This window comes from Dermacentor variabilis, chromosome 11 (assembly GCF_050947875.1).
Source record: "Dermacentor variabilis isolate Ectoservices chromosome 11, ASM5094787v1, whole genome shotgun sequence".
Lineage (NCBI taxonomy): Eukaryota > Metazoa > Arthropoda > Arachnida > Ixodida > Ixodidae > Dermacentor > Dermacentor variabilis.
Window position 1 is genome coordinate 120408860 of NC_134578.1, and position 72089 is coordinate 120480948.

The 72089-nt window shown below is 45.6% G+C and overlaps 1 pseudogene; it reads left to right on the forward strand.

The window, feature by feature from the left end:
• The first annotated feature begins 10050 nt into the window (after window positions 1-10050).
• LOC142565066 (U2 spliceosomal RNA) lies at window positions 10051-10230 on the forward strand (annotated as a pseudogene).
• The last annotated feature ends 61859 nt before the right edge of the window (window positions 10231-72089 follow it).

Below are 72089 nucleotides of genomic sequence, written 5' to 3' on the forward strand. Positions count from 1 at the left end.
ACGACATAAGGAAGCAGCTGATTATCTCACCGCTACCCAAAAACATGCATCCCGAACACCACAGGGAAAGGCGGGAGGAAAGGGCAAGGGCTATACAGAGGAGATTCCAACGCTCTCAGGACGTGGTGTACGTCGACGCGGCAGAGTACACGACTACTCAGAATATGTGTATCGTTGCAGTGAACTCGGAAGGTGAGCGTAAGGTCAGCGGATCTATTAAAACTAACAGAGCCGAGGTGGCTGAGGAATCGGCCATTGCTCTCGCAATGGCTTCCACACTGGCCACGATAATAGTCAGTGATTCTAAAACCGCCATTTTAAATTACGCAAAGGGACGCATCTCGCCGGAATCACAACGTATCCTGGAAAACTTTCGCGGTGAGCGGGTTGTCCATATCATCTGGGCGCCTGCGCACTCCTCTCTCCCCGGCAATGAGGCGGCCGACACCGTGGCTCAAGGACTCACAAACCGAGCCACCGGGGCGCCGCGGTTGGGGCTGACAGGGGACCGGATGGTTGGCTATAGGGAGATAACTAATCATTACAGATTGGGGAGGGTGCGTTTTCCTCCCGCACACCCATCACTTAATAAGCAGCAGGCGGTGGCATGGCGCCTCCTTCAAACAAATACATATCCGAATCCGGTGACTTACAATCATTATTACCCAGACCAATATTCGGCCAATTGTAAACTTTGTCAAGAAAGGGCGGACCTGGATCACATTATCTGGGCCTGCCCTCGGGCGCCCCGACAGGGCCAAAAAATTCAGGATAGGAAGCAGTGGGAGACCGTGTTGCTCAGCTCGGCCCCCGAAGACCAACTTTTGGCTGTCCAGCAGGCCGAGGATGCCGCTAGAGCTCAAGGGCTCATGGCCGTCATCTAGGCGGGGTTGGCCCCCCCACGAATCTGCCGGCTATATAAATAAAAGTTATTTCTCTCTCTCTCTCTCTCTCTGTACTTTTCCTTCCCATGATCAAGGTCCGCTGTCAGCACTTCACCTATGAGTAAATAAACGTACTCCTGCACAGCTCTGCAGGATGACTGGGAATCATGAATTCTTGTTCTCTAGCCATGCTAATGCCAGTTACATTGGCCTTCATCAAGTTAATCTTCGACTTTACCCTTGCACTTTCTCAGCTATGGTCCTCAATAATTTGCGGCAGTACACACCAGTGTTGTTGGTAAAAACAGTGTCATCTGCAAACCGACGTTGTTAAGGCATTCGCTGTTGATCCTCACTCCCAAGCTTTCCTAGTCTAATAGCTTGAATACTTCCTGTAAGCATGCAGTGAATAGAATTCTAGAGACTACGTATCCTAGCCTGGCCCAATTTCGATATGTAATTTTCTACTTTTGTAGAGAACCAGGGTAGCAGTCCAATTTTTGTAGATATATCCCAAGCTAGTCACGTGTGCCTTCTGTACTTCTTGATTACGCCATGCCTCTAACACTTGTGCAGTGGCGTAGCAACAGGGGGGGGGCCGGGGGGCCGTGGGCCCCGGGTGCACGGGGCCAGTAGGGGGGGGGGGGAGGGGGTGTCATATACGTCTGAAGACACCCGAGAATTGTCGATATCCGCGCCTTCCTCGACTACACCCGGGGGGAGGGGGGGTGACAGAAGAGCTAAGGGCCCCGGGTGCCAGACGACCTAGCTACGCCACTGCACTTGTGATATCTTTACTGAATGAAATGCCCTTTCATAATCTAAGAAAGCTATTTAGAGGGACTGATTGTACTCTACAGATTTCTCAGTTACCTGATTGACGGCATGGATGTCAGCCATAGCAGAACATTTCTTCTTGAAACCAGCTCTTGAAGTCAAGTGCTGCCCTCATTCTATAGAAAATTTATCTTGGTCAATATAGTAAAGAGTACTGAAAGCAAGCTGATGGGCCTATAATTCTTCAGTTCCTTAAAGACCCCTTTTCTGGGCATTATTATGGTGTTGACATTTTTCTAGCACTCTGGCTGATTTGAAGCTGTGAGGCATTGCGTATAAAGGGCCGCACAGTTTTCACGACTAATATCTCATATATCATTGATTAAGTAGGATGTTATTCCATCTTCTTCTGCCGCTTTCCCCAAGACTTGTCTTGCGTGGCCCTTCTAACTTCATCGCTATTTATTGAAGTAAAAACTCTGTATCCTACTCGTCACTACTCTAATGAAAGTTGCGTCGCAACTCTGGGTACTATACAGTTCAGTATAGAATTATTCTGCTGCTTTTACTATTTCATCGAAATTGCTGATGACATTAACATTCTCAACTTTCATTACATGCATCCGACCCCTCCCCATGCAAAGATTTATTGTCAGTGATGTTATGCTGCGCCTCTTTCTTTAGTAATGTGTTACGAATCCGAGCTCCGGTGAGACAAGACAGCGAGAGCTGCTATAGACTGTTCTACGAGGACGCGAAGAAGCGACAAGACAAAAAAGAACGTCAGCCTTGCATAGCAAATTAAGAACAAGTGACAGCGCCTCGAAAGCTAGGCGTTCTCGCAGTCCGACGCACGCGTTGCACCTTCGCAATTTTTTTTCTCTAAAGGTTTGCTTTTGTCCAAAGTGTGGAAGCTAGATTCTGTGCACAACAAATAGGTTCTTTTTACCATGGATAAGGGATCCACTTGTTCTATATTTTATGCTCGTCCCCGTGCACGAAAAATAAAGAAAGGCTTAAAGTCTTCAAAAGTGAAGGCAACGATAATCTGCGATAGTTACGATATCCTCTTTTACAATCACTGAAATGCTATGTATTGTAATCGCTTGATGTGACGCTCATTATTCGTCGCATTCGCTGAACGATCTAGATTGCTTCACATTGGCGCCGCCAGGAGCAAGCTTTGCCTGGCCTGAGGTCACCCTCACGTAGTCAAGCGCTAAGACAGCCATTATTGCGCGTCATCGATGTGCGCAGTTACGTGCTTCGAAACGGCACAAAGCTACTTAAGAAATACAATAAAGAAGCAAAAAAAAAGAAAGCGAAGGACAGACATTCTTCCGTTGCCAAGTGCTAGAGCCCTCATTGGCGGTCGCCCGAGTAGCTCGAAGCCACGCTCACCACTTCATTCGCCATTGGTCGAACATTTTCCGTATTTGCAGAAGGAATGGATGGGAGGCATCTATTTAGAATAATTTCTTGGAGCTTGCGGTGGCCAGCCTGGAGAACAGAAGAGAAAAACAATTTATTGAAGATCTTGGTGCAAATTGATTATTTCGAACTTAATTCTCGTGCGTTCACGCGAAGGAATCGCGGATCAAAAGATAACAAATAAGCGTTGTAGCATACAATATCAGCTCCACTGCTGATACATTGATAGAATCTGTCTCATCCGATTACATTCTTTTATTATCCATGGCTAACAACCAGTCAATTGTGGTAATAAGTAGTTTATATAGAATGGAAAAACTTGGGGCACAGCGATGGGCGCCTGTAGTGTTCAGATCTGAGGACACAACTAATCGACTTACTCGGGAGTTATCAAAATAGTGTACCGAAGCCACATTGCATACGCAAAGTCCTGAACTCCAATGTACCCCCTTTGAGTTCTTTTTTGATCCCGGCGGTTTGTGTCCCCGAACTTTGGTTTCACAAGACCTAAAGCTCCCTACTGATGGGCCAGAAACGTCTTAACGCACAGATATATTGAACGAGTCTCAAGGCAAGCAATAATTTGCAGGAAGAAAAATACCACGTAAATATACACAGACTTTTGGGCCGGAATAATGCAACAATTCAATTCCAATGCCCCCTTTTTTTCCTCGCACTACCTCAGCAGTGCAAGGCGCCCTAGGACAAAATTATTACCGTGATCAGGGAGCCCTGAAATATGAATTACAGAGAAGGAATGGAATGGAACGAAATGAATCCCTCCGTTATAACAGCCAGAGTATACGCCAGGAATAAACGAGAAAAGAATAATTTGTAGCTCATGAGAAAAAGAAAGAGACGTAAATTTTGACAACCAATGCAATACGCATAGCAGTATTTGTCTCTATTGTAGTTAGGAATACGCAAGCAAAGGAGATTCGCAATTAGGCGTGACAAATTAAAGGCATGCTTAATTTCGAAGGTCAAGGGCGTATTCCGTGCGGGTGGTTGTCGATGGGTATGCTTGCGAAACAAGCATTGCTTCTCCGACATAACAACCACCACGCTCAATAGCCATGCCGTTCCGCAGCTGAGCTTGAGGTCGCGGGTGCGATCGCGGCCGCTGCGGACGCACGTCAGTGGAGGCGGAATGCTGAAACATTCGTTACCATACTTTGAGTGCACGAAACGAGTTCAGGGTGGCCAAAATAAGACAGAGTTCCACACTACTACGTGCCTCAGAATCCGATCGTAGTTTTGGTACGTAAAGTCCAAGAATCTATTTTTGACCACGTGAAAATGAGTGTCTTCTTCCTATAATTTGCACGTTGGGCCGCAAATAGGTATGGTGTTCCGTCTTATCACACTGCTAGCACATCATATAAATGTATGCTTCTAAATAGGTATACAGTTCAACGAAACTCCTTGTTAAGGGGGTCGTTTTCCTTCAATTGTTAATGCAAGTTCGCTCGTTTGTGTGCGCGTTTATGTGTGAAATAGCGCATACCAGCGTTTCACTACAGCAAATCAAGGAAGGTACGTCTACGCTGTGAACTACGGAAGTCTACCACGAAAGATACGGAACGCGACCAAGTAATTCCCCAATCCTGTCTCCTTCGTCCTCCTAAGATGGCGAAGAGCTTCTCAGATCACACCATGATATGGGTGCCAGGACGCCCAATCCGAGGTCCCTCCTTTAAGTGTTGAGGACGTGGCCGCTTCTGTGCAGACCGCAACAACTCTGCTTGCGTAACCGAGGTGGATTAATGGGCTGAAGATTTACGAACCTGCGATCGGAACCGCACCTAGAGAGTCGTACACCCATAAATAACGACGTTTACGTCTTATTTGAGGAACCCCCTTCTGGACCATCGAAGAAAAAAACAAGAAAAACTATCAAATGAAATAAAATAAGGTTGCTGTTTCGCTTCACCGGCCGGCGCTCATGTGCTGAGCCGACGCGCGGGTGACGACCGAGGGATTTGATACGGCGCCCCAACACACGAGGTCGACACTATCCTAGTTTATTTCACGGCAGCCCAGGCGGAGATTTCTTACGCGGTTCTCGTGATATGAGGTCGTTTCGCGGTAGGTCATTCACTATCGAGTAATCCACCTGTGATAGCGACCTGCTCACGTGTGGGGACTAAGAATAGCAGTGAATTAACGCAATTCAGAAGGCATCTCACTTGTCTTCTGAAGTCTTCATTGCTCTGCGTTTTTTTTTTGTAACGCCACAATCAAAGGGACGTGAGAAAACGTGTGTAGGCATATGGAGGATTCGATGAATTCGACACGTCGCGTTGGAAACCTGGCACATGAGTCTAGAATGACATGTCACATGAGAGACTTGCGTATATTTGAGTGTTTGCTAGTGTTTTCGATACACCAGTTGCGGAATGTAAAGATGGCGATGACGTGTGAATGCAGAATCCACGCTATTCGAGTCAGGATTTTGGGGGGATGGGCCACCTTAGACCAAAGCAATTGGCTCGGTTTACGTGCGCCCAACGCTCTTATGAACTCGGTGTTTAACGTTTGAGCGAAGGAATCAATTGTACACGGGGAAGAAGTAAGGCCGGTTTCCCCAATCAAGCTTCTCGGTCTGCAAGATTACTCTGTCTTGAAGGCCTCTCGATCAAAACAGTTCCCGCGTCTCTAACACGCATGCTTTAATATATCTTTTTTTGCATTGTGAACAACAAGAACCGTGCATCAGGCTCAGCCACGAGAAAGTCTTCACCGCCGCATTGTGACGCTGAGGTATGTATCCCATCCTTTCAAGGTCACTTATTTAGCTCCTGGTCCACACTTGCACACGTTGCCTAAGTTTGTGCCTTTTTTAAATATTGCAGCTTGTTTTACACTTCATAAAAACGACTTCTGAATTGAACGTCAGCCCTGAAACTGAGATTATAAGACATAGGAACGGTTCTTGAAAAATCATGCATGATTTATCAGTAACTCGTACCAAAAAGTAAAGTATTTGTCTTTTGGTAACGAAGCTAACCATTTATTTGCTTGCCATATTGGATCTTACCAAAGCTATTATCCATGTTAAATTGCCTTAAATTAAGATATGTCGCTTCTTATGCATGTCTTTCCGAATAGGAGGCCCAGAAATCTGCAATCCACATCTCCAGCTACGCCTGTCACTTATCCTCTTACAGAGCTTTGCATTTCTGATTTACTGCCTTTCCCATGTCAGATAATTTCACAGGAAAGTTTTACGAGTGTGGAGTTTTCCATTGGGAGATTACATTATTTGTTTTAGCCGTCGAGTTGCGAAGTTTATTTCCGCACGCGACCGGATAGTGACCTCACAATAACTATAACAAAGGTGCATCAGCATCACCTTAAGGTTTTGCTGCCTGATAGCTCGTTGAAACCACGAGCAGGCTTATATGAAGAATGATGCCACACAGGCACGTACGCAGGTTTCTTTTTCGGAGGGGGGGGGGGGCAACCCAAGGAAACTTTTCTATGCAAATGAGGACGAGCGTACTTTTACTAGTACAAATGTGAATAATGCCCACCATTCGCCGTAAAGACGCGTAAACGCGCAAAAAAATGAAATAACGTGCATGTCAGAGGTACGTCTGTGAGATACACCTCTTTTTTACTAGGCAATCAAAGAACCTCATCACATCGACTCGCGCATGAAAGATGCGCAGGAAGAACCTTGCCAAGAACAAGTTAACCAGCTAAAGGGCAAAATAAAGATTTCTAGTGACGTTTTTTGAATTAGTTCTGGAAGAATTATAGAGAAATGTATATTTGCGGAACAATCACATTTCTTTTGGATCTCTCCTTTACTGCTCTACCAAGTGCCATAACTGACTCGTGTTGTTATTTGGGAAGTTGCGTAACGATGCGTGGTCACCAGTCCCGCACAACCGGGTAGAGCGCAGGACGCTGCGATTCTAGACGTACTGCACCCACCGCAGAAGGTTAGAAAAACACCCCCATTAGCACAGCGGGCCAGTAGCTACGTCAGGCGGATTGAGTGATAACTGTAAAAGAGTCATCCAAAACACACGGAATTATTCTCCACTTCCGGCGGCGTTTTTTCTACTTCCTTCTTAAATAAAAAGATGTTGATCGATAAATATTTTCACTAACAATTTTCGCTTTTCCTCCCTGTTTGGCTGTTGCCTTGTCTTTCTCCCTTAGTAGATCGCTTAATTTCTCATCTTGCGACTCTTGTTTGCAGTTGCCAATTTTGCTCGAAAAGTGCTGTAGAATTAAGGAAAAACCAGACAAGGTAGGGAGTGACAGCCATATTGCTTATGGGTTGAACGGTTATTGCAGGGCCTGATGATGGACGCTCTTCCGTCATATTTTATTTTCCACCTTATCTAAACCATACCGCGGATGGATGGTTCCGAGGATCTGCCAGCGTCGCGGCGAGCCATCACTCGAGGAAATAATGAAGCGAAAGGAAAAGTTAAATGGAACTAGCCTTTTCTCCAGCCACAACTCGTTCCACTAGCATACAGACCAGCTGACTATGGATCGAGTCCCTTTCCTGGTCCTGGATCAGTGCAAAAAAAGAAGCTTGAACTAACGTAGGAACAGCGATGCGCGTGATCGTTGAATAGATGGTGACATAAAACATGTGTTGTGCATTATAAAAAAATAAAATGCTATCATTAAAACATTAAACTACGCCCTGCCTTCTGCAATAGATGGAGACCACTGAATTCATCTTGAGTTAATCGTGCGGGCACCGAATCGATGAGACAACTGGCCTCCACAGCCCAGGAGATGCCGATAACTACCGCCATCCAAAAGGAGCGAAAAACTTCACAACCATTCCACTCAGTGAAGATGGAATGGCAGCGAAAGCTGACGACATTCAACGCTGTCAAACGAAAAGCAAAGTGTTTAACCTCCGCCGCGGGCCGGCCTGAAGATAGTGCAACACCGGGCCGACCCTCGGCGGAGGTGAAGTAGGCGGGAAGCACCCTGCATACGGGTGCCGATCCCGAAGGTAGTGCAACGCCGGGCCGACCCGCGGCAAAGGTGAAGCAGGCGTTAAGTACTCCCCATACGTGGGCCGATACCGAATACAGTGCAATGCCGGGTCGAACGGCGGTGAAGGTCAATCAGGCATTAAGAACTCCCTACACATAAGCCGATCCCGAACATATTGCAATACCGGGCCCACCCGCGGCGGAGATGAAGCTGGCGTTAAGCGCTCGCCATACGTGGTTCCATACCGAAGGGAGTGCAATGCCGGGCCGACTCCCGAAGGAGGTGGAAGCAGACATTAAGAACTCCACATACGTAAGCCGATCCCGAAGATATTGCAATACCGGGCCCACCCGCGGCAGAGGTGAAGCAGGGGTTAAGCGCTTCCCATACGTGAGCCCATCCCGAAGATAGTGCAATCACGGGTCCAACCGCGGTGAAGGCGAAGCAGGCATTAAGAACTTCCCATACGTAAGCCGATCCCGAATATGTTGCAATACCAGGCCCACCCGCGGTGGAGAAGAAGCAGGCATTAAGAACACCGCATACGTGGGCCCATCCCGAAGATACTGAAGGGCGCTTTATAGGTTCCCGAGTCCACAGGGGTATGTGCCATTGATCTTGGAACCTGTCTGCACTATCACCAGTATCGGCCTACATGGTGATTTTTTTCTGTTAACGGACGCCAAAAAACCTACCGTAGTCATACACTGCTTTCGCTGTAAAATGCAGCGAAATGTTGACCGCCGGGTAGATTGATTTGTCGGCGCTTTAGGAATGTGTGTGAGGAGTGGTGGCGTGGGTGGATAGGGGGGGGGGGGGGGGTCGAGGTTATGCCGCTTAATTTCGGGGGGGGGGGCGCCCGGGCAATCCCGCCAACCCCCCCTGGATACGTGCCTGATGCCACACAACAATTTTCCTAGAAGAATGATTTGAAAACTTTAATGTACAATAGCAGCTACTGTGCCAAGATAAGACGCCTTAAAGGCGCCTAGATTGTATGCATGCATTTCTTGCCATTTCCAGTCTTAGTGTCTCAAAAGGCAGGGGCCACTTACTTTTGAATCATCAGACTACTGCGCAAGAATTGAAAAGAATTCAGTGCCATCCATTCTGTTTAGCTGAATCACCACAGAAGCTGTCTATGTGAGCCCCTTAATGACGAACTGTCCATTGCCTTGCGTCAAACACCGTATGCATGTAAATGGAAAGCGAGGCGCCACAAGTCGCTCCTCCCCAATTTTGAGCCTCCGAAGATGATGAGGCACCGTGGGGTATCAATAGCCATGAATTGCTGCAAAACGCGGCAAGGCACCTTTTACTTACGAATCCCGTCACGTAGAACAGACACTAGCTTCCCCGTACTCCGAGGGCACACGCTGCTTCACCGTATCCAAGGCGATCGTGCGTTGGTCGACGTCCGGCAGTCCAGTAAATGTTGTGAAGTCCCTAGAAACCAACAAGCGGTCACATACAACACAGGCCACACAAAATTGCTTCCCCACAAACTACCTCGTAACCTAGCCCTTATTCCGGTGAAACGTTCCAAGTTTGCGGGATCGGGGCCACACTCTAAAAAAGGTTTACACCTTTTGGGGCATATACTTGCCGAACAACAATAATGGTCATATGTCTTGCCCGCATTTCCTTTCTTGAAAACGCTGTCTCGTTACTTTCCTGTCAAGAATGCTCTGTTATGCAGATAACGCGCAGGCCGTTCGTGACTTGGATGTACAGGGCTCGCATCGTTAAAGAAAGGAAACGCGGGCAAGACAGATGACGGTTATCGTTCTGTGGCAAATATGCACCACGAAGGGTGCAACTGTTTTTAGAGTGCACATCGGCGGTTCGCATTTCCCGCCGACACGTGGTCCTGGCGGGCGGTATGCTTAGGGGACCGCCAGCACGGGAGAGCGGTAGGAATGGAAAAGAGATACGCAAGCTCTTGGAACGCCGGCAAACAGAGGGCGCTGCGAACGTAGACATCGTAGACGCGGGTCAAAGTCTAGCATCTGTTCTTATCACCTTAATATCTGACACCGGTTGTATTTGGATCGAAGATATTAAACTGATTTTTGGAACTTGGCGGAGTGCTTAAAGCCTGCTTTAACTCCACCGCAGGTCGGTCTGGTTTTTCACTGTCTTCGGAATCGGCCCACGTATGGGGGAAATTCTCGACCTAGACTGCTCGATAGACGCAAGGAATTTTTCCTAGAACCTAGCCATATACAACTTTCACTGTAAAAATCTTGCATATCTGCGGGATCGGCCTACACACAGAAAAACGGGGGTAGATACATACCCGACAGGGAAACGTGTGGGTAAGTCACTAAGAAAGTCATTGCCTCTTTAAAAAGAAAACTTCCAATCATTGAAGTATAACCACTTTCCAACTTACCATGTAAACAGCGCCCTCAATGTTCTAATGATATTTAATATATGGTTGCTAGTTATTCTTCTGAAACTGAGGCAAAGCCTGTCCATCTTACCTTACAACACCGAGCAGAAAACGTGACGTTCTGAATACGCTCATAGCCGTTTTAAAAATCAGTATAAAGAACACACACACACACACACACACGCACACACACGCACACACACACACGCGCACACACACACACACACACACACACACACACACACACACACACACACACACACACACACACACACACACACACACACACACACACACACACACACACACACACACACACACACACACACCTGTCTTGCGGCAAAGACGGCGTAGTCAGACACAATCGCCTTTTTTCTCCTCCTTCAAAAGGCGTAAGTTTTCATATTTGAATACATTTCAATATGAATTTGCAAGACCCCTCGGCTTATCTGTCATTGAAAGTTTGAGAATAAAATCATCCCCTACACAGAGTTCAGGTATATTCTGCCCACTTACATAGCTACACGACTCAGCTTCCCAAGACGTCCCTTCATTTGTTGGTCGCTCCCGCAGCTACTTATTTCGGCAATGTGCATTCTTTTAGAGATGATCACGATTTCTTTTGCCGCTCGCTTTCTTCAATGCAGCATGGCGCTGGCTGGAATTGTTACTCAGCAGCCTATGAGAGTTGGCACATAGTATACAGGAGTGCTGGTCGAAACTACAGGAAACATGGCAGTACCAGATAGGATGAAACACAGAAGAATAAATGTTGGCTCAATTTTCAACACGAGAGCTTTTCAATAAGGGCACGCCACTTGAAAGCATGAGGGAAGAATCGCCTTCTACTCCATCTGTCTATTCGTACATAGACAGGCAGCAAGCGTTCTTCTTCTTCTTCTTCTTCTTCTTCTTCTTCTTATTATTATTATTATTATTATTATTATTATTATTATTATTATTATTGTAGGATTCCAGCTTTCATCCCCAAGTTTCCATCACCAAAAAAGTTGAGAATCCCAATTACTTGAAATATTTGATGGAATTAAATTTGACCAGCTGGTTTCCCAGTATGACTGGAACGCAAGTTTAGCCAATAGATGTCCGAACAGTGTATACAGTAATTTTATTGCGGCAATTTCCGATTTAAAAACTTATGTAAAAATATATGCAGATGCCGAGCACTGTGGGAATCGATCTCAGAGAAACTTTGCTGTTTTTGTTCATTGAAATTTTATTTGGCGACGACAGTCATACGACAGTCGTGATGGGATGCGAAATGTTACCCTGCCTGCTCCGTTTGGGTTTGTTGTTCTTGCTCTGCTCGACGCTTTGTGCTGCCTTCGTCTCATCGGCACTAAGTGCACGCTTCGGCGCCATTCTGGGTTGTGGCGTTGAAGCTCACAAAAGTGCCTCCTCTCGCTCTCTCTTTATTCCCTCGGTAGCATTCTCCCCACCTCCTCCCTCTACTGTAGTTGCTGTTGCGGGTGAGCACGGAGACAATACGCGGCAGCTCCAGCCCAGCGTTTGTGAGGGGTCACGCCTAGTTAGACGTCAAGCGGGCCGGCGTCGTGCAACGCCTAGCAACGCCATTCATGCCGAATGTGCGACTGAAATGAACAAGCCTGGCAAGACGTACCGTGCTCGCGCTTCACTTAGGCGAGCGACAGCGCACATGTGCAAGCGAACGTCACGTGGCCAAGCAGTGAGGTGAAGCGCTCGCTCGGGACCAGGGGAGGCGTAAGGACGCATGAATGTATCTTTGGAGCAGGAAGCCTTCATAGAGGGCCCCTCTCTAAGGAAGCTTTCCGAGTGACATAAGGCGGCCTTCCCAGACTGCCGACCGATTCCATTCTCAGTAATTCTAGGCTTTATTTAATCACTGGCGGTGATTACGACCCCGTCTGTACTTAGTGCGACCACGGAGTGTTCGCCACTCGGGCACAGATTCTCTGGGGATCCCAGGGTAGCCCTCCCCCACAATCATTACTTCCCGCTCCCTCTGAGGAGGCTTGGAACCAGCTGCTGACAAGAGCAGACAAAAAAAACCACAACTGCCACTCGTCTCGTGGGCCCAAGGTGTCGCCCCCACCTAGGAGCCACACTAGGCCTACCTGCCCTAAGTTCCAGCCCTGCAGTGGCAAATAAAGTTGCTTCTCTCTCTCACCGCAGTGAAAGGTTCCTTACTGAGGTAAGCAAGATTTCATTGTTGGGCCCGTAGACTCAAAACGTCTGTATAAGCAAAGAATGCTATTGGCAGTAATAGTCCAAATAGAGTGGATGAAGTATCCTAAGAACAAGAATCGCATTAATAACAGCGGTCGAACAAAGAAAGCCCAAGCGTGGAGCCAACGTTTCAACATGGGCACCTGCTTTCGGTGTAGCCCTGGAGTGGAGGCTTCCTTTCTCCCTCTGCTGATCTGTTAAACGTATTCGATCTACTGAGAACATAACATCCATTGAGGTATCAAATGCCACAGATGACTTTTCCTTTAAAGAAACACGTTATAAAAACTTGAAGTAAAGGTCATTTATGGCCTTGCCTCTTGGGGAAAAGACCAGCATCTGGAAAGAGCCAGTGTAATCGACGAAAAGGCAACAATAGAGAATCTGAGAGCGATACTCTCTAGGGGAAGCCTGCCGGTGTTGCCTTGGCTGCGGTGTTGTCTGTGGAATTACGTAGACAAAGAACACATCTCACAAATGTAAGTATCTGTGGCGCAACAGACACTTTCGAGCGCGTAATGCGTTGCCTAAGGTCAGGCCTTTTGTTCCTTGCTTTGCGGGATGTGAGATGTTTGCTTCTCCTTCCCTTGTAAAGTTGGCCGATCTCTCAGACAATGTGATTCGCCACCACGCGGATAACCTTGATCATGTGATGGGGCTTTCAGTGTCCAGCAGATTTGACGGGCAGGCGCAGAATCGCTCTGCTGAAAAACTCAACGCAGCAAATAGAAAAAGGCCCGACTCACAAAAAGCTCGTGCGCTATAATTGCAAGAGCAAATTCTAGCGAACGCTTATGCTGAACATTTTAGCGAAGGCGGGTGGCGCATAGCAAAAAGCATTTACGAACGAAAAGCTTTGCTAACTCGGCCTCAGATAAATGACTATATATTGTCAAAACAATGTGGCGTTTGAAGATCCATAGGGATCCCTTGTTAGAAATCCCAATAAACTGCTTCGCAATAGCTATCACTTCGCATAGATTTAAGAATTTATATTGCGTCCGCATAATTTCGTGCGAAGGCAATAGGAAAATTCCTAACGCTGTGATATGCCTGAGGACGGTAGAAACTGCGACCCAGTACGTTAGCCACGTGTGTCATTTGTGCCTTTTCTTTATCGTTACTGACATATAATCCACCAGTTATGGTACTTACTGCATAACGTTTTCTCAAAGTGATCACAATTTCCGGTCATGGAGGGCGTCACGTTGAAAAATACGAGTTTGCTTAAACAAGGCAGAGCAGTCGGCGCGGTGGGGATGGTCTAGACGAGAGGAAGTGCCAGAGAGAGAAAACGTGGTTGGTTATTCACGGTTATAGTAACGATCACTTCCTTCACTCGGGACGCTCGCAGGTCGCTCGCTGGTCGTTCGCATCACTTCAGTTCCTTCTAAACAAGGACGAGACATATGTGGTGGTGGTGGTGGTGGTGAATTGTAGCAACAGGCGGGTTTAGCCTGGTGATCGAGGCCGGCAATTGCTCCGCCCCAGCGTCTCGCACAATAATGCTGAAGGGTTTCACCATATGTCCATCAAACCAGTCTCTCTTAAGAATTCGATGAGGAGACGCGAAGTTTCTTTGCGGGCTATAACTGATGCCTCGGGAAATATAAGGTGTTGCAGGCGCGCATGCGGAAGGTCCTTGTTTTGCAGATTCTTCAGGAGAGTGTCTCTTTCATTTTGCAATTGCTGGCAGGACCACAAAAAGTGCTCAATGTCTCCTGTCTCGTTGCATGCCGCACAGTTCGGAGAATTGATTCGCCCCGTTTTAAATAACCAGGCCGGTGTATTAGCAGATCCTGTCCTTATTCGATATAGAAGTGAGGCTTCCTCTCGGTGCAATCTCTTGGTTACGCAGGGCTTATGCGGTGGAACCGAAAGCGACGCAAAGTGATTTCGAATGTCAGATTTTCGCACTTGATTACTCTTTGGAGGCTTGATTTTGGGGGGATGATAGAGCGCTGCGTATGCAAGCGCATCAGCTTTTTCGTTTCCTGAGATACCAATGTGGGAGGGAATCCACTGAAACTTTACTGTGAAGCCTTTGTTGTTGAGCTTTTTCACGATGGCTAGTGATTTACGTGGGAACTTGAGGGTTGGCAAACCACGGTATACATGTTGTAATGCGGCCTTTGAGTCCGTAAGGACAACCACATTCTGCGGAGGCCATGTCTTTAGTTTGCGCAGAGCAGAAGCTATTCCTACGCCTTCCACAACTGTCGCCGAGGCTTTACAGTCCAGACGGCCAGACCAAGTATATCTTAGACAGGGAATATAGAATGCAGCTGCGCAGCGGTCTTCGTCTGCCTTGACAGAGCCATCTGTGTATACTTGTAGGTGATTCGGGTAAGTCGTGTTCAGGTGTTCCAGGATTAATGACTTGGCATCTGCAGATGGAATGCAGCTCTTTGATTGCAATCGTGGTACACTTAAGTTGCATGTGATGTCCTCGAATGTCCAGGGTGGTTCTATCCTTTCCCTCTGTCTCGAGCAGCGCAATCCTAATACGCAAAGCGTGTTCAATGCTGCATAAGAATGTGAGCGCGGCCTGTTACCTATACGTCGTAAGAGGGCTCTACCGGGCGTAGACTCACTCAATCGTAGTAGCTGGATCATGAGAGCCTGGGAAGCCTGAAGTCGTAGAGGGCGTGAGTCAGCTTCGTAGAGCACTTTCTTGTTTGACGCTGGCTGAGGGACTCCAAGGCAAATTCGGATACCTTTTCTGTGGATGGCTTCTAAGCGCTCGTATTGGCTGTCTGAGGGTGACATCAGAGGTAGCTGATACAGGATTCGACTGGTAACCAACGCTGTATGTAGCCGTAGCATCGACGTCGGGTGGTTGCCCCAGCGTATGCCAGCGACTCGCTTGAGCACATGTAGCCTGGGTGACGATGACGCCACAACGTGATCAACACCGTGGCACCATAGTAGCCTGTGGTCTAAGGTAATGCCCAGAAATCGGACGTTGGTGACTTGTCGAATCTGGTATCCGTCCAAATTCAGCGTCAAGCGTGTAGATTTTCTTTTCACTCCAGGAAATAGTACGAATGATGATTTCTCTGCTGATAGTGATAATCCAATCGTTGCCAAGTGGCCCTGAATGGCTTTTACTGCTCTCTGGGCTATTCGTGCGAGGCGGTGATGCTGGTAGCCGGAGACCCATATGCAGATATCATCGGCATATATAGATATTTTCACTGGTGTTCGTTGGTTTAATACTCTTGGGAGGCTATTCATGGCAATGTTAAATAATAAGGGAGACAAAACACTCCCCTGTGGCACGCCGCAATATATACGTATTTCATCGCTCAAAGTGTCGCCAAGACGAACTCTGATGCGACGATCATTGAGGAACGTATGTATGAAGTGCAAGAGATGACCCGTGGCGCCTATAACTTGTAACTGGCTGATAATGGCTCTTTGAGACACGTAGTCGTAAGCCTTAGAAACATCCATGAAAACAGCAAGTGTCGACAGGTCATCCGCACCGTAGTGTTCTATGTGGCTTAGCAGGCCCAGCACATTGTCTTGAGCGCTCAGACGCTGCCGAAACCCAGTCATGCACGATGGTAGTTTGCGACCCTGCTCGACATACCAAGTGAGTCTTGTGCACGCCATCTTCTCCATTAGCTTCGCTGCACACGAGGTCAGTGATACCGGCCTGTATGAGTCCAGAGCTACAGGATTCTTTCCAGGCTTCAGAACCGGTACCACCCATGCTACCTTCCATAAATGTGGGATAGCCCCACTGGCCCAGACTTGGTTAAAAATGCCAGCTAATCACGTCGTCTTTCAAGTGGTAGGATAGTCAGCATCTGATTACTGATAAGGTCAGGTCCCACCGCACAGCGACGTCGGAGGATGCTCATAGCTAGTTCCAGCTCTCTGAGCGTGAAAGGAGCATCCATTATAGACGACGATAGCGGCGGAGGCGGGTTGGTTGTGCCGGCTGACCTTCCGAAAGAGTATATTTCAGCGAAGGCATTCGCAAGACAAACGAGTGTCTTGCCTAACTTGAATGCTAGGGCTTCAAATGGCTTGTTTGGTCGAAAGTTTCCAGCAAGGTTATTAAGGACCCACCATATCCTTGGAACTGGCGTAAAGACCGATAGGCTTGCACAAAATGATGCACATTGTTCTCTTCTTAGTTTCCTTGTATAACATCGAATCACTGCGTTAATCCTGTTATATATAGTCTTCATTGATGGGTCCCCCTTCGTCCTCATCAGCCTCCGTTCCGATCTTCTACGGGAAGCGCATAGATTTTTGAGCTTTAGATCCGGAGCGGGGAAGTGGTCGGGTAGCTTCAGCTCAGCGGTAGCCAATCTCTTGCTACGTGGCATGTCCGCGAGCAGGTCTCCAGATGATTCGCTTAGGCTGTCCCTGTACGTATCCCAATGTGCACAGGACAGGATCTTCGGCCGTTGGTTCTATATCCTGCAATGTTAACGAAGACAGGAAAATGATCACTGCCCATTCTCTTTGCTAGTCGTTGACGATGTGAGGATGTCCGTTGAGCGTAACGTCAAGTCAATGACACTGTAAGAGGCCAGTGGTCGAAAAAACGTTGGCTGTTTGTCATTTGCCACGCAGAGTCCCTCGGTGTTTAAAGCACGAACAATTTGATTTCCATGTGCATCAGTCGCCTTGTCGCCCCAGAGAGTATGGTGCGCGTTAAAGTCCCCACATATAATCCTCGGAGCTGGGCAGCGGCTACAGAGGTCTCTTATAATTTCTACCATCGAGACCTCCAGGCGAGAGCTCACATATACGGAGGCCACACTGAGGCTTCGGTTTCCCAGCCGCACTTGTACAGCAGTGACTTCCAAAGCACTGCTGCAAAGGTCGTGAACTGGTAGAACGTAATGTGGTATTTCACGTCTCACATATAGCATGGCGCTTCCGTTCGGAAATGTCGGAATACTTTGGTTTCCATATGCGACATAACCAGCAATTGATCCGGAACTTGGAAGACCAGCCTCGGACAGGGCCAATATTGGCACAGGCTTGTTGCGTAAGAAAAGCGACAGTTCAGGTAAATGGCATGCAAGACCCGCACAGTTCCATTGCATAATAAGCGGCACCTGTGGACGAGATGGTGAACATCGTGTCCTGACCGCATCCATATTGCTAGGTGCTTTAACAAGAGGCAGAGCTTAGAATCACTGACTCGAGAGCCAGGACTACTTCGAGCATTTCCTTCAACGAGCTCGCCGGCATCTTCTCTATGTGTGATCGCAAGGCCTTGAAGAGAGCACGTAGCACCTGCTGACAGTGCTCCTGTGGTGTTTTTCTTCGCAACGCGATTGGGGTCGCTGCAATTGATACACATAACTTCGCAGTTCCGGTTGTTCAGCAGTCGTCTCGTCTACGGGGCCTCTGTTCATTGATTTGACTGCTTTAGCCGGTCCGCTGCGCGATGGCACCACTCTGTCCTGGATTCCTGGAGAAGGCGTCACGCTTGGAAAATCAGTTTCACTCTTTGAGCTCCATTTGATGTCGTCTGACTCTCTGTGACTTTCTGTCTTTTTCTTCGTCGTATTTTTCTCATCCTTTCCTGTTGGCCCCAAGATAAACGTATTCTTACGCTTTATTGCCGCTGCCCGTGTAGGACACTTGCTGTAACTAGCTGGATGGCCTCCACTACAGTTTTCACATAGAAAGTTCTCGCTGCACGCGCATGTTTTGAAATCATGCGGTTCTCCACATCTCTTACACCGCTGCTCACCACGGCAGTACTTGGCCACATGTCCATAGCGCTGACACTTGAAGTACCGAGGTGGTGTCTCAACGTAGTCAATGGTCTCGTGTCTTGTGAAGCCCAAGTTCATCGTCTCTGGACGGTCTGTATTTGGAGCGAACGTAAGAACTACGGAGCTAGTTCGCCTGGACTCCCAATCGTATTCGGAAATTTGAACGCGTCGCGTGGCTCTCCTTGCACGGTAAACACCTTGTGGCTTTAGGTATACTAACAGTTCCTCGTCAGTGTACCACTTCGGTACTCCTCTAATAATGCACGTGCTTTTCAGGTACGAATTGGGCACTCGTGCTGAGATTGCAGTCCCTGAGATTGACTTGCAGCTGAGAAGGGAATTCACATGCTCTTTTGTCTGTACATCTAGAAGCAGGGGCTCCTTGAGCAGTAAATCGGCTCCTAACTGGCGATGCGCCAAGGATTTTTCCAATTTCTGTAGACAGAACAATGGGATTTACTTTCTTCAGGTCGGCTCCCTCTGCGGCAGGGGCAATAATCACTGGCATTCCCACGGTCCTCTTCTTGCGGTCACGCACAAGCCTGAAGCCTTCATCGTCCACATCTGTGATGTCAGCTATGTCACAATCGTCAATAGGCGTAGACTCGTCGTCTGTTTCTGTAGCCTTGTATCGCTTACAGTCACGGTTGCTCTCAGGGTCAGTCGGTGGCCTCTGGCCCGGTGTCAGGTCAGGCGTAGTCATGACAGAGCTCTCGCCGCTACCAGATCGGGCTCTTCTGCAGGCTCCTATCGAAGCGACGGGAGGCGAAGGGCCCCCAGGCCTCCGGTAGGGAATGTATCTTGGCGAGTCGTCCGACGTCTTCGACAAATCTATTTGACAAAACGTCGAAAAAAATGCAAAAACACTAGGGAGCGAGACAGCAGTGAGACTCTGTCGAACCGAACTTCTTCTTCCCCCGAGACATAAGCATACTAAGCATAAGCATACACAAGCATAAGCAGAGCGTAAGCAAACTGAAGACAGATAACGTATCAAGCAGGTCCTAGAAAGGAAACGGTTCAGCTTAACGATGCTATAAAATTGGTGATAAATTAATATTTACAGTTCGATAAGGCATACCTAACTCGAAGCATAATAAGATACGTCTCTTGCTTGCCAACTCGATTGCCTACGATCTCCGCGCATTGCCTACCGTCCAACCGGAATGAGGAGCATCTTTCCGTTCTCTGCGATCATAAAGAGTACCTACGCTTGCCGCTTTTTCTTTGAAGTAGAGTGCTGTTAGAAAAACAACTCTTCAGGTCAAAACAACAAATGCACAGTATTTGCCGCGCCTTAGATATGTTGTATTTAAATGTTCAATAGCAAGGCTTTCAACCATGTAGTTTCAAAAGAGAGGAACAGTGAGCTTAGCACGCGTGAACACGGTATCGTCAGTCTGACCATCGCAGCTGAAAATTAATCTCTCTTTAAAAGCCGCACTAATTCAGTGTTGCTGTGGTTGGTCCCCTGGAGCACCTGTCCGTTCTTTGAACGGTTCTCAGACGACCTGAGCGCAATGAAGTTGTTTAACGACATTTCTGTAACAGCCCCTATATCGGCGATACGCCATTAGTGCCCTCTGCCTCCCTCGAAATTCCTGCCTCAAGGCGCCGTCTAAATAATTACATTCGTGGCGGCGCGACACTGTCGTGCAATTAGGCGTTAGTATCAAATGTGCGAACCGGTGTATTAGGAATACAGGGTGGACTGCTATGAAGCAGGATAGTTCTTAGAATGCGAGGACCACAGTCGCCGATATTCATGTCTGCAGTAATGTGCATTGAAGCCACCTAGTTGGCGTGCAGAAGGAACGGTCTGTCTTGTTTTCATGTGACCCTAAATCTGTTTATTTTATCGTGATCGTTTGTGACTCATAATGCATGACATATTTATTAGTCCTCAAGTCGCACGTTCCACCTTCATGGGCAAGGTAATCAGCGGGAAAAAAACACTTGCGTGTTTCCAGAAACGCACCGAATGAAACGGTGCGTTTAGGGTCCAATGTTATCGGCACGAGGGCGAGTGTTGGAGCGCGTGGGCCGCGTCTGGTTATGTTGGCTGCGCCAGTGCTTCGAAATATAGAAGCTGTACGTTGTTTTCCCCAACGTGAACTAACGAGTGCGCACGCTCACGATACGCCGAAATGCATTAAACCCTTTAGACCAGTCAACCACGAATACGAATGCAACACTTCAATTTGGAACGCTACCTTTTTTAACACTATTAACATGATAGCGTCAAGAGGAAGCTTTAGCTCGAGTGCTTCTATGTAAATACATGTAAAAGCAGAATTCGTTTTTCTCGTCAAGTACTGCATCAAATTTGGCGAGGTTTGTCGCATTTAAAAACAAAACTTAAAATCTAGTGACTGTAGGTCTCGAATGTTTTATTAAGTATTGGCAAAAATAGAAAATTTTCAGAAAACGAAACTATTAGGTGTAGAACTCTGTAACTGAGCAATGAAAAATAATATCGTAATTCTGTGAATTGCATCTAATAGTATATCTAAAGCGAGTATAATTGATGTTACACATGATTCTAAAGAAAACTTCAATAGTATGGAAACACAGCTTTTGCAGAACCCACGTAAACAAGATAACATATTCACGGAATATATAAATTGACGTATCGTATTTGTCCGCTTTGAGTGATCTAATGGATGACGTTTACAGAACCCAGATATCTGTTCTTGATGCGGAGCTCGAACTTACAAATTTTCGAAAATTATTTTTACAAAATTCAGGCGCTAAATCGAAATTCCAGTTTCAACAGTCACTACAATTTAACTTTATCTCCAAAATTCAACAAATTTTATGAAAATTGGTCCAGGGGTGATCTCAGAAAAGTGCTTTTGCGTTTTACATGTATTTCAATAGGCTGCGCCGGAGTTGGGCTCGAGCTAAAGCAGCCTCTTAAGGGCCCCGTGTCGCAGGAAAAATTGGAGGGCGCTTAAGCTTCGCCTTCAAGAGCGGAACGCGATAGCGTTAGCGCACCCGTTCGTACCGCCCACTCATTCGCTCGGCATGCTTTTGAGCCACACAAAGACGAAACGTGCGCCTGAGCTAGCGGAACGTACCAAATAACTCGGTGCCTCGGAGGGAGAAACGATCTACGCGAGCCAAACGTCGTGATCGGCACGGACAGCCGAGTCACGACGCGCCATGAAGGCGGACACAATCATGGGGCTGACGCCTCGATGGGATCGTCCTCTATCTCGCTTGGGAGCACCACGCACACGTATGACTCCTCGCCAGCAGCACGGCCCATATCGCAGCGGACGCTTTCCCACCAGACGCGCTACGGCGCAGCGATTACGTCAGTGGCGTCCCGCATCGGACGCTGCACCTAGGAATCGCGCTGTGAGCGGAAAGAGGAGCCGCGTTGCCTAAAAACGAGGGTTCGAGTGACGCATGCTGGAAGTTGGAAGGGGAGAGAGCCAGAAAACTTATTAAACGCAAGGGTATACTGGGAATCCTCGCACCCATCCCCGCACGGCCCCAATGCGCTCAAACGAGACGATTGGGAGAAGCGGGCGAGTGGCCCGCCACCTGTCGGGGCAGCGTCGTACATTGCGAGGAGGGGGTCTTTTGTGTGTGCCGCAAGATGGCTCTGCGTGTGCGCCAAACGCAGAAGAAATGTAGCGCAAACGTACTTCGCTACTCCTTTAACTGCCACTTCTGTAATTTACGCGCCCATAATAATCGATATACACCGCAGTATAACTTTATACGGTACGTTTCTAAGGCAACACCACATTTACTAGAGGCGCTTTTGCCGCACTTTGAACCATCGAACTCATGGGTGAGTGGGGAGTCTACTTCCGGCCACCGAGCGTGACGGACGTACGTTGAAAGACTCCGTCGGAGCGGCTACAGCGGCCATGCCTGGTCGCGGAAACAGGGCTATTGCATCGGACAACGAATACCAAGTCGTACTGCCTACTTTGCCTACAGGTCGTTTTGTCTTAAACACCGTTTTCCCGCACGGGGACATGAGTGCCCGCCCATACCGGGCGGAAGATTTTCGTGATGCGCTCGCTCCACTTTCGCTCCTGCCGGATGTTATCGCCTTAGGCGCGTACCGCATGAGTCATGTGTGGGCGGTTACATTGAAGGATGCCGACGCCGCGAAGATTCTCAACATCGGCGAGTTGAAAGTGAAAAATGCAAGATGTCTCGTGATCGACCCTGCTAACCGGGATGTTTGAATGAAGCTGCACTGGCTCCTTCACACCGTACCAGACGAGGACGTGCGTCTTGCTTTCTCGCCATTTGGGAAGGTGACGGACGTCCCAAGAGGGCTGTGGCGCGCTCACGGCGTGTCTGATAAGGGGTCAACTACGAGGAGGGTGACCTTGAAGTTGAACGCTGGCGTGAACCTCGACGACCTGCCACACCAGGTGAAAGTAGCTGGAGAGCTGGCGCTTGTTGTCATATCGGGCAGGCCACCCCTGTGCCTTCGCTGCCGTGGCACAGGTCATATTCGGCGTGACTGCCAAATTCCACGATGTGCTTAGTGCCGTCGCTGTGGACACGATGAGGGCCAGTGCGCATGGACATACGCCAGCGTCGCCGGGCCAGTAAGCAGCGATGAGACGTCAACACTTCTCATGGATGAGGCCGATGCGGAAGAGGCATCGAATGAAGCTAGCGGACCAGCGGTGCAGGAGACCACGTCGGCTGCTCCTCGGGCGCACCAGTTAGTCGCGCAACCCAAGCCTCGTGCATCTCCTGGACAGACGCTTCTACCTCCGGCACAGGACGCCGAGGCGGCGTCCTGTGCGGGAATACGGTGTTTAAGACAAAACGACCTGTAGGCAAAGTAGGCAGTACGACTTGGTATTCGTTGTCCGATGCAATAGCCCTGTTTCCGCGACCAGGCATGGCCGCTGTAGCCGCTCCGACGGAGTCCTTCAACGTACGTCCGTCACGCTCGGGGGCCGGAAGTAGACTCCCCACTCAGCCATGAGTTCGATGGTTCAAAGTGCGGCAAAAGCGCCTCTAGTGAATGTGGTGTTGCCTTAGAAACGTGCCGTATAAAGTTATACTGCGATGTATATCGATTATTATGGGCGTGTAAATTACAGAAGTGACAGCTAAAGAGTAGCGAAGTACGTTTCCGCTACATTTCTTCTGCGCAGTGGAAACGCCTGACGCGACTTCAGAGAATGCCACCAAACTGCTGGCGGAGCCCATGGTTTTCCCCTGAAGGTTCCAGCCACATGGCCGGAAAGTGGTCGCACGATGATGCCGTGAGCAAGGGGTCACCCGCAACCGGATGAAATAGGCGGTGATGAGCCTTATTTTAAAGGAGCAAGTATGAGGCGAGCGTCCTGGAAACTGCGGCCAAACATTCCGGCGGAATCACGGCAGGCGGGGAAACCGCCTCCGTAGTTTCGTGCTGTAGATCCTGAAATGGCGTTTGGGGGTAGACACCATAAGATAGGGTTTCTTTTCTCTCGATATCGCGATCCACCTTCCTGAAGCACTACGTGTAGCGACTCTGAATGTACGAGGTCTTGGAGCAAGGAGGCGACAGTGTCAACTTAGTAGCCTTCTCTTAAAAAACAATCTACACGTGGTAGCAATCCAAGAAACCAAAATTGATAGCCAGGAAGCGACTGATCGAATGGTGTCCACTTTCCTTGAGTATTACGATATTTGTGTGTGTCATTCTGTCGGTGCCTCTGGTGGTCGTGCCCTTTTCATCCGCAATAGTGTCGGTATAACTGTACAATCACTCTTTTCGAGCTAAAGTGGACGCCTTTTGTTTGTCGAATTTTTGCAATATGGTCTGAATTTCCGTGTCATTTGTGCTTATGCTCCAAATGTAGAGGCAGAAAGAAAACAGTTTTTTGAGCATTTTCAGACGTATCTTGATTGTAAAAAAGTACTAGCTTTGTTGGGTGACTTCGATTCGGTTTCGTTCGGTAGACCGTGTAAAAGGTTTGCCAGTGCGACATAAGAGTGCGGAGTTCTTGGATGTTTTAGTTGACGACCACAACCTAGAAGATATCGTGAGTGTTGTCACAAATAGTACGCGTCCACAATTCACACATTTTCAAGGTGATAGCCATGCACGATTGAACAGGCTGTACGTGTCGCTTGATCTCGCGCCACTATGCACATCGTACGATGTTAAGCCAGTGTCTTTCAGTGACCACTGTCTAGTTATTGCAACTTTTGGTAAAAAAGAACACAAAAAGTACTTCAAGTGGGAACTTTGGAAACTAAATGCGAAATTGATGGAGGATCAGGGTTTCGTTAAGGATATAGATGAGAAGCTAAAGAAGCTACTCGCAGTGCAATCTTTAAGTATTAGTGTAGAGTAGGAGGAGTTTAAGCAATTAGTAAAAGTGAAAGACATCGAAAGAAGTAGCACTGCGTAATGAAGACAAACGAAACGAAACACTGCTTCGTGAGCAATTTGAATTTCTTACAGGTATAGAAAGCTCCCAACCAGGTACTTACACGAACGAATTATGGAATATAAAAATTCAGTTGGAGAGAATTGATGCAGAAAAGTACAGAGCGGCGGTTATTCGTGCATGGGCCGAGAAGCTGTGGGCCGGTGAAACGCCCCGAAAACGTGCGCTATCAGACAAAAAACGATACGCTTGCAATAAGAAAATACAGCAAATAAGAAGCGGGAATGTCGTTTCGGAGGACCGCAATGTAATCAAACGCGTCGTCGCTGATCATTTCAAAGAATTGCTCGGTCAACCGCGCACCATTATAGGGGGCTTTAACGCGGAATTTCTGTCGCTAGTGCCAAAGCTGGATGAAGAAGAAAGAACGCGTCTGGAACAGCCAATTTCCATGAAAGAAATAGAGGATGCAATAGATGCACTACCTGTTGGAAACGCACCCGGCCCTGACGACCTAGGAGTAGCATGTTATAAAACATTCAAACCAATTATAGCCCAGATTCTACTCAAAGTTATCGCTGAATCGTATCAGCAAAAACGTATACCACTCTCCTTCACAACTTCGCACATTGTTCTCATCCCAAAAACTGAGGCACCTGAAAAACGTCAATTGGTGGGGTCTTATCGCCCGATAAGCCTTACCAACGTCGACTATAATATATTTATGAAGGTGTTGGCCAAACGATTACAGGGTGTGATAACGAGGCTGGCTGGCACGCATCAGACCTGTGGTATAAAGGGTAGAAGCATCGCCACGAACATACACGTAGCTCGAAGTGTGCTAGAATGTTGTGATGTATTTGGCGATCGAGTGGCTATGATGCAACTAGATCTCGCTAAAGCCTTCGACCGTGTTTGCCACGATGTTCTCTTCGCCATATTAGAGCACTCCAACGTAGGAAGCGTAATAAGAGACGGTGTCAGGATGGCGTATGCTAACTGCTCAACTCGGGTGATTGTAAACGGGACCTGACAGACAGCGTGCAAGTGCTGTCTTTTGTCAGGCAGGGGTGTCCGCTGTCGCCCCTGCTATTCGTGGCTTACCTTGAGCCTTTGTGCAAGGCCATCCTAAACAATGAACGAATAACTGGCTTCAGGTTACAGTCAACACAGGGGAAAATATTGGCGTATGCCGATGACATCGCCATATTCTGTTCTAATAGAAATAGTATTTGTGAGGCCGTGGCGGTAATTGAATTCTTCTGCAAGTGCACCGGGGCGCAAATAAACTGGGAGAAGAGTTATGGGTTTTGGCATGGTGAATGGGAAGAAACGACAGACTACTTCGCTCGACTTCGGTGGTCAACCACTGCAACAACATACCTAGGCGTGCCTCTCGACTCTTATCGCGACCCTGAGCCATACTGGAATGGACAAGTGGCGAGAACAAAAGAAAAGGCTAACGCGTGGCAGGGTAGACAACTGTGAATGTTCTCGCGCGCCACAGTCTGTAACCTATTTCTTACGTCCAAGATATGGTATGTCATCAACGTGCTGTGTGATTCGCGGATCAACATCCAAAAAATCCACCGTATCTTCGCCGTTTTCATATGGGCATTGACTTGGGAAAGGACCAGCCGCACAAACTTGTTCTTGCCAGTAAAGAAAGGGGGCCTTGGGTTGGCACATTTATTTGTGCGACAAGTTGTGTCGCGCTTTATGTACCTTCGCGATCAGAATGATGTGCTCCTTCGCACAGTCATGCAAGTGCTTTTATGTCGTCGCCTTCCAGGGTTTGTTGTATGCTCGTGTGAAGCAATGCATGGTGCCGTTAAAGGTTACCTGCGAGAAGTCTTGCTTGCGTACAGAATGTTACATGTGCGGTTTTCTGTACAGTATCTCGCCAATATTACTAGAAAAAACTGTATAAGGATCTTATTGACACTATGCTCCCTGTACCGATTTACCATATGTCAAACCGTGGAGGCCCAGGAGATGTCCTCATAAGGGTTAAAAGAATGCCAGTACACCCTTCGGTAAAAACATTTTTCTTTAAACTACAGACTAACACATTATCAGTTAAAACATGGATGTATAATAGGGGTATTTTGTCCCGTGGTCCATTAACTGCTTCTTATGCAAGAAACCTGAAGCGATAGAGCATGCGTTTCTAGATTGCTGGGATCCCATCTTTTTCTGGGATGTGCTACAAAGGACATTAAAGAAAGAGTTACCTTTAGATCCACATAGAATAAGATTCTTACCGGTAGAAACGGAGGGTTTTCCGTATGACGCTATAATGCTCCTGGGCCTCCACAATTTGTGAAAAGCTAGAACGCAGTTCAGCAATGCTGATGTGAATTCGCGACCTACACGTGATTACTTCATTGAATCTGTAGTACGGTTCAGGGATGTCCATCGGGCACTCCCTGATCAACCATCATGGATTGACATGCTATATAAGCTTGCAGCATTGAAAAAATTTTAATATGTCGTGCCAGTAAAATTCTTGTTGACATGTTTGTTTTTTTGTGTATTGGTTGTGTATGTAAAAGCCGGCAATAAAGACAAAAAAAAATCATCGCTGAGTGGTAGCGTCTCCGTCTCACATTCCGGAAGCCCTGGTTCGATTCCCACCCCCGGCCATCTTGCAAGTTGTTTTTATTTATGAATTGCCTTCCGCCATTTTTCGCTCACGGTTAACGGGGCTGACGCCGACGACACGGGCTTTTCTGCGACACGAGCTCCTTAACGCTGTCGCATTAAAATCCGGTTTCGGCGTCCGGCGTCGCTGCCGGGCGTCCTGTGGGAGAATGTTACCCCATATATTCTAAACGGCACTAAAGTTCTATCACTAAAGTTGCTCATACCTTGTCTTACATTCTTTACAATGCTATAACTCTGAATATTGAGATTGAGAGCCCGCACTGCAATATCAATAAACAAAACACCGACAGCCCATAGCTTTTATGTTGGATCTTCTCAGTTTGAAATATCAAAATTGTGAAACAATACTAATAGAAGATCGGCCCACGCAGGAGGCAATGTTCCTACCAGAAAGCTCGCCTTCGTGCATAGCATTCACCGCCATTGTTTTCAGGTAAAGATTACAGTTACAAGAGTTACAGTTGCCGGGAAGCCTGAGAAACAGTCAGGTATATTTGAATGATATCGCGTTCCACTCTTGAATGCGAAGAATAAGCGTCCTCCAAATTTTTTTAGTGGTCACATGAATTAATGTTTTAAAAGCCTGACTTTGCGTGGGCAATATGCCCCGACGGTGGTGTAACATGAAATCGTCCACGGCGGCACCTATTTCAAGGAGCACGTCAGAGACCTTCCGCTTGAGACGAACTCTTCAATCTAGAGTCGCCACTGAGAGAGGAAAGTAAAAACGCAATGATAATGCCCAGCAAGTGAAATAGGCACGTGGGGAGTTAGTGTTATTTATGTGCCTTGCTTTATGATTGAACATGTAGAAGGGCAATTGAGGGGTCTTCTTTTTGTTATTCACAACTACAAGACCCCACCAGATGAACGAAGCCAAGGGAAGCCTGGGGCAAGTTATTTGCATTTAAGTTGAAGTTCAAAAATGAGAAAGGGAAATAAAAATTTAAAAATGAAATTATGGGTTTTTACGTGCCAAAACCACTTTCCGATTATGAGGCACGCCGTAGTAGAGGACTCCAGAAATTTTGACCACCTGGGGTTCTTTAACGTGCACATAAATTTATATTTCGCCCCCATCAAAATGCGGCCGCCATGGCCGGGATTCGATCCTGCGACCTCGTGCTCGGCAGCCCAACACCATAGCCAGAAAGGGAAATAGAAAGTCGACAAAAAAAAAAAAACAGCTTCGCTGCCAGTGTGAGGTGAACCCACGTCATGCGAAACTTGTGGGCTCAGCTCACACGAACGATAATTTATTTGTTCGTCCGCTTTTTATTTCCATCATTACACCAATTCTGCACTTCTAATATAACTAAAGCTAACTACTCTTACGCTTTCTTTAGCCTCATAATCTCTTGGCATCTTATGAATGTTTTGTGATTAGCCTTTACAAATTTTTCCTTGCGATATAGAAAGTAGACTATTAATTCCTAATATTTTAAGCATAAGGAAAAACATTAGGATCAAGCCCAATTTAGCGTCAACTGGTGATCAGCACCGTCAGCGCATAAGATGGTGAAAATTGCGAAGAAATACGCTACTTTTGTGATACATTTTCACGGGTGACGTAAAATAGGCATTCACAACCTTCTGCTTGAAATGTTTTGCAGTCACATGTGTGATAGTACAAACCTAATTAAAAACTTTCTCTATAGACATCTGTGAAGTAAAAAAAAAAACGTTTGAAAGCAATGTCTCATTACCAACCGCTTGAATTAACTGAGTGCAACTTGGTAAAATAAATATATGTGTATATGGACGTAATTTCCGCAGAACTGATTTTGTCATATACAGTAGAACGTCGAAAGCAACTGGCACACACACCGTGAATTTTCCTTACAACAAAATCAGTTACGAGACTGCGCTTGCGCTCTTCTGTGGTCTAGCGCTCGTCTCGTCTTTAGCTCCGCATTTCTCACCAATGGAAACCTAGCACCTTGCTCAGCAGTGGATTCATTTATTGGCCGATGACGTTTAATAAAGAGCTATACAGGAAGCTGCACTGCAATGTTACGCTTGTGTGTATTATTTTCTTTCTTGTGGGCCCACTGGTCTCCTTCGTGATAATCGCTTAAACGCCCCACGCCCGAAACGGGAACAGGCGGGCGCTAGCGAAAGCGTAGCACCGAAGCCGCCAGAACGGCGCAGCAGGCAACGCTTAGTGAAAGCCGCCTCATCAAATTTATCGTCCGTCCTCTCTGCGCGGTGAAGAAGCTCGCAGCCACCGCCGAAGTTGAAATCAGAGTCGGCCGGTGCCGAGAGCAGGTCCGGCCAGTGGCACGATTAAGTGGTCTCGCACGCGAAGGCCCCATCCATTCTGCGGCCTCTCACCCTCGGGTTGTCGCCGTTCGGCCTATTCATTTCTTTGCGTACGCCACACTTGGTGTTTTTGCTGAGGTGCTGCATCCTCCCGCCTATAAGGCCTTAGGTGATATGCACGTTCCTTTACAGCGACCGTGTTTCTCTCCGTTTCTTGCGCATTCGTGCCGCTCTTGTTCACGCTGCGTACACTTGGCGCCCTTGATTCACGAGGTGGGCTTCTTCATCGTGTGCCAATGTGCGATCGCGACTTTGAGATAAGGAATCTCGGAGCATCCGGTTAGCGCGGCTTCCGCTCGTATTAAATCACCTCGTTCGAGTAACAGATGAGCCTCTCCCTCGCCTGGGACCAAACACGGGCAGTGGCGCCGCAGCAGTCTCCTTTGGGTCGGAATCCCAATATATCCATTTCGCGTGGTACGGCATTTTCATTACACTCTGAAGCGAAAGAAGAAGTAAATGCGCACTGTAAGAATTTGGCACTTTAAGGAACCAGACATTTGGGAACTTTGCTATTTCACTGTGGTTGCTGCCGCCGTTTTATTTGTTTTACAGAAACCTGATACACGCACACATAAAAAACGCTTCTGGATAGTATCTCGCTTTTTGCAAATAATGCTGGAGACGCGCTCACACTCCATGCTCGTGAGTATTTAAAACTCCAACCAATAGGGATCGAGCTATTTCTTAACGTTTAACCCTGAACTATAGGAGCGTAATATGGTAGAACGAGATTAGCTAATAAATCAGGTGAATATGGCGGAAGCACGTGCTTCCGGCAACTACGTTTCACTTGAACATGGGCTCAGTTGTTATGAGCCATAAAAATTGCGCTAAAAAAAGAATGCAAAGCGACCATACCGCCAATAGCACCAGACAGCAGCTAGCAGTGAGCACAGAAAATTGGGAGGAACATGAAAACAAGGCTACGCTTTAAAATAATGACTTGCATGAGAAAATGTGAGAAGGAACCTGGTGGTGGACGACGTGATGTCACAATTACGCGAACTTTATTCAGCGATTACTTCGCATAGGGGGCAGACGAGTTCAGCGAATTGGTGCTGTACATAATCTAAATTACGCGGTGTACAGTTAAATGCTCCGCTTATACGACAAAACGACAATCTACATTGTGATCATACATGCAGGGTAATTAGTAGGAAAAGGTAGTTGGTGTATACGCCAAGGGAAAGTGACGAAATATTTCCTGGACGCGCTTTTCTGATATATTCTAGAATTGGTAGGACCTCTCACACTTTCTAAGCCATCAACAACTAGGAAATATTTGTTCTCTGCGTTCCCGATGCGCTGTAGTTTTCTTTCGCTTAGCCTTAGCTAATGACATAGCACCTTTGAGCTGCCAAGTTTTAATGGGACCCATACAATTGTCCTGTGAACTGTGAGCTACGTCATTTCAGCGCTTTGTTTTTGTTTACGGGTGCGTGCTATATTTGTCTCTGTCACACTGATTGCAGGTAAGATTACGTCGCATTTCCAATCGCTTGTACTGCTCAAAGACGCGTTAGCTTTTCTGAGGCGAACTTTATTTACCACCTAACCTATTTTACTCCTATTTAGGCATTCTCTTCGCTTTCGAAGAGAAAAGGAAACAAAAAGGACGGGAAAAGAGAGCGCCCTGTATATCGCGTTCGATTTGAAAACCTCACACGAAATGCTATCCACTTGACGCAATGCCAGCTTATGACAGGGTAAAAGCCTGAGCTACAGCAGGGTACCGATAAGCGCGGCTGAGACTTATAGTTTACCCACAACGGAGCTATGAAAATGTAGCGCACATTGTGGGGCGTCCGTCGCGTATACCGTTTCTAGGTCTTTGACAGCATCCATCTTTAACCTATCAGTTTGCTTTAACAGTAGACTTACCGCCGTGCGAAGAGGTCGAAAGAACGTTCTGTATCATATATCTCGGCGAAAAACATCTTCATTAAAAATACATTAGCGCTAACGGCCGCGACGTGATATCCACCGGCTGGGAAACTGCGAACAACGATGTCGCTACTGACACCGACCGTCCGTCGCTTAGGGCCTCCATTCTATCATCGAGGGTGCCGCCTTCTTAGCGGGGTCGGGACCGGACCGGCAATGTTTTTTCGTGCCGAGTGAGATTACTGCCGAGACAAGGGTGGCTACCGAGATTCCACCGCTTACAGTTGGTGCGCTTTACCTAAGATATAAGAATACAAAAAGGGATAGCCGGCTTGTATATTTCAGCGTATCTTTTAAAGGTAGCTCGGCGCCATCTCGACGTATTCTTCGATAGCATTCGCTATATCCCGCAGAACTGCCTTGCGCTAGCCCCAACAGAAACCGCTTTGCCTATCGACGCCGTTGATAGCCCTAGAATAGAATACCACCATTACTTTTTTGACCACAGGGAATCGTATGCCCCCTGTGACTTTTTTTCCTCCGATTCTTCCTCACAAAAACTGGCTGCTGCGGCGGCGCCCAGCGCTGGACCGGTGCGCTATGCGCGCTGCGTGAACAAGGCAGCTATGGGGTTCGTAGCGCGAAGGTGGTCGTGCGGAGTAGAGATATGGGAACGCATGTACTGAGTTGGAGAGATGGCTGCTGCTACCGAAATGCGGGTGTACCACTGCAGAACGCCGTTCACTAATATCGCAGCAGCGGGCGTATCACGACATGCAGCGAAGGCTTCAGTTTCCAGCGCGACGTTTGTTGAAACGCTGCAATCAGACGCGATAACTCGCAAGCCTGTCGCGATTATTTGATTGCAGAATCCCTATATACCCGTCAGCGCCGAAGATATTCCTCAACGTCTATGTTTTCGCCATTTAGGGCCCCTATTATACATTGGAAATGCGATCGTTGTATCTACTTGTGGAACGGTCATGAAATTCGGATAGCAACATGCTCCATTGGTTTCGCTTATTTCCAGCGCTAACCAAAAAACACGCAAGGCTTATAAAATGACTTTTGAAAGGCTCACTTCATATCCATAGTTAAGAAGACTCCTGTGCAAAACAGACGACCAGGTATCTTAATTTAATTTATATCCCAATATCATTAACATCACATTCCTATTTTAGTTAATTTCAGTGATTGCACAGTGCCTATGGCACACTGTGACTGAGCTACCACTAGCCAAACCAATGAGCTACCAACTAGCCAAAAGCTGCACTTTAACGAAGAGCCGCCGCTCCGATAACGAAACAAGGAGAAACGCTATGATGACCGACATGTCGTACTACATGACCTCACTTTCCGCTCTCTGTCACAAACACATATGTACGGGCGGAAGCTAAACCATAATGTTGTACGCGGCATGGGCAAGCGAGCTATCTGTCTAACGTCTATTAACCTTTGGCTATTTATAGTACACTACACCTACAGGCTTGGAGTGGCGCCTGACACAGGCAAAAACGCCGAGAGCAAGTGGGGCTATAGTGATCCAGGTACAACCATATTAGGAAGACCCACTAAGCTTCAACAAGACACTTCCTCACCAGAATAGGAATTGGTCTCCCCGGTGCAGTATTCGGCCACTCCCTCCAAAATAACTCATTCGATTAACCTGTTGCCGTCAGTCCCCAGCATCTGCGGAGCATCTGACAAAGGCAGTGGTCTGACCTCTAACGAAGAAGGGGGTGTTAACCCTATTGCAAAAACCAGCGTCTTCCAGTGCCTTCCAGTATGAAACCAGCGCGTTTTGAGACTGGATTCATCTAGGAACGCTGGCGCTTGCTGGGACACACTGAGACATCAGTAAGGCGCTGCATAAAGAGCTAGGTCACACTGGACGAGACGCTGGTTCCACTTCCATGACCATGGGGTGCACTGGTTTGTGCTGTACAGGCGCTGGTTGTCACTGCAGTTCGCTGGTTCGCACTGGAAACTATACATTGTGATGTGCTGGCGTGGCGTAGTCGGCAGTGAAAACACAAATCTGGCGTGGCGTATTGGTAAAGTAGCGGGCTTGGGATCTGTAGGTCCGACGATGGAATCCTGGTCGAAGAATTATTATTGTAACTTTTTTTCATTTTATTTTATCGCACTGTTGCTTTCTGTATTAAAAATATATAAGGTGGCCCGGCACCGTGTATTTAGCGCGCTAGAGCTGTTTTTCGCACAAGTATGCAGCGCCTCCCTGTACGCCGCTCCTGCCCAGCGCCACAGCATTCAACGCCGGACACTGGGCCCATAATCCGGCGTGGCAGTGGACACTCGATACTGGGTACTAGGTTTTGCAATAGGGAAGAATCTCTGGACACGACAGGCCGCCAATGGAAACTGACCCACGCAACGTTTAACACCCGAACCCTCTCGAGTGAAGCTAACTTAGCAGAATTCTTTAAGGAACTATCAGGCATTGTTTCAGATATCATTGGCCTTAGTGAGGCTAGAAGAACTGGTGAGGCTTATACAGTGCTGACGTATGGCCACGTGCTCTGTTATAGAGGACAACCGGATAAAAAGTTGAGAGTAGCATTCCTAATCCATAAGGACATAGCGGGCAACATGGACTAATTCTGCAGCTGTAATGAGAGGTTAGCAGTAGTCGTAATAAAGCTGCATAGGAGGTTTAGAATAAAGGTAGTACAAACCTAAGCTCCAACTTCCAGTCACAACGATGCTGAAATGGGAGAGTTTTATGGAGATCTTGAATTAGCGATGCGAAAAGTGCAAAACCAGTATACTGTAGTCATGGGCGACTTCCATACAAACGTGGGGATGAGGCCGGTGGTGAACAAGCTACTGGCGAAAAGGAATAAGCTGCGAATAATGAACACCTTCTACAGGAAGCGCTGAAACAAAAATTTGACCTGGAAAAGCCCTAACGGTGAAACAAGAAATGTAATTGATTTCACACTTTCTGCCGATCCCAACGTAGTGCAGGATGTAGAAGTGGTAGGTAGGGTAAAGTGCAGTGATCATATGTTAGTGAGGGCTAGGCTTCACCTCAGTTTGAAGAGAGAAAGAGTAAAATTGGTCAAAAAGAAACAGGCCAACTTATACGCAGTAAGGCTAAAAGCAGACCAATTCAGCTGGCACTTGCAAACAAATATGCAGCGTTAGAACACAGATGAAGATGACATAGAGACAATGAATGAAGCCCTAACTAGACTAGCTTCAGAAGAAGCCACTGAAGTAGCAGGTAAGGCACCAGGGTAAGCAGTAGGTAAGCTCTCCCGACTAACAAAGTACTTAATAAAGAAACTACAAAGAACGAAAATGTCTAACTCAACAGATCAGATAGAATTCGCGGAACTGTCAAAACTGATCAACAAAGCGAAAATAAGTGATATTCGAAATTATAACGTGAGACAGACTGAGGAAGCAGCATAAGATGGCCGCAGCTTGAAAACAGTGAGAAGGAAACTTGCCATCAGACAAACCAAGATGTATGCACTGACAGATAAGCAGGGTAATATCATCAGCAATCAGCATCAGCGAAAGAATTCTGTATTGACCGGAAAAGTACCCACATCCGTTACAATACCTCAATTCCAGGGGCGTAGCCAGGGGGGGGAGGTCTATGGAGTTTCAGCCCCTCCCCCCCCCCAAAAAAAAAAAAAACTTTTTCCTGCTATCCATTCACCGCCGACCAAAGCAACCCCCGGCGCCGGAAATCATTCTGGATTTTGTCTAGAACGTCTTTTTCACGCTCAAAAAGCCATTTCACAGCGAAAATTGACAACTCAGGCTGGATTTCGCGGCAACGCCCATGCACCGGGAGTCACATAACGCTAGCAGCCCCATCCGAGCACAAAATTTCAAGGACCTTTTCATGGCGAACGGGCTGGAGCGGCATCTCGCGGAGGCCGCGGAATCTACACTATCATGGAATCTACGGAGCGCGTGGATGTCAATTCCGAAACTTTATGGGCATAAAGTTCTCATAAACTTTTGATGTGAAAGCTGCATTGATATTTCCAAACATGTGCGTTAGATTTTCAATTGCGGTACTTTGTAAGTTTAATGTTCCCATAAATATTTGACGCCAAAGGTGCATTATCTTTTCCAAAGTCACACATCGGGCCATACAACGAGACAAGCCAAATCAACACACTATAAGACAAGTTGTACAAAGCCCGCAGTGAGGCGCGATGGGACGAAGCGTTGTGGTGGTTCATTCCTGCCGTCTGGCCACATAAAAAAAATTATCAACATTTTTTTTCACCTGCGCCAAAGCATCCAGTGAAGACAATAAGCCAGCCAAGGTAACTATGTTCTTATTTATTTTTTCTACTTTGACTTTTAATCGCTACGACACATTGAGCCCCTTCAATTTTTTTGTTCTCGCTCCCCTACCCTCGGGCTGCGAGAGCCAGCCAGAGCGCATGCGTTTTTCTCGTGTTGCCCCGACCACCGCGCGGCGCACTTCGGTGCGCGTTCGGTTTTCTCTGGACGAGTGCATTTTCGTCTGGCAGTTTTCGACGCTTTCTAGCTAGCAGAAGAGAAAAAGAAACAATGGTCGCTCGCCGCCATCACTGTGGGGACTCGACGGATTGCACCGCGTTCGCTTGAGCGCTACCTCTCCAGAAAGTCTTGCCTCGCCGGTGCAGGATACCGATCAGTATGCGCATGGTTCTTGGTGGACCAAGCGTCTCGCGTTTTCTTCGATATTCCTTTAATAGCCACATTAGTTGCCCAAAGTAGGCATTCGGTTGTGACCAACATACTTTCCTTTGCGTTTTTTTTTTCATTATAGTGCCCCCGTCCCACAAAAGGAAAAAAAAAACAACGTTGCGGCGCAGCGAATTGTCGCGTGGTGAAAGTTCTATTTTGTTGCTTATTTTGCGGAAAGTAATGGGCCATGGGACGCTTCAGCTGCGGATATACTCTTACTATATTATTGAAATAGCAATTATATGGACACTCTAGGCGCATTCCTGCCGTCGCCCTCATGTTCCGCATAAATTCCAAGGGTGATAACCTCGTGACCGTGCACCACATGCTGTCTGTGAAAGCGTGTTGGGGGTGGGGGGGAATGGGAGAGGCGACGATGGTGGCTCAGTCTTGTGTGCGCAAGGGAGAAAAGTGAGAAGCAAGCGCGCTGCCTTCGGTCGCGCACGATACATCGGGGGGAGTGGATGGAATGGGGGTGGGATCTAGGATTCTGTGGATCTGGGATTGCGTAACATCTTTATTTGCCTTGTTTGACCCTTTATATAGCGTGACTTTTTCTTAGATACGTAGATTTATTGAAGACTTATACGTATGTTAGATATCTTGCTGCGAGGTTTTGTGTATACGTGCAGTGAACTTTGTTTCCAGTTTCCCAGCTTTGTCTTCGCATTTGTATATTCCATTGTATCTTCGCATTTCTAATGTACGAGGGCAAGTCAAATGAAAGTGAGCCTACCCACACCGCGCAATTATGGTTCTGTTCATTATCTGCAAGGCCTGCGCGTAGCACACAGGCATCTGTCATTTCCAAAAGTGACACCCAGGTTTGAGCATAAATGTTCTTTAACGCTCTCGTACACTGAGATGAACATGGTTGCGTGACGTAATGAACCCTCCAGAAGTGGAGCAGCGTGGTGCCCTGAGGTTTTTGACAGCTGAAAGTGTTTCCGAAAAAGAAATTAAGTCACCGTATGGCTACCGTGTACGTCGACCATTGCATTTCATAGGCCTCTGTGAAGCGTTAGAACAAGCGGTTCAAAGAAGGACGTGAAAGTTGCAAAGACGATCCCAGACCGGGCCAAAGCCATTGTGCAATCACCCCTAACAAAATTGCAAAGGTTGATGAGCTGATGACACAAGAATGGACGATAAGCATCGACGAACTCGCAGAGCGTGCGAACATCAGTCACGGTTCGATTCACCATCACCGTTCACGCCATAATCCATGAACCTCTCCGTTATCGGCTCTTGTATGCGCAATGGATGCCCAAGATTTTGGACCACCGCCAGAATACGGAGATCTTCGGCGCTGCCTTTACTCATCTGATTCGGTATGACAATAGGGGTAAAAATTTCTTGTCTGAAATTGTCATCGGAGACGAACCATCATGCCACTGCTACGAGCCTGAAACACGACAGCAAATCTTATAATGGAAACATTTGAATTCACCACCCCCAAAGAAAGCAAAGGCCGTCATTTCCGCGGGACAGGTATTGTTGACTTTTACTTTTTTATCGCCAGGGGCCATTACTGATAGAATTTGCTAAATCTTGAGAGACTATCAATTGTTTCCGATATTGCTAAACGCCGGATCGGCTGAGTGTTGCGATCAAGAACAAACTACGTCACAAGTTGACGAATGGGGTCATCTTGTTCCACGACAATGCACGTCTCTACGTCGATGTGGTTAATACAAAACTGGCAAAGTTCAAGCGGGAAACGCTGCAACATCCGCCAGACAGCTCAGACCTGTCGCCTTGCGACTTCCACATTTTTGGGCAACCGAAAAAACAGCTCAAGGGAACCAGTTTTGTCTCGGACGATGACGTGAATGTTAGTTGCAGACGTTTTGAAGCAGCAACCCAAGCAACTCTATGAGACGGGAATTACGCTACTCGTTTGTCAATGGGACAAATGTCTGAATGCAAATGAAGGCTACATTTAAACAAAGTACGTACATCATTTTTCATATATTCACACTGGGTCACTTTCATTTGACTCGACCTCGTATATTCTGCAAAACTCCTGCTTTTTATACGTGCTCTGTGTTGCGACTATAATTTCGGTGCGATTACTCACGATACACGACCGGTGACAGCTGCTCCTGCGTAATACATTGGAACAAATGACAGCGTCATTGATATTTCTCAATGGTCATTGCATATATATAACAATGTAAACAAGGATCTTGAATGACCTTGAAATGATCTTGAAAGTTTCATTAACATATCTGTCCTCAACTTGTTCATTTCATGGCCTTTACATTTTTCATATCAGCGGCATGGAATGCTTTGGTGGTTTCGAACTAATGTAGTTCTAAAGCTCGTGTGATACTTTCCTTACTTATCAAATAGATAAAAAACATGGAAGCATTGACATCAGTTATGTTGGGCGCTATTTTTGGCACATAAGAGTATAATATCTTATTAAAAAATACATATTTAACTTGTATTGACAGTGCGTAGCGTTCACAAATTCGTTTGCAGCATCTTTGGCACTGATAATGCAGTTATTATTCATGTATTTGATCCATAGGCAAATTGTTTAAGAGGAAGCTTTAGCTCGGGCCGAACTCCGACGCGGCCTATTCAGATACATGTAAAACGTAGAAACGCTTTTCTGAGACAACTCCTGAATCGCTTTTAATGAAATTGGTCGCATTTCAGAGAGTATGTTAAATTCTAGTGTCTGTTGGAAGCGTAATCTCGATTTAGGGCCTGAACTGTGTTTAAAATATTTTTAAAAACTCGAAACTTCGAAAAAAATGGAAGCACGAAGTTTACAAATTAATAGCTCTGCATCAAGAACAGATATCGCGTTTCTAAACAGCATCCATTACACCATTCAAAGCGGGGAAATTCGATATGTCTATTTGTATCTTATGTGAATTGCTTATGTTATGTACAAGGGTTCTGCAAAAGCCGTATTTCCATAAAACTTCATTTTTTTTTAGACGCATGTGTAACATATCAATTTTGTCCGCTGTAGATGTCCCGTTATGTGCAAATCACAGAACTGTGATATCAGTTTTCATTGCTGATTTACAGAGTTGTAAACTTGATTGTTTCGTTTCCTGAAAATTTTCGATTTTGCCACTTTTCAATAAAATATTGACGTCCTAAATCGAAAACTCGAAACAAACAGTCACTAGAAGTTAAGCGTTTCTTTTAAATGCAACAAACCTCATCAAATTTGGTGCAGCGTTGCCGAGAAAAACCAATTCTCCTTCTACATATATTTAGATAGGAGCATCCGACCTAATGTTTACTCTTAGGAGGAGGCCGAGCTGCAACGTTAGCCCCCCTCCCTCCACCCCCTCCCGAACGAAATTTCGGGCTACGCCAATGCTCCATTCGAAATAGTAATGAAAAGGTGAGAGAGGCTCCCTCTATAACTAGCGATAAAGTTAGAACGACTTGAAAGACATGACATAGGCGAAAACGCAGTAGAAGATGATCTAGCAGTCGATTTACTCTAAGATGGAGGAGACTTAATGCTTGAAAAACTAGCGGCACTTTATACGAACTGTCTATCGACTTCAAAGGTCCCAGACAACTGGAAGAATGCCAATATTATACTAATTCACAGAAGGGAGACGTTAAAGAATTGAAAAATTATAGGCCCATTAGCTTACTTCCTGTATTATATGAAATATTTACCAAGATAATCTCCAATAGAATAAGGGCAACACTGGCCTTTAGTCAACCAAGGGAACAGGCAGATTTTACGATGGGATACTGTACAATGGATCACATCCATGTCATCAATCAGGTAACTGAGAAATCTGCAGAGTACAATGAGCCTCTCTATATGACTTTCATAGATTACGAAAAGCATTTGATTCAGTAGAGGTACCTGCAGTCAAAGAAGCATCACGTATTTAAGGAGCACAAGACGCTTACGTAAATATCTTGGAAAGTATCTAGAGATTCCACAGCTACATTAATTCTGCATTAGAAAACTAGGGAGATACCTATAAAGGAAGAGGTCAGACAAGGAGACAATCTCTCCAATACAATTCACTGCGTCCTTGGAAGAAGTATGCTAGCTATTAAGCTCGGAAGGCTTAGGAGTGAGGATCAACGGCGAATACCTCGGCAACTTTCTATTTGCAGATGACATTGTCCTGTTCAGCAACACTGGGGACCAGTTACAACAAATGATTGAGGACCCTTAGAGAGAGAGTATAAGTGTGGGGTTGAAGATTATGGGGCAGAAGACAAAGATTATGATGAAAAGCCGGGCGAGGGAACAAGAGTTCAGGATCGGCAGTCAGCCTCTAGAGTCTGTGATTGATTACGTTTACCTAGGTCAATTACTCACAGGCGACCCTGATCATCAGAAGGAAATTTAGATGATAAAAATCGGTTGGAGCTAATTCGGCAAACATTATCAGATCCTCACTGGAACCTTACCATTATCATTAACTAGAAAGGTGTACAATCAATATAATGAAAGAAGCAACTTGGAGACTCACAAAGAATCTCGAAAGCAAGGTAAGGACCGCAGATAGAGCGGTGGAACAAAGAATGTTAGGCATAACGTTAACAGACAGGAAGAGCGCGGTGTGGATCAGAGAGCAAGCAGGCACAGCCGATATTCTAATTGACATTAAGAGATAGAAATGGAGTTGGGTAGGTCATGTGATGGGTAGGTTAGATAACCGGTGCAGCAGTAGGGTTACGGAATAGGTGCCAAGAGAAGGGAAGCGCAGTCTAGGATGGCAGAAGGCTAGGTGCGGTCATGAAATTAAGGAATTCGCAGGCGCTAGCTGGAATTGGTTAGCACAGGACCGGGGTAATTGGAGATCGCAAGGTCTTGGATTGCATCCGCCTTGGTCCAACCGTGAACATAATATATGATGATGATGATGGCAGACAACCTAAATAAGACGAGAACTGACCCACATAGCTTATGCGCTTCCCACTAATGTTTGCTATATACGATAGTATGTAGAACGCAGCGAATCATATGGCAGGGAATTGTGGGCTTCCTTACACTGCTACTTCTTTCCAGTTTCGAGGCACACGGTGATAACTGTAAAGTTAGCTAGGCAAGTCGGTAATGTCATATGTAAGTGCGGATTGGCAATGACTACTATGATGCCGAATAACACTAAAGTACGCAAATTTCTATTGTCTCAACCCTGCAAAGAAATCTTTTCATTTCCTAACCAATTCATTTTCCAATTATGCAGTTACAGTGCACATGGCAAGAGCGTAGTGCACGTCAAGTGCACAGTTCATGCAAGGAAGGGAAAGCTGACACTATGTCAATATTCAGCTTCGGACCGTTTCGCTCAAGAGGCAGGTTCAGCGCGTTTGTGGAGACCCCAACTTTTCATGTCACAGCTGCTGAATCTACCTACTTTGAAAGGAAGCTGGTGACAAAAAGCCCAATGTCTGGGACGATAAATTATTATTCACTGCGGTTTCGATTTCTCTAGCACATTCTGAAAATTCACCTTAGTATTCATTATTTTAAAAGCCACCTGTTCACCTGTCTTCCCTGCTCATCCGCATCTAGACAACGCACTATGATTAATATCTTTTAGGCGGAACGCCTTAGTCGATTGCTTTAAAGACGACCGATTTGAATCTCCCATAGTTGCATTTCCACGGCAGCAAGCGCTCCAGGGGTGCGCGAAAGACTGATCTACAGATATGTCGCTTCAATGAAGTTATAAAAATATGCTTCCGGCCTGCGAATCTACTCCTGCATGCTATCTGTCTGATATTTGTTTGCCTGTAGTTGCATGGTCTTGCCGCCAGACGTACGCCGACCACCCGTAAGCGTTTCTCCAGTATGCATCTAAACTCTTTCGCCAGACCATGAAATTTATGACGCTACCTAAGAACGTCACTCCACCAGAAGGTCCGTAAGATTCGAGTCTTCCACGCCGAAAAGGGTCGCTCTGGCAGTCATAGCACCGGCACAACTTTGTTTAGAGTCGTTAGTGGGCCTCTTGAAAGTTTTTACCACATGGTGTATCTGCAGGAATATCCACTCCTTTATATATGGGTCATTCCACGCCAACTGTCCCAACCTTGGCGCTGGACCATCAGCGATTTCTTTGAAAAAAATTGAGGACTATTTATTTAAAGCAAGAAGTCTTTCTGCAAAACATTTCTGCGAAAAAAATTTTTTCAGCCCCGCTAGAAACATCTGAAGTTCTTTAGGAAGCTCGAATGTATGAGTTGTAAAACGCATTGTCCAAAAATTCTCTCTTCTTAAATTAGGCACGCACACAATTTTCCCTTGAGAATTAAGATAGGCTTTTCACTTAAAAAAGGTTTTATCGATCTTTACGTTTCCGTGACTTTTTTATACGGCACTAAATATGCAAAATTTGGTGCATATTGGGAATTTTTTTGCAGAAAGACAACTTTTACCTGAAGGTTATATTTTATAGTAACTAATTGCCAGCAAGTTGTACTCTAAGTGAAAAATAATTTGGGACGAATATAACGTGAAATGGCCTGTACAGCTGGCGACAAAGTTGCAAAAAAGTTAATTTTATCCTATGTTCAGACGTAAATTTAGCATTGAGGTGGTCGGGGTAAAAATACGCTACATAGTGTATTTATTAGAAAAACTCATTGTCTACAAACTGAGAAAGTTTTATCAAATTACTTTTTGTTTTAAGCAAGAAAATAATTTTTGAATTTCTGTTATGCCGGTCTGTGCGCTTGCACGTGTTTCCCCTTCGTAGGAAAGCGTCCTAGCGGTAAGTAGAACTTGCGTGGACGCAAAACTTTCTGAGTCGATGGAGGAACATCTAGACAAGATAATCAGCTCCTCAAGTGTTTATTTGAATGCTTTATTAGAAATTATTAGTCTGGCCAATAAAAAACACAAGCCCCAATTGAACGCATTTAACCGGATGTCGCCGTACACCGACGGCCTGCACATCACGCGGCATCGGAAAGTTACGCCGGTGAGTACAGAGGGCAGTTATGTACACTAAGATTTAGAAATGGGTGAAAACTTTGTGATTAAAAAAAGAATTTGTTGCTTTATTACGGCAAATATGTAGCAAATATCAGCCAACACAATCGTGTTCAAGCGACCATGTTTCTTCTGCAAAAAACAAGTAGCAGACAAAACTCTACGATGCTCTAGTAGGCAGACGTCCTAGCAGACATCCTTGGATCATTGCAAAGCAAGGCTGTGCAATTTTGCTAACGAGTGCTGGATATCCTCTGTGTGGCTTGCACATTGAGCAAAGGCGGCTCTTCAGTCGGTGATATGTAGCAGTTGTGCCATTGGAGAAGCTCTATTCATGACATTACCTGTACTTGTCACACTTTTGTGAAGGCCCTTCTATTTTGTCATGGAAGCGCCTACTCTTCCTTTGACACCATGCTACGAAGGCGCTAACGAAGGTATGTTTTTTTCTTTCGGAGAAACCTACGCTATTGAACACACGACTTTATTCTTAATATCTGGTCTTCGAGCAAACTTCATAGCGTTGCGATGACTTTCGTTTACTAGCACCTAAACAATTGCTATTTGTTTGAAGTGGTCTATGTCGAGCGTCGAGATTTCATTTATTTAGCATTCGCGTATGCATTACTTTGTGAAACCAGCATATAAAACCCTGAATGGCCTAAAGACCAAAAGCGACGAGACACTGAATACATACTTTATATCGATTGCTTGGTCTTGTTTTTATGAGTCCACTAAGGATATCTTAAATAAATGAGAGCATCATGTTAATGGAGTGACATAAAATGAAGTCTATAAACAGAAGTTAGTGAAGTATGTTGTGTATTGATCACATAGTTACGCTAAATAATAGTAAGTATGACTGGCATAGCAGTGCACCAATGAGAAAAAATAGAAGCCTGAGAACACATAGTCAAAAGTTCATTTTCAAATAATCACGTTTTCGTTTAGGGACCAGGCTTATTGGCCTCTCCGTTAAAATTTTCTCCACTATGGCCACTATGGCATTTATTTTGTGGTTTATTTTTTCAGACAGTACTGCTTCCACACGCGCCTATTTTTTTACGAAAACAGATAGAACTTTTGTTTTATATAGTACACTAGTCTATACACATAATTACCTGTAATTTCACATGTAATTACGTAGCCATTCGTGATTAGTTCATATCACGAGAAGGGGGCAGTGCACGAACAGAAAACGCAGAGCAGAAGGAGTACACTAAACACATTTGCATACCGTCTTTGTGCATGGCCCACCTCTCAGTAGGAACGGATGCACAACTAGCCAATTAGATGTATTGCTGGACTCTGTAATTAGTAGCATCACTGTAACAGTCTCCTCGCTATCGCTTAAACTGCTATCTCTAGTGGCGACTGACCGAATGCCTGCCAGTGAAGACGCGCTCTTGTCTAAGAGTACCTTTCTGAACCCAGGTGTTAAATATTATTATTGCATTCAATGTATATGTAAATTACATGAACTGAGTAGTTATATTGCACTCGTATCCGTAGCGGAGGGACGCAGCTTAGTTTCTATGGCATTGCCCAGTTGAGCTCAATCAATGTCTTGGTTTCGAGCCCCGCTGAAGGCAATATGCAAGAACACTCGTGCAGTTGGTCAAAATTGTTGAGTAGCACCCCTACCGCACGCCCCACAATCAAGTCGTTGTGACTGCATGTAGCCATGTCTTTTAGCAAGGTTTTCAGCAGACTCATGACTCGTTAGGTTCTGCACGAGACTTCACGTGCTACTCAAGTCAAAAGCGATTATAACTTTGTCTCGTATTCGCTGAATAAAAAGAGTGAGTAGATAAATATATCATAAAATTATACACGCCACTGTTTCTTTTCACAGGTGTTTCGCTTCCACCGTGCTCCCTCGGACCTAATGGATGCCACAAAATAACTCAGACTAAGCAGAAGTACATAGTCAATGTTCAGGACCTCACCGAGCCGCAACGCCGTTTACTTACTCTTCGAGCAAAGCAGAAGCAAGGCATCGACACAGTATGTGGCCATCATTACATGGTGTACTTTAAGAAGTACACGTCGCTTATAGCATCAAAATGGTGCTCAAATCCATTTCTGGAGCATAATAAGAATTTTCGGGGGACTTCAGTGATCACAACGTCTCTTGTGAACATGCAACCGTCCTTGGGATTAATTCCAGGAGAGAGGCTCTGTCAGCGCTGTCTCCGTCGTTGTTACCACTCAAGACCAAGAGAGACCCCAGAGCAACAATCGCTGGGAGTTGATGTGCAAGTTGAAGATCAGGCAGCAGAGTCTCCAGCGGATGACCTACCGGCGATAATTCCAGATGCCGTCAACGAGGCTCTCGTAGCCGTAGGTGCGAGCCCTCTTAGAAGAAAACGGGCATGGGGGCGCAGAGAGATTTATGTACAGAACAAAGCAAAAAAACTGCGAATGAATTTGAAGGAAACAATGCGCACCTATCTTGGTCTCAGCCAGACATCCACAGCAGTGAAGGAAACGGAACAAGACATCCTTCTCGATGACTACGTGTCATTAATGAATGAACTAAAGAACAAATTCATGCAAGATGGCCCCCGCCAAAATAAAATCCAGATTCTAACATTGGCTCCGCAATCCTGGTCGCGGAATAAAATTATGAGCTTCTTTGGCGCGTCTGAGCGACAGGTACGTGAGGCATTGAAACTCAAGTCCAATTCCGGAGTCCTGAGCGTGCCGCCACCGAAGAAAGGTCGGCCTCTAAGCAAAGAAGTTACTTGTTCGATCCAACAATTTTATGAGGATGAGTCAGTGTCCCACTGCCTTCCGGGAAAAAAAGACGTGCTGCGTGGTCGTCAAAATCGTTTGCTGTTAATGAATTTAAAAGAAATGTTCAAGAATTGGAAGGAAACGTCGAAAATGACTTGCGGTTTTTCTACGTTTGCCAGCCTTCGACCCGCACATTGCGTGTTAGCAGGAGGATGTGGCACACACACCGTATGCGTCTGTATGCAGCATCAAAATTTTAAGCTTATGCTCCACGCTTCTGGATTGAGAGAGACCTGCGAGGAGCTACTGGGAACAACAGTGTGCCAAGTAGACAGTGAGCCGTGCATGTTAGACGACTGCAGCAGTTGCCCAGGAACAAAGCACATCGAAACTCTGCTCAAGAACAGCTTGAATCTTGACGCTGAAGAGAACGAAAGCATAGTGGTTAAGCAGTGGGTGAGCGGCACGCGGTGCAGGCTCGAGTCACTTCTGCTTTCACTTGATGAGTTCTTCGAAAGGTTCTTGGAGATGCTGAAGAAACTCAAAGGTCACCATTTTGTTAACAAACAACAAGCACACTATTTTAGACAGTTGAAAGCAAACCTAAGCAACAATGAAGCAGTCGTGTTAATGGATTTTGCCGAAAATTATCATTTTATAGTACAGGATGCGCCACAGCAGTTTCACTGGGTCAATATGCAGGCATCGTTGCATGCAGTAGTTATTTATTATCGAGCCACGGAAGGCAGTTGTGATCCAGTTTCCATCATGTCATTCGTTGTGATTTCTGACAGTCTCGATCACGACACAACTGCCGTCTTTGCGTTCCAAGAAGCAATACTAAAAATAGTCAGACAAGATTTTCCTGCAATCACCCACATTCACTATTTTTCCGATGGGGCTGCTTCTCAATACAAAAACAGAAAGAACTTCATCAATCTTTGCCACCACAAAACACATTTTGAAATTTCAGCCGAGTGGAACTTTTTCGCTACTTCACATGGAAAGAGTGCTTGTGACGGCGTAGGAGGAACAGTGAAACGTTTAGCAGCGAAAGCAAGCCTACAAAGACCGTATGAAGATCAGATTTTGACACCGCACCAGCTCTTCACGTGGACACGAAATAATATTCTCGGCATCAGGGCAATATGGGTACCAAAAAACGCTATCGATACAACAAAGCTTCTCCTCGCCGAAAGGCACAAGCATGCGGTTCCCATCAAGAATACTCGCAAGTACCACTACTTCAAGCCCACCTCAAAGCATGCTCTTCAAGTTGGTCTGACTTCATGCTCAAAATTGAAGGAAATCATTATCTCCAGAGAAAATCCATCTGCTTGAATAGTTCGTCCTCCACACGCGATGGTTTGAGCGTGTTTGCAAAAGGAGCAGTTCGCCATGAACAAAAGCAGTGCACAATCGCCTGAGTACGTTGTCGCGCTTATTTGTCTGAAATGCGCTGCACACCACAGGCCAATTTATTTTTTCTGTGCTCTCTTTTCCATGTGAGAGAAGTTGTCCACCCTGGGAGGCGCATTTGTTATTGCAAGACCTCGGATGCCATGGAGGAAAGAAACAAAACACGAGTGGCCTGACGTCACGTTTTTGAAGCCTGAAGTGCACCCATGTTGGTGTGCTATCTTCCTTTACGCCTCAAATGAGTGGTTCTGCACCTCGATGGAGCAGATGGACGCGAAGTTTGAACTTGCGTTGTTACGAAGCGCCGGAAGTGTGTGCTGCCGACGCGGTTCAAAACAATGCCTACGAAACTTCTCCAGCAGTTTTAGCGAAGCAGACGCGCTTGTTTTTTCCGTGGCACGTTGAAGAAGACCACGAAGACCCGCGCCATGATTGCTTGAGTGTGTGTTGCTGGCTGACACTCACCCTCACAGACCCAAACACAACTTCCATGCTTACACACCACACTCCAAATGCAGCTTTTTCCGTGAACAAAATGTGCTGCGAAAAAGACACCAGCGTAAAAATCTTATCTAACTTTTCAGAGACCGAGAACAGCAGCAAAAGCTTCGGGAGTGCAGTTGCTATGGCAATGTTGACATTTGGGGTACCAATCCCAGTGCTCTTTTGTGAAAAACAGCACGTGACTTCCGCCACACTCTCTCCAATACGTTCATGCAGGTCGGCGTCTCTCCTGGGTTTCTTCCATGTCGGATGCAATAAACAATAGCGAAATCAATAGCATGCATTTTTTATTCCTGCGTTCCGACATATGAAAGAATGAGTGCGACCACTCTAAACAGGCATATACAAAAAGACTATTAAGCACAACCGGGAAGAAAAGTATCTGATGCCCTTCTTATTCTATAACGCAAAAGTGGGACAGTCAAAAGTGTAATCCTGCTGCAGGCGGATCTGGATGAGTATTTCCACGCTTCAGCATATATAGTCTGACTTCTCTGGCAGATATCGCCAATAAATGTTCTGATGTTTTGCTAGAGCCACTACAGAAATACATTGTAGTTGTAGGTACCGGAAATTTTTGCACTTGAAATCTCCCTCCTTTTATTTAAACCAATTATTGCGGCCTGCCAATGCCTAAGAGACGTCATTCTTACGTTATTCTGAACATTGCTGCAAAAAGACCATCAGGGGAAGTGCAAGCATTTAAACATACTACGTTTCGTGTGAAAAAATATAATGCATCTGAGGAGCATAGGAGCGTGTTTTAGGATTAGGGCCGCAACCTTTTTACAGTCGATAACTCGAACGAGCCTTCCCATTTTTTTTTCTTCGGTTATCGCAGACTGGATGTTATATCCTGCGCTTCACAAAGGTCAGCGGACTGCCTCATTCGGTCTGTATTTAACATTTAACTACAAGTAAGACAAAGAAGGCGAGCAGCTAAACGTCTTTATTTATTTTCATCATCTTTTTAAATGCAGTATGAACTTAATTAAGCATGCCAAAACATTTAATGACGAGTCGGCATCACTCCTTTAACATCGTTGCCAACATGGTCGCTAGAACACGATTGTGTTGGCTGATATTTGCTACATATTTGCCGTAATAAAGCAACAAATTCTTTTCTTAATCACAAAGTTTTCACCCATTTCTAAATCTTAGTGTACATAACTGCCCTCTGTACTCACCGGCGTAACTTTCCGATGCCGCGTGATGTGCAGGCCGTCGGTGTACGGCGACATCCGGTTAAATGCGTTCAATTGGGGCTCGCGTTTTTTATTGGCCAGACTAATAATTTCTAATAAACCATTCAAATAAACACTTGAGGAGCTGATTATCTTGTCTAGATGTTCCTCCATCGACTCAGAAAGTTTTGCGTCCACGCAAGTTCTGCTTACCGCTAGGACGCTTTCCTACGAAGGGGAAACACGTGCAAGCGCACAGACCGGCATAACAGAAATTCAAAAATTATTTTCTTGCTTAAAACAAAAAGTAATTTGATAAAACTTTCTCAGTTTGTAGACAATGAGTTTTTCTAATAAATACACAATGTAGCGTATTTTTACCCCGACCACCTCAATGCTAAATTTACGTCTGAACATAGGATAAAATTAACTTTTTTGCAACTTTGTCGCCAGCTGTACAGGCCATTTCACGTTATATTCGTCCGAAATTATTTTTCACTTAGAGTACAACTTGCTGGCAATTAGTTACTATAAAATATAACCTTCAGGTAAAAGTTGTCTTTCTGCAAAAAAATTCCCAATATGCACCAAATTTCGCATATTTAGTGCCGTATAAAAAAGTCACGGAAACGTAAAGATCGATAAAACCTTTTTTAAGTGAAAAGCCTATCTTAATTCTCAAGGGAAAATTGTGTGCGTGCCTAATTTAAGAAGAGAAAATTTTTGGACAATGCGTTTTACAACTCATACTTTCGAGCTTCCTAAAGAACTTCAGATGTTCCTAGCGGGGCGGAAAATTCTTTTTTCGCAAAAATGTTTTACAGAAAGACTTCTTGCTTTAAATAGATAGTCCTCAATTTTTTTCAAAGAAATCGCTGATGATCGAGCGCCAAGGTTGGGACAGTTGGCGTGGAATGACCCATATACGGGATAGGACGGAATTCTAGAAGCGGTGGGGAACAAACATAAGCTAGGCAACATTGTGTGTGTATTTCTCCTTTCTCGCGAAATGTGACACCTTCACGGCTACCATTCGGATGGCGTACTAATAGGGTTACGGCGGCCGCAACCTGGCGCTAGAGACTATCGATGCTTTAGGACCTACCTCGGCGGGTTGATCGTGGAGGCAGCATTATGCATGCGCTCTTTCCTGTTTTCAGAAGTGGTAGGAGAAGGATCCACTTTGGTAGCGGGCAACATTAGTGTGAGCTATGTTTCACTACAACCTTGGCTGTGAACAGCATTCGCTTCCTTCGAGCGTGTGAACAGGGGACCTGTTTGCCGGCCCATGCAAAGAAAGAAACTGGTTAGAAGGACTCACCTCTTCCTTACATTTGGCAAACCTGCTAGCCGTTGCGCGTCTTGCCGTTGCGTGTCTTGCCGCCCAGCTCAACTTGGAAGAACAAGAGTTCGAAGTTTATCCTGATGACATATAAAATGGGACAGGCACAGGACACAGCGATTGCGAAAACGTTTTTATTCAGTTTTCTTCAGTACAATACACTTAGATGCCAAGTGGATGGTGCGATGATGGCAGGTGTATAGATGTGTACAAACTTCCTGTTTGAAACAAAAAAAAGAACTTCAATTCCAGAACACTGAACTTAAGTTATAGTTTATAGTGACTGCCTTGAAGTACACTGGGCCTTCGATGCAAGGGAGGGAAGAAGAAAAGCGGTTTAATTATGAACAAGCGCCAGGAAAAACTTTAAGAAAGAAGCGATATGTTCAGCAGCAAAGAATAGCAACTTTATAACGGGGATCGAGACGTGACACGTAGGATAGCGCTGGAAGAACCTATTCTTTGAGCAATTCAAGTTCGAAGAAACGTCTCGTGAAATGTATAAATGAAAAGGTTTTTTTTAATGGCAGCTCACTGAGACCGATATTAAATTTCATTATTGAAATTCTAGCTACGAGGGAATACAAAAATAAGTTCTTTAACTGAAGGCTGTTCTGAAAGTGAGATTCCGCTAGAAAGTGTTTGCGCCAGACGTCATTCTTCTCTTGCAACAGCGCACAACCAACAGCATCACCCACACGTTCCACTCCACCTTCTCAACCGATCTGGGCTCTGCCGACTCGTGGCTACATTGCTTTGTTGGCTATGTCTAGGAGTTTCTTTCACAAAGTGTTTGCTTTTCATGTCTGAAGGGCGAATAACGCAACCTGGGATGAATGTCACCGTAAGAATACCCTTGAGTAGAATAGTTAGCGGTTGACTAGTTGGTATGACATTCTATATTGCAAAGGGGAGCGCAGATGTACGTTCTGTGCAAATATCCTTGCTAAAGCGTACGAAGACGATCGCTCGAAAAAGCGCTAGCTTGTGTTGATCGTCCACTAAAGTCAGAAAAAATAATCTTGAAATGCCTGCTTTATAAACCATAGAGATAAATGGCAACGCAGGCACTGCTGCAATTATTAAGGACTAAAAGGCTGAAAAAACAGCCTTAGCCTTAAGTGGTCTTCGGTGGGTGCTACATTTGCTTGGATAGAGAGGGGGGTGATCATGTTTCTCTCCACCCAGTATATATCTCGCTACTCTCTGCTCATCTTTCTATCTCACTGTTCCTCCTTTCCTTGCGTAGGGTAACACACTACATTTTCGGTTTTAGTTAATCTCCTGGCCTTTCTCGTTTCCTTCGTATAGGTATACCCTCTCTGACTTCCATCTCCTCTATTTATTTTTCTCTCTCTCTTTCTGTCATGTACATACATATAATAAGAAGCCAAATATATATATATATATATATATATATATATATATATATATATATATATATATATATATATATATATATATATATAGTCACATCATAAGACGCCCACAAACACTGACACCAAGGACAACATAGATGAAATTACTTGTGCTTTATAAATGAAATAAGGAAACGATAAGTTAAAGGTAATTAAAGTGGATGAAAAAACAACTTGCCGCAGGTGGGAACCGAACCCACAACCTTCCTATTTCGCGTGCGATGCTCTACCGATTGAGCTACCGTGGCGCCGTTTTCCCATCCACTTTCTTGGGTATTTATGTGTCCTAGTAGAATCCTGTGAGTGTTAGCCAGCGCCACCACTCACAGACCTTCGCGGCGGACGTGGAACGTCCTTTTTGCCGCAGGCGTCACGAGAACGTGATCTTTTTGGGTGAAGGCAACTGGTCAATAAACCCACATATGCTACCTGAAGGCATCAATGTTGCCGGAGTCGAGACCCTCGTTATGTAATAAACGAGAGGAAAGGAGGTTATTTGAGGGGCTCGATTTTTATTAGTCATATCAAAAGGAGCCTACAAACACTCACACCATGGACAACATAGGGGAAATTACTTGTGCTTTAGAAATGAAATGAAGAGACGATAAGTTAAAGGAAATTAAAGTGGATGAAAAAACAACTTGCCGCAGGTGGGAACCGAACCGACAACCTTCACATTTCGCGTGCGATGCTCTACCAATTGAGTTTCTGCGACGTCGTTTTCCCATCCACTTTCTTGGGTATTTATGTGTCCTAGTAGAACCCTGGGAGTGTTAGCCAGCGCCACCACTCACAGATCTTGGCGGCGGACATGGCGGACCTGTTTTTTCATCCACTTTAATGACCTTTACTTTTTCGTTTCTTTATTTCATTTATAAAGCACAAGCAATTTTCCCTATGTTGTCCTTGGTGTCAGTGTTTGTTGGCTTCTTATGATATGACTAATAAAAATGGAGCCCCTCCGGGTAACCTCCTTTCTTCTCGTTTATATATATATATATATATATATATATATATATATATATATATATATATATATATATATATCATTGGTGTATAGGCTATGCACACTTACAAAAAAAGATGAAGATATCACGGAAAATGCTCATAAATAAAGTGTGTTTGTTACCAGGTAAAAAGAGAGGGGCCAACACTAACATTCTTAGAAAGCAACCTGCAAAAAAATATTCTCGGAAACTTTAAGTTTTCATAATGCTGTCATATATAAATTATATGACAATGCCTTTTGGAGAAAGTGAAGCTAGTCCAGAGTGACATGTTCTCTGGGTGAATAAAAGCATGCTGAGAAACCATCGAGAGATGATTGTCCAAGTGAAATGATAGCTTCGTGACTTAAAACTGCTAGACGCCCATTTGTCTCTGTCAGTAGAGAACAGATGCGCTCCGTGTAAAATATGACAAGACTGCCCACTAAGCACGCTATATTTATGTAATGTGCGTCTAATAAGCACCGTCGATAGGCGACCAGCGCATCTCGCCCACTCGGTGGGCGCCACGATCGGCGCAGTGAAGCTCACCTCTACCGAGGAGCCAAGCGGCAGAAACAGGAGAGACAGTCAGCTCCGAGGTGCGGACGGCATGGGTGTAAAGAAAAAACAACGGTGTAATGCCACTGTGTAACCAGTCACGCAATGCAGCTTTGATGTCCTTGAAAACGAAGCGTCTCTTGTCTTCTCTGCGTAGTTATAACGACAGCGATAAGCACATGTACAGTACTAGATATGAGACGATCTTAAACAGTTTACATTTTTTTTATTTTAAGTAAGTGCATATTGTGGACTCAATGTCCAAAGAGAAGGGGCACATATGTAACGCATCTACAAAGCCATATGCATTGAACAATGCACTGCCAAAACCAACGGAAGTTGAACTGGTAGTGTGTAAGTGTGGTGACAGTAAGACGGACGAAGCGTAGTTTTTTGCATACTATTGTGTTATTACGCGGCTTTGTGGGTATCGGGCATGTCTGATTGTCGCCTACTTCTGGTTTTAATTTGCTTGACAGCCGGGTGGACTGGGTAGGGGGTTGGCAAAAGAAAATACATCCTGATGCGCAAGTAAAAAAAGCATATGCAGATGGAAATCCAAGGCAGAAGACGCTGTACGCAATACGACAGAATATGAGTTGAGCACATAAATAGCTAGTGGTAAGTGGTGCCTATGAATAGAAGTATGACTAGATGCCTCTGTGGAGGCAACAACCTCCAGGAGAAGTCATTCTCTTGGTTACCTCTTCAAAGAGGTTGCTTTCTTAGGTGTTAATTGCGCTACCAATATATGCCTAGCGCTGCTAGACAATGTGCTCCAGAGCATAGTATTTGAGACTTTAAAAAAGGCTACGAGCAGCTGTGGTCTCTGTCCGTCTCTTCGTTCTGTTGTTTTGGGCTGTTGACTGCTCGTACTGAAGAACCAACCAGCCGAAATGCGTACTCTGAAAATAGGCATTGTCATCGAGAGACCTAATTTATATCTGTTGACTAGGATGTCGTCTACAGATTTAGAAGTCCTTGTCGGTCGTCAATTGACACACAGCAGACTTGGAGAGCAAGTTCACTGATGAAGACAACCATTATAGTTTCTGGAGAAAACAAAAACAGAAAGAGTTACAATCGGACGGAATTTCAGCACACATAGAATGTCACGGTCACAGGTGACGACAACTTTGAAGACACACGTTCCGCTTCGTAAGGATCCGCCTTAAAAAAGAAGCAAGCAGGATCCTGGGAAGAATACAAAAAAGATCGTGAATCACGTCACCTGCTAGTCCGTGGCAAAAAGCTTGCCCCCTTGTGACTACTTTGCAGGCATTAGCCTCCAGGTGTTCGCTTACGAGCTAAGCTGGACGATACAGATTGACCAGCTTTCCCCGGCGAGTGTTACACACCGAGCAAAGCACTCTCACCAATCCGTGGATTATTCTTCTCGCAGGTGCGAACCAGATCACCGTTGTAGACAAACCAAAACCCTCGTTTTTCAATCCTTCAACTTTAGAAGATTGAAAACATATCTGCAAGAGATCGCTACATCCACGATAGAAGAAGCATTTTCTTTCTTTCTATTCTTGCGACAAAGCTGATTTGCATATTTCTTTGATGTTTGCGCCTCCTTCAGCTTTTGATAATTACCGTGTGTGGAAACAAATCTACGAGTGCACTCCAAGTAGGGCTGATTTTATCAGGTTGCAAGTTGGCGCATGTTCTGCTCACCAAGGAACTCGCGCTCCTGGCACGTTGATGATGGTGCTCATTTAGTGATGTTCGTGATCTTGCTTTTCAATATCATGCCTTACTTCTTTTGCAATGTACTTTGCGTTATCTCTCCTATTCTTCTTTCCCTTTGACGCACGTGTATACATTCGCTGTGTGAGCAAATGTTTACAAATGTATGTATGAAAAATTGGTTGATAGTAGCTTTTTCTTCATTTCCTTCTATGTGTCCTGTTTTGTGCCGTTATTCGCTTTTCATGGAAGCTGCAAATGCTGCTCCACATTTCTACGATGGCAGAACGAAAAAAACATAGTTTGCACCGAAGCTCGCCCGCACAACCGAAGACCCTGTGTGCAAAGGCCATCGCTTATTTCATTGTCCAGCTTTCCAGTCCTTTGTGATAACAAAATGTAAAAGACAAGAGTCGCAATGCATGCAGCGAGCATTGAAAAAACACATGCGTCTGGAGAATTCCTGTGCCGTCATTTCCGCCGAGTCTGCCCCCTTCAGTGAAGTGACCTGCTTCCTCTTTCTTTCGCATTTGGCGTAAGGCTGCTGCCACCCTAGCTGCAAATATATCCAACCTATATAAAAGCCTTCGTCGTGACGCTGTGCAACGGTCGCGGCCGTGGTATAGTGGTTAGCATAGCTGCCTTCCAAGCAGTTGACCCGGGTTCGATTCCCGGCCGACGCAGTCTTTTTTTTTTTTTTGTCTTTACGTGTTTTTGTAAGTTTTAATATTTTAGTAGAAGTTAAGCACCATCAATAAGCAGCGATCATCGGGGTTATATTTCGGTCGCGTAGTGAGCATGTTGCCGTTGTTCTAGGTCTGGTCTATAAGCAGCGTAATATTGAGCGGTGACAAAATGAATTAAATTTGACTTGCCAAAACCACGACCTCATTATGAGGTGCGCCGTAGTGGAGGACTACGGATTACGTTTTACAATGGCTAAAATCAACTGCTTCCAGCGACTCTGTCAATCATCCAGCCTTCTCGCACAGTGCACAATCTCGCTCTAAAATTACACAGTGTGGAAGTGCCTTTTTTTTTTATGGAGAGCGCTTTCGATGTGCTACACGCAGCAAAGTATACGTGGTGGTGGTGGTGGTGAAAAACGTTTATTTGCTCTATTTACATATGGAGTTAGCGGTGCGTCAGATGGCTTCTTCCATCTTGATATGAAGGGTTGGTGCCCCTAGTCCAGGGCCCCACTGAGGGTAGCTGCCGTGCGAGCACGCCTTACTAGCCCTTGCTGGACTTCCAGGATGTCGCTGGAAAGCATCCTCTCCCACTGTTCCGCACTCGGGTTTTCTATTACGGTTATTTCTTTTGCTTTTTGGCAGGCCCACGTGATATGATATAGCCTGGGCTTGTCCCCGCACCAGGGGCATGTGTTCTCGTATTGGGTAGGGTAAATTTTGTTTAGAATGTATAAGTTCGGGTATGTGCCCGCTTGTAGTTGCCGCCAGATAACGGCTTCTTCTCTGTTGAGTTGTTTGTCTGGTGCCGGGTATCTCATTCTGGCGCCCCTGAAGTAGTTTAGCGTGTCAGCGTATGTTTGGCCTACCGGTTCTGGGTCCTCTATGGCGGCAGTGTTCTTGGACGCCCGGTTTGTTGCGTACCCTCGAGCTATCCTATCTGCCTCCAGATTTCCCTCGACACTCGTGTGTCCCGGTATCCAAACTATCGCGTGTTTGCTTTGCTTGTGTGGATTTAGGCTATTGGGGGCGAGCTCCACCAGTGGAAAAGCTGGCGCAACCGTTGGCGTGACGTGGCATGAGGGATCACGTGGACACAGCGGCCGCATCGGAAGCGCCGAAGCGAGCTGAAAACGGAAGTTTAAAGTCCCACCTGCGCTGCAGTTATGATTAAGTGGTGCGGCTTTACCGTCTTGGGCGTCTGCTTGACATCATTTGAAAGTACTATAATAGGTAGTGGCTGCTTTTGGAGGCGTGCAGCATGGTAGGCTACTGCGCGGTGCCGCAGTGCCGGACGTACTCAACGTAGCCCAGTGTCAGTCTTATTCACACGGAGCCGCAGGGCAAGGAGCTGCGTGAAGCTTGGCTGGCGAAACTTAGAACCGGCAGACAGCCATCGGCTACAACTCAGGTATGCAGCAAGCACAGACGCGACGCAGTTTTGCTACGGCGCCGGGACTGCGATGTTCGGAAAACGCGCACTGAGACGCTCGCCCGCACCCGTTGCCAGGTTAGTGTGATGACGGTTTGGTCTAAGAACTTGTTGATGCTAGATACTGGCAAGTTCACCGGAATGGAAAGGGAGCGGTAAGAAACGCATTAAAAGAAGGCATGGCATATGGTCATGTTTGTGTTATGAATTAACGCACTGGATTACGAAAAAGAAGCAGAGGGAAATCGTACGCTGAGAAGAGCGATAAGCATACAGTGGGACGCAAGTTGAGAAATATTATTGAAATCTCCAAGAATTTAGAAGACAAAAAAAGATTGAATCGTCGCGACAGCACATCACCGTCACCGTAGGCGTCGAAGTCTCTATAACGAAATTATTTTTCCACAGCTCTGATAGCGTCCACGCAACAATGGTTGCTAGTGTAGTGTCAAATGCTCATATACTGCGGCATAAAGCTCACGGCACGGTACAAAAACGCACTCAAAGCGAAAGCAAAACATTGTGCGCGGACATGCATGCAGACATGCAGTCGGTCGCTGCGAACCCGTGCTGCCACTGCATTGAGGCTTCATTCTGCTATGTCCCACTTGGTTATAGAGACAGCCCGCCATAAGAACTTATTTCACATAGTTTGCTCTCAGCGTTTGCCTACCTTTCACGCAAGAAGCCGCTTCGGGAGACTCCATCGCGGCGACCGCGCGCAGTGGCGTTCACTGTAGGTATTCGGTAAAGAGATAGCCTCTGTAAACGATTCTGTGCTTTCAGTTTGCCCAAGACAACTATATCGACAGTAAAAAACTTGCCTCGTTTTGAGAGTACCTACATAAATGTCCAGGAGGGCTGACGCGTGGTGTTCTTATTTAGCGCCCTACGCGTAACCTATGTGGAGCGCGCCGCGTGATCCCTCATACTACGCAATGGAGGTGCTTCCGACAGATGGAGAGTACCTAACTCCTTAGCCCCGATAGCTTGGATACTTCCTCCCTTCCCTCCCCCATTCCATCACCACAAACAAAAACAAGAGAGGAAAAGGTTCGTGTCGTCATAATCAACCAAAGATCTCTATGGTATTACAAGCCACCCAAAAATTGTGAACTAAGCATAGACGATGATTGTCAGCGTAAGGGAGTAGCCTGAACGAACGAACGAAAGCTCAGGCACAACAGTCCCCTCCTCCCCGTATCTCGGCTGCGCGAGAGCGCGCGCACTTTCCCTCGGCATTGCAGGGAAGAAGACTCGGAGGTCGGAGAGGTTAATTCCCTAGCATTAGAAAGGCGAGTTAGCGCATCCAGCGCATTCACAAAACATAAAAAGAGGAAAAGAAAATCAGAAATGACGTTTGGGTACCTGATTCGTGCGCCTTGGATGAACACGCTGATGCAGGTAAGTGGTGGGTGTGTTTTTCACAGTCGAAGGGGCGCTCAAATGTAAAGCTGTTCAAATCTGCTTCTTGTCCACTTACACCATTATACTCTACGATTAAGGATAAGTTTTTCGGGCCGAGCCCATTACGTTTCACTGTCATGCAACGCCTCGAATACAGCAAGAACTCACCATCTGATATCACGTGTACAGACTACGCATGATCAGGCCCATGAAAACAAACAAATTGTACGCCTGCTTCACCATGAGGTCTCAGCCATGGGTCATGACCTTTCCTATTACACCTAATTCGCATGTCTTTCACGTGAGGGGCACAAAACCGCGAAAGCTTACATGTCAGACGGATGTGTGCGCTCTAAACATGCATTAAAGTGTTGAACAAAACCAAACTTTCTTTTTTTCTGAATAGCAGGAGACTGCCCCATCCGACAGGAATAGAAAATGGCTGTCCGCCGGTCATCCTGGCACTGACTACTCGGAACTGCCGTCAGGGATGGATTTTCTTTTTCCGTATAAGAAGAGTTCTCGCTTCGCAGTATAACGTGATGGAACACTTTCGGCGCTAATATGAAAATGTTCTGCCAACCCTCCTTCGATGTGGATTCATTCTATCGGAATTTTAACCCTTCTGTTGCACGCTACCGCGATTTTCGACCAGCCGCCGCAAACGATGAAAGGCGAAGTCGGGCACACCGACACGGCCCTGCTCATCCAGTCATCCACTTACATGGTGCTACCTCGGCCACAGCGAAACAATTTCCTCCGCGGCGCGCTATTTGCCTCTCGTCAGCAAATGAAATGAGAAACACCTGTCAAGGCAAGCAGCGCATTTCGCTTTGAAAGCAAACGAACGTGGAGAGCGTTGATCAGGTGTCGCTCTATCCATGCGTCGAGGTCACGTAAACTTGAAGGGAATAGGGTAGAATAAAGTCAGAATGAAATAGTTTCACGTTATAGTACTGTAGGACAGTACTGTACTGTAGTTCGGTTCGTCCACTAGTGTTCACTTTCATTATTATCACATGTAAGCTCTCGGTTTAAGATATTGCACTTTTTATTCTATACCCACTTGTTGTCTGCTCACTGAGCGTTTAATTTGACCCACCCGAGAAAGTGTCGATGTTCTGCTTACTTGTACTCGCTCTACGCTTGTACAAGGATTGCACAAGCGGAGAGCGAGTTTGCTTTTATTATTTTGCGTGGCTTTTGGAGGAGGGGAGGGGGAGGGTTCTTTGCTTCCGGCGCTGGTTCAATCTCTTCCTTACTATCAACAAAGTGTCGCGGGAAGTAACTTTGTATGATTTTCTGTTGCGAATAAACTCCTTTTACGGTATGTTTTGCAAATGGGGTTGAATTGTTGCTATTCGCGATGCATCTGCTAAAAGAGAGATAGAGAGAAGTCATAAGGGAAAGGCAGTGAGGTTAACCAGACTGCACCTGGTACGCTACCCAGCACTAGGCAAGGGGATTGAAGGAGGAGACGGAAGAAGTTCACAGTTTGCACTCTTACACACACAAGCATTTATCACTGAGTCAGTCACAGGCGGTCATACAGGCTGGCACATTTCAAAGAACGCACCAGCGGCTTTGTGGCCTTGCATATAGCAGTACATCTCCAGGCTTGGAGCGGCGCCTGACACCGGCAAAAACGCAGCGAGCAAGTGGGCCTATACCAATCTAGGTACAACCAAATTAGGAAGACGCACTAATCTTCAACAAGACACTCCCTCACAAGAACAGGAGTTGGCCTCCGTAGTGAAGTATTCGGCCACTACAACCCAAATAACACATTCGATTAACAAATGGCCCTCAGTTTCCAGCATCTGCGGAGCAGCTGACCAAGGTGGTGGTCAGACCTGTAACGTAGCAGAGGCTCCTAAGAATCTCCGGACCCGGACAGGCCGCCACTGGAAACTGACCCTTGCAACGTTTAACACCCGAACCCTCTCGAGTGGGGCCGGCTTAGCAGGACTCATTGAGGAACTATCAGACGCTGTTTGGGACACCATTGGCTTAGTGAGGCTAGAAGAACTGGTGAGGCTTACACAGTAGTTGAAGTGGGAGGTAAAGCACCAAGGCAACCAGTAGGTAAGCTCGCTCAACTAACAAAGGACCTAATAATGAAACGACAACGAATTAACATTGTCCAACTCAAGAGATCAGATATAATTCGCGGAACTGTCAAAACTAATCAACAAGAAAAAAAATGAGGGATACTCGAAATTATAACGTGAGAAAGTCTGAGGAAGCAGTAGAAAATCTGCGCAGCCTGAAATCAGTGAGAAGGAAACTTCGCATCGGACAAATCGAGATGTGTGCACTGAACGATAAGAAGGATAATATCAGCAATCTCGAAGATATAGTAAAAGCAGCCGAATAATTCTATCCTGACCTGTAGAGTAACTAAAGAAGCCATGGTACCTTCATTCGAAGTAGTAATGAACAGGTTACAGAGGCTCCTTCAATAACTAGAGGTGAAGTGAGAAGGGCCTTGCAAGACATAAAACGGGAAAAAGCGGCAGGAGAAGATGGACTACAACTAGATTTAATCAAAGATGTAGGAGACATAATGCTTAAAAAACGCGTTCATTTATGCGAACTGTCTATCGACTTCAAGGGTCCCAAAGAACTGGAAGAACGCCAACCTCTTACTAATCCTCAAAACGGGAGACGCTAAAGAATTAAAAAATATAGGCCCATTAGCTTTTCTGAAGTATTATATCATATATTCGCCAAGATATTCACCAATCGAATGAGGAAAATACTGGACGATATTCTCCAATAAAATAAGGGCAATACTGGACATTAGTCAACCACGGGAACATGCAGGCATCAGGAAAGGATACTGTACAATGAATAACATCCATGTGATCAATAAGGTGATGAGAAATCCGCAGAGTAAAATCAGCCTTTCTATATGGCTTTCATAGATTACCAAAAGGCATTTGATTCAGCAGAGATACCAGCAGTCATAGAGGCATTACATTACCAAGGAATGCAGGACGCTTATGTAAATATCTTGGAAAGTATCTGCTGAGATTTCACAGCTACCTTAATTCTCCCCAAGAAAAGTGGCAAGATACATATAAAGAAGCACATATAAAGAAATGGTTCAAAGAAGGTGGCACAATCTCTCCAATGCTATTCACTGCGCGCTTGAAAGAAGCATTCAAGCTTTTAAACTGGGGCAGGATTAGGAGCAGCATTGTGCTGTTCAGCAACACTGGGTACGAGTTACAACAATTGACTGAGGACCTTAACAGAGAGTGTATAAGAGTGGGGTTAAATAATAATATGCAGATGACAAAGATAATGCTTAATAGCCGCGCAAGGAAACAAAAGTTCACCATCGCCAGACAGCATCTAGAGTCTGTGAAGGAGTACGTTTACCTAGGTCGATTACTCAAAAGTGACCCTGATCACGAGAAGGAAATTCATAGAAGAATAAATATGGGTTGGGGAGGGCATTCGGCAAAGTTTGTCAGATCCTGACCGGAAGCTTACTATTATCATTAAAAAGAAAGGTGTACAATCAACGCATTTTACCAGAGCTGACATATGGGGCAGAAACTTGGAGACTGACAAAGAAGCTCGAAAACAAGTTAACGACCGCGGAATGAGCGATGGAACGAAGAATGTTAGGTGTAACGTTAAGACATAGGAAATAGCGGTGTGGATCAGAGAGCAAACAGGGATTGCCGATATTCTAATTGACATTAAGAGAAGGAAATCGAGCTGGGCAGGTCATATAATGCGTAGGTTAGATATCCGGTGAACCATTTGGGTTAGAGAATGGGTGCCAAGAGAACGGAAGCGCAGTCGAGGACGGCAGAAGAGTAGGTGGGATAATGAAATTAAGAACTTCGCAGGTGGTAGCTGGAATCGATTTGCGCGGCACAGGGAATTGGAGATCGCAAGGAGAGGCCTTCGTCCTACAGTCGACAGGCTGATGATGATGATGGCATTGCAGGCGCACGGGCCCAAGATATTCTCCTCTGTAAAAAGCCCGTCGTCTATGTGTCCTAAAGATCTCCAAACGGCACTCCTCTAATCTTCCTATGTGGGGCAGTCACGCAGGAGAGGTTTGGTGACTTCTTCGACTCCACATGTGCTGCAATTGAGACTGTCCGCCGTTCCAATGATGATGAGTCATTTCATCGGCAGCTGGTGTGGACGACATTACGTCTAAACTTCTAAAAAACACTAAACATATTTGTGCAGCATATCTCTGTCTTCTATTTACACAGTCAGTTTCAACAGGCGTGCTGCCTCCAGATTGGAAGCACGGAAAGGTCGTTCCAGTTCAAAATCGGGCAACAAACACTCCCCATTAAATTATCGCCCCATCTCATTAACCAGTGTACCCTGCAAAATCCTTGAACATATCATCTACACACATATCATGGACTTCCTTGATGCCAACCATTTTTTTCATCCTGCGCAGCATGGCTTCAGGAAAGGTTTTTCCTGCGAAACACAACTAGCTATGTTCGTTCACGACCTGCATGTAAACCTTGACTCTAACTTCCAGACTGACGCCATCTTCCTAGATTTCGCCAAAGCTTTTGACAAAGTTCCTCATGAGCGTCTACTACTAAAACTTGCCGCATTACATCTGAATACCAATATCTTAGCATGGATTAAAGAATTCTTAAGTAACCGTTCACAATCAGTCTTTGTCAACAATCAAGCATCTAACTCTACCCCTGTAACCTCAGGCGTACCCCAAGGGTCAGTCCTTGGTCCACTACTATTTCTAATTTACATTAATGACCTACCAATGCATGTATCTTCTAACATCCGCATGTTTGCAGATGATTGTGTAATTTATCGTAAAATTAGCAGCGTTTCCGATAACACGTCCCTTCAAAACGACCTGCGAAGTGTACAGGAATGGTGTAACCTTTGGCTAATGGAACTAAACCCTAACAAATGTAAGACTGTCTCCTTCCACCGCCGCAGAAATCCACTTGTTTTCTCGTACCAAATTGCTGACGTCAACCTTGAATTAGTTCCTTCCTACAGATATCTCGGAGTAACCCTGTGTAGTGATTTAACCTGGGAAACGCACATTAGGAACAACATTTCATCTGCTAACAAAACACTCGGGTTTTTAAAACGCCACTTGCGCCACGCCCCCCAACATGTAAAATTACTAGCCTATCAGTCTCTCGTCAGGGCGAAATTAGAATATGCATCCCCCATTTGGAACCCTCATCAAGTATATCTCATCAATCAACTGGAATCGCTTCAAAATCGAGCTGCAAGATTTATTCATTCTAAGTACTCCTACAACATCAGTATATCCGCACTAAAAACAGAATCTGGCTTATCATTGCTTGCATCTCGCCGCCGCATTGCTAGTCTTTGTCTTTTTCACAAGTTCTTTTACAGCTCACTTGGCAAAGCACCATACATTCTCCCCCCGGCACGCATATCCAGCCGCACCGGTCACCCGCAACAAGTCGCGCGCCCACGTACACGCACTGTCACTTTTTCGTCTTCTTTCTTTTTTCGTGCAGCAACTGACTGGAACGGCCTTTCCAACGACATCACAGTCATAACCTGTCCTAGCACATTTTTAAACACCGTAACAAATTATCTTACCCTGTAATAAAATATGGCCTTCAATTTTTTATGTATGTATGTACCCACCCCTTATGTAATACCCCTTCAATGGGGCCTTTAAGGAAATAAAATGAAATGAAATGAAATGAGTAGGCGTTTGTGAAACGAGCACCTACTCGCAGGCGGCACAGTCTTTCTTCCCGTTGGTTAAAACCGCATAAAAGTTGTAATCTCTTATGCCAGTCCATGGCATATAAGTGCCAGTAGCAGGAATTATACAGCCACTTCTTGCTGCAGCTCACTCACGCTCCACTGCCCTTTTCCTCCCATTTTGTGGCTACGTAGACATTTAGAGACGCTCACGCACAGAATACGCTTGAGAAAGAGCATGACGATATATCCTGTGCCCGCATAATATGTCTTAAGATACTTGACACGAAATGCAACCACCCCTAAGGAAAACAATGCTGCCTTATTCTATACACAAAGTGCAACGTAAAAATGTTCGGCCCTGTTACACACCTCGTAAACCGCCGAAAACAGGGTCCACGAAACCCGTCTCGGTGATTCACCCCTCCCTACACGGGCCATTCAGACTCGACAAAAGTGCCCTCGCCGAAAAAAAAAAGTAAGCTCTCAAAATACTTACAGCCATCCAACCCCATGGATTAGTACGCATTTTTAACGTATGGCACTGGATATTTGGCGCCTTCGGACCGCATCTGAGAGAATTTGCACAGGACGTTGGAGTTTTATGGATAGGCTTCGGAGGTGCGACTCTTCCGGACGCTGCGCAGTCAAGGCCACACAGACGTCGATTTCGAACGTATGAAAAACACATCTACGAGCCGGCACTTAATCACTGCCACAAACTGAACCCGCACTCTTCCTGTACCGAGAATGACAAACAAAAACAAACGTCATTGCTTGCAGTGCAACGCAAATTGAGTTCCTCTCAAACGCATCCACATGGATACACGGATCAGTGTCGAAGTACAGCTTCGAAGTTCAACACACAGTTAAACTTTTTAAGGAAGTCGGAAGGGTCTGGAAGCGTGGTGCGCTTGTCAATGCGATGCTCATGCAGTTAACTTTCTTGTGCTTAGTTTATTTACTTCTGAACTTGTTTTCCTGCTTCCACTGCCATCGTACAAGCTCCATCAATCACAAGAAAACCCGGCGGGTGGTCTCTGTCTATTGGCCTGCCCCCTGATGCTATTTACGGGAACCTTCGCGCGCTCTTTCCAGCTCTATCTTCATACGAGATTCCGGAATGAGTCGCTGTGTACACACTCTGTACTTGTCGCAGTTCGCGCCGTCCCATGTGAAATAATGAAGCACCGCAATCTCGATCTGGCAGCCGAGGCACGGGCAAGTGAGTGTCACGTTCTGGATTTTGCTCATTAGGAAGTGTGTCAACGTTATAAAGACATCGAATGAGAAAAAGGCGCAATAATTCCCTGCGAAATTTCCATCTAACCGTCAATAACCACGTCCCTTGCTCTACAGAGGTGGTCTTCACGAACGTGCGCCGTTCGTACGCAATTTCTTAGCCAAAGCGTTCCTATACTAAGGGTACAACCAAACTGGCAGCGCACTTAACTTACGGCGTCGTATGAAGGCGAGAAAGAAGCAATACTCAGATTAAACAACAAGGAAAGAAAGAAGCGCGCTTACCTGGTAGCGTGGCCTCACATCACTGATCTGTACTTGACGCTATTTGGTCACTGCAAATCATTGTGCAACCCTACTCGACAGCTTGCTTTTCCGGGTGTCTGCTACAGAGCCGCGCTCGCTCATTCAGCGCACCACCGTCAAAGCAATTACAGCGGAAGTGCCAAGCATACTTGTAGCATTTCTTCGAGAGACAGGACTGATGAACGCATAGTGACACATTTGGCGGGAAAAGAAACGCTCAGGAGGAGCAACTGGCGGCCAGGTCTACCAGGCTAACCCCCCACCCCCCCACCTGCAGCAAGATCATAAACACCGCCATCGTCATATTAAGAAGCGAATAACGTGTTTATCTCGATACTAATTACGGAAATGAAAAAAAAAGAGAAACCTGCATGAAAGCCACCAGCCCCCGTATTATTCATCGCGATGGTTAGACCTTAAAGCCTCCCTTCAGTGGAGGAGGGGTCCTAGGGCGGCGACTTGCACAGGGCGCGCGCCTGCTCATGTATGCTCATTATATATCAGTGCAGCATTGACTCAGTGGATCCGGCAGCGAAACAGTTTAAAGAAAGATGCAGTAAAAATGCCAAAATTTTGCTGACGTTCCGGCAGGGCCATCTGCCGACACGTCAATAAGGTTAGTTTGCGATATATATATATATATATATATATATATATATATATATATATATATATATATATATATATATATATATATATATATATATATATATATATATACGTGCCGGTGTGTGCAGTGCATGAGAACCGAAGCCATTGAGCTCCAATCCTGTTAAACGCTAGCTGCGGTTGTGAAGCCGCGTGCATCCGGCTAGGAGGACTGAATCGAGCACCTGAATTTACTATTAACGTTGGTAACAAAAAATGTGGCGGCGTCGTTGGACGTAACATGTGACAAGAGTTGTCCACCATGAAATTGCCGAAAGAGCGCAATCAGTGGGAATTCCTCAGGCTAAACTAGGACTAGGCTTCAGATTAAACTAAGAGTGGAAAGGGAAGGTGATATTAGGGGCAAGGGATGGTAAAGAAGTAAATGCATCGCGCTATGAAGACTGTGGAATTGTACTCTTGTGAGATTGGGTTTGGCAGTAGGGCCTTCCTACTTGAATGAAGGTGATTCTACTACGTTACACCCGGTTTCGACACAACTCTCAAAAGCCGCAGAAATCGTGTATGGGACGTTCACTGTTTATTTACTTTAGTGATGCTGAAATAAGCCAGCGTCTAGCAGTGTAGTGAAGCCAACTGCCTCTAGAAATTAACGAAGTTTTATAGTGGTTCTGCATCTGCAAATAAACATATTACTCTTAGTGTGTGTTTGGATCATTTATTTAATATGTCGATTCCAAGATGTTAGAATAAATTGACATTTAAAAACGGTTCTCGTTTTCAAGAATTAGTCGGCTTGTAAAGGCTTAAATACATGCGAACTCAGGGCATGTAGGTCTAGCTGCAACGCAGAACATTAGTGGCCTTGCTTCACTGACAACCACAAAAACTGCAACAATATATATTGCCGTTTCCCACCTACTTCCCTACAAAAGTGGACAAAATACATGCGCCTTTGGTATAACACACCACTCAAAATGCACAACTAAACGAAAAAAAGTAATTGGTAACCTAAACAAACGACGGTGAACATTCACGAGGTCTTGAGCAGGTAGCTTCACACTCAAGCAGCTCATGGAACAGCATGCTGTGCCAAAAAACATAGTCAAATGAGGGCGGTGGCCGTCATGTACAGTGCTTCGGAAATTCACGCAGCAGTATGTGAATACTTGCTTTCTTCTTTCTTTCTTATGCCACATCAAACGATTAGTCCCGATGAAATCATTAATCGAACAATTGGAGAGTTTGAATAGCCCGGCATAAGGAACTACTGGTAATAAAACCGTTGCCATTGTTTGTGGAATGGGTGCTGCTCTGCTGCAATTGATCTGCCAAGGGGGCCGAGCCCCTCAAAAATTTGGCGGGGGGCCGGGCCCCCCTGGGTACCCTGACTTCAAACACTGTGTATGATATGTGGTCGCGCTCCACACGGTTGCAAGTGCGGTTCTAATGCCGTGCAGAGGCTCAATATCAGCTCCCTCGGCAGCCGGTACCGTCTATAAGGTGCTGGTCGATGATGTCGTAGAGCGTCATCTGATGACGAAACACACGCACACTTCGCATAGGATAACTGTCTAGGACACAGACGAAAGCCGCCCTGAAAAGGAAATGCAGGAAAAAGCCGTGTCTATACCAACACTCCCAAAATTATGACCGAAAACTTCACTACGTAACATCCGCACGTGCAAGTTTTGCTGCCTATCGAACTTTGCCAGCACTGTTCCTGGCTTCCGCTTGGCTTTTCGCCAGGTTATAAAACACGACAATGCCTCGCACCAAGTCAAGAGCTCGTTTTAGAGGTTTCGGCGGCTGCATTCCGACAGAGGCGAAATGCACAAAGGTGCGTACACATTGATTTTTGAGACCGGTAATAAGTCATAGGTTGGTGAAGCCAAGGCATGGGGCTCCTAACTACGCTCTCTGTCATGGCCCATGTAGCACCTCATAGAAGTCAAGCCTAATCAGTCAACATCACCACAATGATCAGCGCCACCGTTTCCATAAATTTATCAACTTCATAAGAGCCCACGTTTAATTGCACGTCAGAATACTGCGCAGCACAGTACACGAAGCACATAACGGTTCAACATTCTAGTTGGTTTGGATCAAATTGGTGCAAGTCGTTGATCTTGCTACACTGACGCACTTTGTTCGGAGCCATCTGTGTACATATAGTACGACGCCAAGGTAGGGGTGATGATGTCCAAGCGGCGGCAGATGCTGCTCTGTAAGCGTGCGAGTACGGCGTGACTGATCTTTTCCTAAAGCGACTTAATGTTAACAAAACCACAGTAGAAAGCATACATAGGTTGGGTAGAAAGGAGCAAGGAAAAGTACGCCCAGTTATCATGAGGGTTTTGGACTACAAAGAAAAGGCTGTGGTGTTCAAGAACTGCAGAAAGTTAAAAGGGACCGGTATTTCTATCTCGGATGATTATTCTCTATACACACGCTACGAAAGTGGAAACATCAATGCGAAAGCGCGAAAGCAGAAAGGGAACAGGGCCTAAAGGTTCGGCTCGTGTATGAAAAGATTGCTATCGTCAACGAGTTTTATGCATGGAACGGTGCGCGTGCTTCTAGGATAAAAACAAGCAAGAAAAACACAACTGCGCGTGAATCTGAATGACACTGTAGAAACCAAACTCGAGATTGCACGCTGATAATTACTAATGCTCGCAGCCTAGTGAACAAAACCACTGAATTTGAACACCTTCTCTTTCTGTATAACACCGATATTGTCATTGTGACTGAGACTTGGCTGCGCTCGGACATAGTCGACAGCGAAATAATACCCCCCTCTTATCAAATTATCCGCAAGGATCGTGAAGCTCGTGGTGGTGTCGTAGCGATTGTTCGTAAAAAAGATGTTGAGCTTGTGATGATACGCGAAGGTCCCGATAACGAAAGTACTTGGTGTAGAACAATGCTGTGTGGCTCTCCTTGCGTAATTGGCGCTGTTTATAGACCTCCTAATGCCCCTCTTGACTTTCGAAAATCAATTAACGACTTTTTAACTGACAATCTATCTGAAAACACGCGTCTCATTATAGCAGGTGATTTTAACCTGCCAGATATTCGTTGGGATGTGCGGCAGACTGGCTCTGCAGACTTGAAACACTGTGATGCTTTATTGAACATGGTATTTAGGAGAGATCTTACGCAGGTTCTTAATGAAGCAACTAGAATATGACCAACCACCCAGTCAGCGCTTGACCTTGTATTTATTGATTGCAGGATTAGTGATTATGCCGTTTCGGTTCACGACGCACTTTCACACCATAAACTTGTCCTACTGTGCATAAAAAAGTGTTGCCAGTCAAGCTTCACAGAGAAGCAATACACGTAAGGAATTTTGCTGCAGCAGATGATGTCAGCATCCTAGATTACCTGGAGATGGCATTGGAGGCGTTTGATGAAGCAGCTGAGGTCAATGCGTTGTGGCATAAGTTTAAAGGTATTGTCAATTACTGTTTGAATAACTTTGTTCCAATGAAGATAAAAAAAGTGAAAAAGCGAAATCCTTGGGTGAACCGAGAAATCATTCAGTTAAAGCGGAAATTAAAACGTAGAAGGAAAATTAAAAATAAAGATCATATTGAGATTCGAGATCCTTCGATAATACTAAAGGAAAATTATCTACTGCGAAAGAACATTACTATTGCCTCACTTTATCACGGTTTATGAAAGATCGCCACAGCGTTTTTGGCGTCACTTGGCTCCATCACGTGAGGATGTGAGGTATGTTACCAGCAATCAATGTATAATTACAGTTTGCCCAAATTGTTGATATATACAACGAATTTTTCCATTCCGTCTTTGACCCTCCCCTACCATTGCTTACAGAAATAAGAGAGAAAATGACTAATGCTCGTTCAGACATGCCAGACATTACCTTAACTGTAGAAGGTATACTTTCACTTCTAGGTCTAGACAAAATGTCTCCTGACCCAGATGGCATACCTGATGAATTCTTGAGACAATATGCTGAATGGATCGCGAAGTATTTGCTGATAATTTTCCGTGCGTCTCTTGAACAGCACAATTTACCAAATGATTGGTTAATGGCGCGAGTCGTGCCAGTTCATAAAACTGGGGACAAACATTGAGTTCAAAATTACAGACTCATTTCAATTACATGTGCTTGCTACAAGATGTTCAAGCATATCCTATCAAATAGCTTGTTTAACTATATCGAAAGCTCGAACATATTTATTTCTAACCAGCACGGATTTAGGAGCCGATTGTCCACTATCACCCAGTTGGCAGAAACAGTACACGATTTTGCTCAGATAATTGATAAAACTGGTCAGGTGGACGGAATCTGCTTAGATTTATCGAAAGCCTTTGATCACGTTTCACACTCGGATTTGATTGGTAAACTACTTGATATCAGAGTTAATTTAAATATAGTTAAGTGGATTGTTTCATACCTTACTTACAGATCGACGTGCGTGGAAGTGAAAGGAAACAAATCGAAAATTGTGAAAGTAACATTAGGTGTCCCTCAAGGGTCTGTGTTAGGACCTGTATTGTTTCTATGTTATATTAATGACATGAAAAATGGCCTTAATGATAAGATAATCGTTCGTTTATTTGCAGATGATTGCTTCATATACTCTAAAATGTCAAGTCATGAGGACTAATTAAAATTAGATTCAGCACTAGAATCAATCACCGATTGGTGCAAGCGATGTAAAATGAAATTACGAAAGAACTGTTTATGCGCAAATAACTAGAAAAACAAGAAATGTGTTATATTACAGTTAGAAGTTAGGTGGTAAACCAATAAAACAAGCGAGCCACTTCAGGTATTTAAGCATTACGATATCAGATATCTTATCATAGAAAAAACACATAACTAATTTATGTAATGCCGCAGAGGTTAAACTTTGGTCACTAAGACGGAGGCTTAAACTTGCTCCCCGAGATGTTAAACTAACTGCATATCTGACATTGGTACGTCCCGCGATAAAATATGCTAGCATAATATGGGATCCGTATAAGAAGAATGAAGTAAATAAAATTGAAAAAATACAGAGGCGTGCAGCAAGTTATATTATGTCAAAGTATACGTGCACGGATTCTGTGACTGAGATGCTCACTCAACTAAACTTGCCCAAGCTTTCATTGCGGCGAAAAGTGGCCAGACTAAAATTTATTTAATGAAAAATGACTACTTTAATTTCGACACTCAAATGTACTTACAAAAGAGAAGGTCACGGATATCACGGTCCGTTAGTTCTAGCCACGACGGCCAATATATGCCCATACCAGCAAAGGTTGACTCATTTAAGTACTCCCTCTTTCCTAAAACGATTGAAGACCGGAATGCGCTACCGCATACCATAACGGAAATTGATTCTCTAGAGCAGTTTGAAGAATCTGTAGTGGCGTATTATTCTTTTATGTAACCATCCTCTCACATTATTAGCTTTTTTGTGCAATGATGAGCAGTATGTGCAACATGACATGACTGAAAT